Here is a 72,089-nt window from a genome sequence, read left to right as displayed (position 1 = left end):
GAGTAAGTATACCAATGAAATGGAGTGGAGAATCCAGAAATACAACTAAATACTACATAAAAATGTAGTATATAAAAATTTACTACATAAAAATGTAGTAGGTGATAAATATGGTTTTACATATTAGTTGGAAAAAGATAGGCTATTCAATAAACTGTGCTGATAAGATAGCTATCCAACAAAAACTTGAAATTAGAATGCCTACCTTCTACTGTACAGATTAATCAACTCCTTAAATAGATAACATGGAAGCACCAATGTACTAGAAGAAAACATGAGAGTGTTTTTGTTTTAATAGTCTTAATTTTGAGAATCTATTTTTAAAATATTTAACTACCCTTATAGTTTATCAACATAAATTTTGCTACATAAATTTCCATTTTTTTCTCAGTGATAAAAATGCCATAAAAATCCAAATAAAATGAAAACCACAAACTATTTTTAGTATTTATCCGAACAAATATATAAAGACCTCTTACAAGTCAGTAAGAAAAAGACCAAAAATTCAATTTAAAAATGGACAAAAGTCATGAGCAATCAATTCACAGAAAAATATTACAAATGTCTTCTAAACATTTAAAAGGATGTCAGCCTCACATGTCAGTATGATGGAATCTCAATAATACATCCTATTTTACATATTATATTGCTGATAAATAGAACATTTAATAACACTCTTTGGCAGGACTATAAGAAACCAAGTATTTTCACTCATTGTAAGTCATTGTGTAACTTGGTACAACATTTTGAGGAACAGTTTCATAGTATCTATTGAAGTCAAAATGTATATATCCTTTGAACCAATGATTTCTTTTTCTTTTTCTTTTTTTTTTAAATAATTCTTTCTTTATTTATTTATTTTTGGCTGTGTTGGGTCTTCGTTTCTGTGCGAGGGCTTTCTCCAGTTGTGGCAAGCGGGGGCCACTCTTCATCACAGTGTGCGGGCCTCTCACTATCGTGGCCTCTCTTGTTGAGGAGCACAGGGTCCAGACGTGCAGGCTCAGTAGTTGTGGCTCACGGGCCTAGTTGCTCCGCAGCATGTGGGATCTTCCCAGACCAGGGCTCGAACCCGTGTCCCTGCATTGGCAGGCAGATTCTCAACCACTGTGCCACCAGGGAAGCCCCCAATGATTTCTTTACTAAGACTTTTCTTCAGATTAACTTACTCATGTAAAATCAATGTGTTATTCATTACAGCATCTTTTGCAATAGGGAAAGAAATCTAAATGTTCATCAAAAGAGAACTGGTTAAAGAAATTATGATATATATTTACAATGGAAGATTATGCAACCATTAAAAAGAATAAGGCAGCTTTATAGATACTCATATGAAAAATAAACTCAAGGTACAGTTTTAACTTTAAAAAGCAAGGTACAGAGCAAGATGATTAATGTGCTACCCACTTATTTACCAAAAAAATGAAAAAAGAACAAATGTTTATAAGTTCTTGCATATGCACAAAGTTGCTCTAAGACATATAAGAAATGTAAAAGAGGTTCCCATCAGAGAGAGGAATGGGGCAGTGGGGAGACAGGATGCACAAAAGACTCACTATCTCCCACTTATCGTGTTCTACTTTTTGAATGTCCTACTACATACATGTATCCTTTATTCAAAGTACTAAATGCCCATAGATTCCCTATGCCCAGACAGGCACTCATTTGGGTGACACTCATCTGTGTCATCTGTGCCAGAATCAGCCTTGTGGTTCTATGGCTCCTCTTCATGGACCCCACTCCAAACAGAGCCCTCTATTCACTGCTTCTTCCACATCTTGTCTCTTCCCCATCCTGCATCTTCTCTGGTGTTTTCATCCTTGACCTCAAACATCTACCCTCCCACCCACACACCTTCAAATCCTGCCAAGGCTTCAACACCAGATACAGACACACCACCTCCCTGGGGCTCTTCCTCTCTGCACCCCAAGATCCCTCCTTCCTCTGAACACATAGCCCCTTCCTGGCATGTTTCCTGCTGCCAATTACACTTTCCTGACTTCTACATAGTGCCCTGAGAGCACAGATGTGTCCTACTCATCTCTGTAACTCCACAGTGCCTTAAAGGCAGTAGGTGCTCAACCAAAGAGAGAAGATTGATGACTTGCTCCTACTGCCCTCCACTGATCATCTCACTCGGACAGCAATTCCGGGGATCTGGTATGATCCAGACACTACAGGGACCGAAAGATCCACTTTTACATACTTGACCAGTGGGCTGGCTGGTGGGGCTCCAGTGCCTTCAAGCCTGCCCCTTCCTCTGACTCCAAAGATCCATTCCAGGGCCCATCTCACCTGTCCTCCTTAAGCCAGGAATCCCAGGAGCCCCAGAAACCCATGCTCTGTATCCCATAAAAGTTGGAAATCACTCTTTCTGCTGAATTTACTGTGTATCCCAGATACACCACTTTCAGCCTCCAGGACTTAAGGGAATTCAGAGGAGAGATGGGGGAAAACAATGCATGCCCAGCAGTATAATCAGATCTGACAGGTTAGTTTAAACACCAAAATGCAATTCCGACTGGATCAGAGAGTGTGAAGATGGACAGGGTTAGGAGACTGGGGACCCAGACCTGGCAGTCTGGTTGGGTGGGGTGCCTTTTCCTTCCTTAATCACTGCCCCACCAAACAGACCTACAAAAAAAAAATGGCAAGAATTAGATGACAGAGAGGATGAGAAAGTGTCAGTGAAATAACAGTGGGAAAAGGTTGGGCTTTATGATGGGGAGAGAGCCTCACTGGTTCATGCGGCTAGTGTCTAGGGAGACTGGGGGTCTGAAGAGGAGCTCTATGCCCTCTCCTCTTCCGAGGGCTCAATTATTCATTTTGGGGGTGGCTTTTTTTTCCTTTTCTTCATGTCCCTCTTATGATCTCTTTGGTGCAATGTTGCTGTTAACAAAAAATACAGCATTTTTGAGACAAAGTGTGTGAAATCCCTCTTCCAGAAAGGAGGGCTTTGAAGAAAAAGTGAGTGATCAGAATAAAGAGAGGGACCCAGGAAGGAGGGGCTGGTGGGAGGCGGGGTGGAAGGAGGGGGGTGGTCTGGGCTAGGAGGGCAGCTTTGATTTCTCTGCACAGGCTTTTACCCTTTGTGGTTTCTGTATTTCATTGTTGTGGCGAGGGGAGTCCTCTGCCAGGGTGTGGAGTGAAGTGGCTGAGGAAGGGAGGTGAGGCTGCAAGTCTTTAAAATGATAGACTAGATGCCAGTGACTCTCCCCGCTCCATCCCCAAAGGGCATCCTCTAGAGTCACTGGTAAGGGTCTGGTAGGGAGACAGGCCTCTTCCCATCCACCTTCTCCAAACACACCCACACTCACACCCAGACTCACACTCATGCACACACAGTCATACACTCACACACATTCCCACACATGCACACACTCATATGGCATCTCCACATCCACACACACACACACACACACACACACACACACACACACAGGGAGTCAGACCTGCCAAGATTGTTTGTGCAAATGTGATCGACGGCAGCTTCTGTGATATTCCTTCCCTGGAGCCTATGACACGTCCTTCCTCCAAAGACCCCTCCAGCACCAGGGCCAACCCACCCGTTTCCTGCAAGCCCTAAGCCTCTGATTTAGGTCAAGTTTCTCTCCACTGCCCTTGCTCTTGAACTTCTCCACTCCTCTCCTCACAGCACCTGCCCTCAGCTGCCTAAACTAATCCCCTTAAGCCAAGGCAATAATGACTAATAACAGCTTCTTATGCAGTGGATCTCAGTGAGATCTGAACTTTAGTGTGATCCAGGCTCACGGCCCAAGTTGCAGCAGTGATGGGGGACTTCCAGGCCTCAGCAGCAGGGTGGTGAAGAGGATCCAGGGAGAAGCGGATGTGGGCGAGTCTCTCCCTTTCAAATCATACCAAGTGTCCCATGGAACATGAGCTCGGCCTCTGAGGGGGTAACTCCACTAGACATCCCTTTAGAGTGTTCAGACTCCTGGAAGAGGGAACCATCAGTCCTAAGAGGGTGGACCCATCCATGCTGGGTCCATCAGAAGGGAATCCCTGGGTGTCCTCAGAAGGCCTCCTGTCTCCAGAGACTCCAGGCATCAGAAAGGCATTCCCTCCACCCCTCGACATTCCATAGAATAAGTGTTTCTTAAGATGATGATGTTTCCGGGCAAAGTCAGACACACAGACTAATTGGGATCTTCCCCCAAGTCAAGGACCACTTTGGATAGGTCACATATTTGCTCAGCAAATAGGACTTGAGTGATATGAAAAATACTATTCCACTCTTGCTGGACCCTTCAGCCCAATCCAAACTTAAATCGACAGGCTCGTTTCCCATTGCTGAAGGTTTTGGGCGGCAGTGCATAATGTCCTTGGTTTGTCAAGTTCCAGGTCCCTCATCCTGCCCCCACAGCCTATGAACATCACACTTCCTCTTTCCTCCCCTACCTTAGTAGGAGGACTCAGGCTGTCTCCAGGGTGAGAATTAGAGCAGAGTGAATCAGGGCACAGCTTCATCCAGCCCCACCACTTACTAGTTCTCAGCAGATTACTCAATTGCTCCAACTCTTGGTTTTGTTTATAGGTAAGTGGAGTTTGCGACTCTCAAACTTATAACTCCAGCACAGACACCCCTCTCCTTGCAAATGGTAAATCAAGCAAAGCACTGCTTAACGTCTCTACTTGGATATATAATAGGGATCTCAAAACCAGAAGGTCGGGCTTCCCTGGTGGCGCAGTGGTTGAGAATCTGCCTGCTAATGCAGGGGACACGGGTTCGAGCCCTGGTCTGGGAAGATCCCATATGCCGCGGAGCAACTGGGCCCGTGAGCCACAACTGCTGAGCCTGCGCGTCTGGAACCTGTGCCCCGCAACGGGAGGGGCCGCGATAGTGAGAGGCCCGTGCACCGCGATGAAGAGTGGCCCCTGCTTGCCGCAACTAGAGAAAGCCCTCGCACGAAATGAAGACCCAACACAGCCAAAAATAAATAAATAAATAAAGTAGCTATTAATTAAAAAAAAAAAAAAAAAAAAACCCAGAAGGTCAAAAGCTAAACTTCTTGTCTTCCACCCCAAACCAGCTCCACTTGTCTCCTCATCTTGGTGAATATCAACTCCATCCCTCCACTTGCTCAAGCCAGAACTCTCAGAATTGTCTTTTGCACTCTATAATCCAATCTTCCAGGTGTACCTTCAAAATATCCAGAAACAACACTTCTCTCCACCTGAATCTCCATCACCTTGCTCCAAGCCACCATCATCTCCTGCATTAGCACCCCTCTGGTCTCCAAGCTTCCTAAGCTCCCCATGATATGGCCACAGGAAAATAGTGGAGAGAGCTTATTAAAATTCAGTTGTTTGTGTCACTCAAATCCTATGAAGAGTCTCAATGTCACTCAGAGTAAAAGCCAAAACCTTCACAATGACCAACAAGTCCTCATAGCCCCTGCTGCCTCCCGATCCCCACTCAGACCTGATCCTTTACCGCTTTCCCCCTGGTCCTTGCTATCCCAATCACACCAGGTTTCTTGCTGTTCCTGGAACTTACCAGGCACTCTCCAGCCTCAAGGTCTTTGCACTTGCTGTACCTTCTCCCTGGAAATCTTTTCCTCCAGATCGACACATGGGAAACACAGGCCCCATCTGTTTCATGAATTTGCTCAAGTGTCACCTTCTCAGCCAGACCCTTCCTAAAGCCCAGGCCCTGGCACCCTCCTCTGTCTTCTCGACTTTGTCTCTGCCCATGGTCCTATTACCATTTAGCACATTTTAAAACTTATTTATTTGTTCATTGTCTCTCATTACTTGATCTCCTTGAGGGTATCAATTTTGGTTTGTGGTGTTTACCTATGTATCCCCAAAGCGTAGAATAGTGTCTTTTATATGGTAGTACACAATAAACCTTTGTTGAATGAATGAATAAATTAGTGGTGTTTATTTAGCATTCACTAGGTATCAGGCACTTTGTAAGCACTTTGTGTGAATTAACTCCTCTGGTCTTCACGCTGACTCTGTGAGGTAAGCATTTTTCGTAATCCCTGTGATATGAGTGGGAGCCTGCTGTAATTTGCTAGGAAGAAGAAATGAGATGATGTATACACAGGAAAAGCTCAGAGTAAATAACCAATAAATGGTGACAATGACTATTATTATCAACAGCAAGCAGGAAATCTATACTCACTGAGCACTTCCCCCGCAGCCAGCCCTATGCTGGGCACGAGAGGGCTGATGGCTGGGCTGGATGGAGAGGGAAAGTCCTCATTGAAAAGGGCCACGGAATCAGCCTCTGACTCAGTGAGAAGTACAGTCCACCTGCCTCAGGTGCTCTGCACTGAGCTGGGTGAGGGTCCAGGCTGAATCCCCAATGTGAGGGGCAAGCCCACTGGCAGGGATGTAGTGGGCAGGGAGGGGTCCCTTTCAAGCGGTGGAAACAGAGAGGGAGAACTGCGTTTCAGTTGTGTGCCTGGCCCGCCCGCCTCACCCCACTCCCGCCACTCAGCTGTCCCTCCTTGTGTGACCCCAGAGGATAAGCAAGTCCCCTCTCTTGGCCTCTGGTTCCTCATCTGTAAAAATGGGGATTGCACGGCAGCCTTCTAACATTTTCCTTCAGCTCTGAAATGCTGTCTTTCTGTTTCCTCTGGTCAGAGGTATCAGAATATGCAAAACAGCCCAGGTGGCAGTCTGCCCAGTGGGCAAGATTAGAGAGAGGCTGAGGATATACACTGGGACTGTGCTGGCTGGCAGGGGTAAGCTGGTACTTCCCGGGGGGCACCCACATGCAGGCAGGCCAGTTTAGACCTGGAGCCCCCCAAAGTGCTGACTCCTGAGAGCCTGGCCCTCCTCATTCTCTATGCATTGAACTTCAAACACCGGAGAGGCAGCAAGATGGGGGGATTTGGCCATTATAGTCTCCCTCACTCCTTTTCCCCTTCATCTCCTTCAGGACAGGATTATGGGCTGCACCTATTAATTCTTGTCTGGAAGCAACAAGCTAACCTTTTTTCTTTGTGGAGTTTTGTTGATTTATTTATTTATGACTGCGTTGGGTCTTCGTTGCTGCACGCAGGCTTTCTCTAGTTGCGGCAGGCAGGGGCTACTCTTCGTTGTGGGTGTGCAGACTTCTCATTGTGGTGACTTCTCTTGTTGTGGAGCACCAGCTTTAGATGCATGGGCTTCAGCAGTTGTGGCACGCAGGCTTCAGTAGTTGTGGCTCGTGGGCTCTAGAGCCCAGGCTCAGTAGTTGTGTTTTGCAGGCTTAGTTGTTCCACGGCATGTGGGATCTTCCTGGACCAGGGCTCAAACCCGTGTCCCCTGCATTGGCAGGCAGATTCTTAACCACTGCTCCACGAGGGAAGCCCTGTTTGTGGAGTTTTATATTCTGCTTCTCCCCTCTTCTGCTGGGATGGAGGGGACAAGAAGCCGTTCCTTTCCCCAAGAAGAGCCTGGATGGAGGCGTGTGCTCTAAGTGAGCTGGCTGAGGAGTCAACGTATGATTCCCCAGGCCTTCTCCCCAAGGGCAGTAGTACATGGAAAAACAGGTGAAGGAGGGCATGCCTGGTACTTAGGACCCTCCTAGGGGGAGACACCTGTAAATCCTCCTCCCAGTCTGCCCCCCAAGGACAAGCAAAACACTCAAAATAAAACTGTGCCCAGGGAACTCATGTATTCACTCATCTGCTTTTGGCTAAGGGCCTCCCAGTTCCAGGCACTGTGTGAGGTCCTGGGTGCAGAGATAAACAGCACAGCCTGGTGGGGGAGCAGACAAAGGAAAAAGGACAGTGTAATCCGTGCTGTTAAGTGCTCTGATAGTGGAGAGCTCAGGGGGCATCAGAGTCTGCGGGGAGAGATGAGGAAGACTCACCACTGAAAGCGATGCCTGAGTGGACTTCTGAAAGCTAAGCGAATTATGGGAGGTAGGGAAAAGCAGAGGGAGCAAAATATAAACAGGCTAGTGGCTAGGAGACTTAACATCACAAGGCAAACAGACTTACAGGCATAGAAAACAATCTTATGGTTACCAAAGGAGGAGGGGAGGGATAAATTAGTAGTTTGGGATTAACAGATACACACTACTATATATAAAATAGATAAAAAGGTCTTACTGTATAGCATTGGGAACTATATTTAATATCATGTAATAACTATAATGGAAAAGAATCTGAAAAAGAATGCATATATATATGTATAACAGAATCACTTTGCTGTACACTTGAAACTAACACAACATTGTAAATCAACTAGACTTCCATTAAAAAAAAACTACAAGGCAAATTTCTCCAATCACATGGATGTCCACATGGCTGAAAAGAACGGTACATATGGGAAAGAAGCAAGAAATGATTAAAGAGAGAAGGGAACACTATATATCATGCCAAGGAGTTTGGATGTTCTCCCAAAGAGACGGGGAAGCCACTGAAAGATATTAGGAAAGGACTGACATGACCAGATTTGTGTTTTAAAAAGATGACTCGTGTTGCAGTGGGGAGAAGAGATGGGATTGTGGTTGGGCAGTTGTGCAGGACTGAAGACCAGAGGGAAATCCATGAGGAGAAAATTCTAGCAATCATCCAGGGCACACTACTGGAAGCTGAGCTAGGCAGTGGGTACGGGACAGACCAGAGCCATATTTAGAAGGTGGAATTGGCAGATCTTGGAAACTGACTCAACGATGGATAGGGGTGGGAGGAAGGAAGGAGGGAACCGAAGGAAGAAGAAAGGGAGGGTGGAAAATTCTTGATCACTCATTTTGGTGACTGGGTGGATGGTAGTGACATTTGCTAAATGAAAATATCCAGCACAAGGACCAGATGTGCAGGGAAGATGACAAGCCCACTTGCAGAGAGGATGAGTCAGAGGTGCTCACGAGCCACATAGAAGAAGCTGAGAAAGCAGTGCGGTGGGTCGCAGGAGAGAGGCTGGGTTGAGACAAATGGACAACACAGTGGTCAGTTACAGAGCCCACCCACAGCCCTGGGAGTGGACGCAAATTTCCCTTGCGATTTTCATAGGCTGGAAAGAGAAGCAGATGAGGATTTAACTCCAGGAGATGCAGCTATGAGTTGGAAAGGAGCCCCACACAGGAGATGCAAACATCCCTAGGTGCAAGAAGGGAAGCCCACCCAGAGCTTTAGGGGATGCCTTCGTGCTGGCTACTCTGCTTGCAGAAGCTCTGACAGAGGGAGAAGCTCATCAGGTGTGTCCTTCCGGGGCCCTGGCTTCTGCAGCCGTCATCCTCCTGATAGCAGAGACTCTGCAAGCTCAGCACTACCCCAGGGTCCAGGAGCAACTGTGATAAAGGCCACCTTGGACAGAGCATCCATCCCTCTCACTGCTGGGAGGAGGCAGAGTTCCAGCGCTGAGAGACGAGCCCTTCCTCACAGCTGACAGCATTCCCACCACGCCCCAAACCTGCTCATGAATGCCCGCATCTGGCTCCTACATCAACCCTTGTGCCGAATTACTGTTCTGACACACTGCCTTGTCTCTGCAGGTTCTGAGGAGTCCAATCAACCTTGTACCTCACCTAATCCTGGCTCTGAAGTCCAGGTCTGAGCCCCTATCCGGTGGCTAGAGCCCCATACCCTACAAGCAACTCAGGAAGGTGTCTGAGGCTATCTGCCTGCAGGTTGGGTATCTGGACTTCATTGTTCCTGGAAGTGTGTTCCTAAGTTTCGTCTTTTGGGGAGGATGTTCCAGGGAAGCCTACTTGTTTGGCCAATAACTAGATGCAAACTTGCCAGTGAATACTGAGCTTGTCAACCGACTGAGCCAGTGAGGTTGAACCCCGTTCCTCCTCAGAAGGAATCTCGGGGCCCTATGTCAGGCCTCTCTTTGCCTGCGCCCATTATAACTGACCTGTGTCTTCTCCAGCACAGGCCCCCAAACCCTGGATATGATAGTGTGTGTCCATCTCCTTCATGCTTCTCTCCATCGATTGCGAGACAGTTCCCACAGCACTGCCTGAGTACACAGCAGTCACTTAATAATGATTCTTTGACAGCAGTGGTGCATACAGTGATCGTGCCAGTGGACAGGATCAGTTGGAGACAAAACTTCCCTTCCCCAAGCTTTTTGTTCCTTGATTCCCTCCCTCTCCCACCCTCTTAAAAAATAGCAAAAAATCCTATTATCTCTTCTCCCTTTCTCTATCAGATCTGTTCTTAGAGCCTTTATTGTTGTTAAATTGCAAGACTGCCAACAGCCTGAAGTGCTCTCCACTCCAGGAACGTGGCTGTTGAAATGGGGATCCAGGGCTCCTTTGCCCTTGAGAAAGTTGTTGTCTAGTTGGAAGGAGGGGCTTAAGGTCTCCCAGGTGGTCCACTGAAGAGCTGTGCTTACTTCTAAAGTCTGTGTGTTCAGCTACCTCGTGAAGGACCTTTCAAGAGAAGGGAAGCAAAACAACCATGTATCAGTCACCTCCTGTGTGTACCCGGCCCTGCACAGGATTTCAAGTCAGGCATGTATCTCAGTTCATCTTCACCGAGGGTGTTGGGTGGCTACTCTAGAGGTTGGCAGAATGCTTCCCACTTTGGTCCTCAGTTTTCTCATTCGAATGTCGGAGCTTTGGACTAAATGGCCTCTGACAACATTCCAGCTCCTTTTCTCCCCCCAGAATAATGCAGGAGACTTTGTGAAGCCACTTCAGCTGGAGGAGGACCAGATGAGAGGTGCAGTCTGCACGTACCCTGAGGGACTTTCTCAGGCTTCCTGCTCAAGGTGTAGGGGTGGGGGTGAGGGAAAAGGCAAAACCGAGAGCGGGCTTGAGAGGATGACAGTGAGTCAAATCTCCAAGGAAGATGGAGAGCATTTCTTCTGGGGCTGGTCCCCTGCGGTCTCGGGGCGCAGGCAGTCCTTCTGTGCCTCTTCCCATGAGAAAACGTGTTTGCTGCCACTTCTCTTTCAAGAAGGCACAGGCACCTGCATTCAGGAAACCACAGATTTTGGTTTTATTTAGCTTCCCAAGAGGAGGCAGGATGATCCACTGCACTGGTTTTCAAGCTGTTTCTTTGTTTGATCAATGGGACCCTTTAAACTCTGACATGGGGGAGGGGCTGCTGTGTGTGAACACTGTGTAGCAGGCAGGCCAGGCGGCTCGGTCCTCCCTACCCCGCACCCACTTCCTCCCAAGCTGGGCCCTGAGAGAGCACTGAGGATTCCCCAGAGCTTGGACGAGGACTCTTTGAAAGCGATAGAGCAGCTAGTGATAGATAACTCGCAGCCAACAACAAAACACAAACTTACACCTCAACTCGTTTAAAGCAGCAGAGATGTTACAATCTTGCTTAGCAAGAAATCTATCAGCTCCACAACCTCACAAGGACCAGGGTGTTTTGTGTTTGTCTTTGAGGCTGTGCCACATCCGGGATGTTCAAGGCGTGGACGTTTCCTTTAGCTGCCTCCCCTCATAGTCACGAGAGGGCTGCCATGTCTCCAAGCGTCACTTCTAGAGGCAGAAATGGAGCTGCATATTCTTACCATCTTTTTAAAAATTAGGGAACTTTCCCAAGGGGTTCTCTCCTCAACCCTCCCACCTCTCATGGGCTGGGGATGCTTCACACATGGGTGCTGGACATCTTCAAAACCCATCGTGAGGGGGTGAGGCTCTTCTCCCTTGAACTCTATGACTAAGTGGAGAACGCAATGCAGATTCTACCAGGACTGGGGAGATGAGGCCCTTGCATAGCTGACCAGCAAAGAAATCTAAAGAGGAACAAGCCTACCTCATCCCACGATGGGAGATTTAGGATGCACCAGTCTCTGCTACTAATTGGTGTTTATCTGCCTGGGATCTCCACCAGACACTTGCCTTTTGCTTTTTTATCCCACCAGCCTTGGGGTCAAATCCTAACTGAGGTCTAAGCCCTCTTTCTCCCAGGTAGTGAGTGTGGCTGTGAGCCTAACTTCAGCTGGAGTGAGAGGATGTGCTGCTGTCCAGGACCAGCAGGATGGCGCAAGGGTCCCTGCACCTTAGTGTCCCCATGGGAGCATGTCTCATCATCTGGCTGCCCACACACCAGGCTGGAAGTGTGTGCATTATGGCACGAGGCGAAGGGAACCCTAGTGATTGGAGCTTTCCACGTGCGGGTACAATACAGGCTTTATCAACACATTGCCACTCTCCAGCTGTGTGGCTGTGGCAGGTTACTCAATCTCTCCAGGGCCTTAATTTCCTTACGTATATGCAATAGAGATGTGAGTGTGTGCATTTAATATGTAATATATATAACTATGTATGGAATGTATAACCTCACAGGCATAGGTGAGACCATCTGGGTAACACATAAAGCAGTTAGCACCCGGTAAGTTGTCATGAAACAAGATCACATCATCATTTCCACCACCGTCGTCATCATCATTATATGGTTCCACACACACATATTTATATATGATTATACATAATTATACCATCAACACGGCCTCCTGATCCCAAAATGGACATCTACACAAGGGGGCTAGAAGGGGCAAACTCCAGGAGGTTTCAGCCCCCAGCACTGGGAGACAGCTGAACTGCTGGGAATGGAGGAGATGGACACACTTTTGGCAGAAGGTCCATGGGTGGGAGGAGAAACAACCCCAGAGCAGAAGCAAATCGGTAATTCCTTGGAGGCTTGCATGTTGTAGGCTCAGCAGCAGCCGTGGGAAAAGGAGGCAGTCAGCAGGTGGATAATTAGCATCATCACATTAATCACACCGAGCCACCCCCAGCAACCATGAGTGCCCCTCACACACACACACACGCACACGCACACAGAGTTACTCCTTCCTGACCCACCCCCCCATCTGCCTTTCCCACCGCTCCATTGCTCCACCCGCCCGGGCTGATTCTGAGGCCCAGGCTGCCTGGCTGTGTTGTTGATCTTGCCTGGAATCAACACTAGGGGAAGGGAAGGCACGTGCAGGTGATTCGCCTCAAGCTCTAGGACCGGCCCCGGGAAAACTAGCGACGGGGAGGAGCAGGGAGCGCAGGATTGTCTGCGCTTCCTCATCCAGAACACCAGGCAGGGAACATCAGGCAGCCCATATGCTGCTGTCTGGATGGGTTTGGGGCGTGGAGAGCCGGGTGGACAGCGCTCGCCCCCTGCAACACTTCTGGATGCAGAAGTCAGCCATGCGTGCAGCTTTGATAGGATGGAGCTGCATGCATCCAATGCACAGTCTGGAGCCATTTCCAGAATGTTCTCCCCTCAGAATGCTCAGCCTGACTAAATTACCTTTGCTTTCTGAAAGTGCAGTTCTTCTAGCTGGGTTTTCTCCCTCCCTCCCTCCCTCTCTCTGCATGTTCCTCTTTCTCAGTCTCCCTCCTTCCTCTGCATACACTCCGTATTTCCTCTCTGTGTCCAGTTCTTCCCCCCTCAGCACTGCCACCCACAGCCCTTCTCCAGATGCCCTCTGTTCTCCTCTCTCTGTGGGATCCCTTCTCCCTAGTGAGATCCTAGCCTGTCCTGGTCCCTGGGCTCACACCTGCTCCAGCCCAGGGGGACTCAGCCCTCAGCCCCCTCCAGCTCCCCGTCCAGCTCTGGCCTGCTGGTCCCCCAAGGGGCTGCCTTCTATAAGTCGATTCCACCAGCACCCGGTGTCCTATTGATGTGACCAAGTGCACGGCGAAAGGAGAAGTGGCTCCAAGTCCGCGGGCCAAGCAGAGACACGAATTGCCCCTGTGTGTTGGGGCAAAAAGGCAAGAAGAAATGGGAAAATCTCACTGTGCTGAGATTCTACCCCAGACCCTCAGCCCGCACCCCAGCTCCACCGAAAGGCAGCAGGAGGCTCAGTGTGCAAGGATCTTGCGGCAGCAAAGACAGGTGAAGAGGTCAAGTCCAAGTGCACCCAACCACGTGCCTCCTGTTTGCACATTTGCAGTTACATAGATCCGGCCACCCCCAACATGCCCCTGGATTTACAAACACATTCGCTCGCAAGTGCCAGCTGACCTCCCCTGTCAGTACCCAGATGCGCGTGAGCATATGCACACTGATCCAGCCTCCCGGCACTGCCTGAATGGGGTCTCCCTGGATGAATAGACAGTGAGGGGCCTGGCGCTGCCAGTGACCGAGGCACATGAAGGAAGTCCCACTGACTTGACACTGGAGAGCACAGGGAATGATGAAAGAGCAAGGGAGGACAGAGTTTCCACTGGAGAAATAGAGCCAAGGCACACGTGAGTAAAGGGATTAGCCTTTATTTCCATCCCCTCCCAGGGCCCAGGGCTCCCCGGGCCATTGTAGAGCCAAGAAAACTCAAGACAGTTTCTCTCTGGGAGCTGTGGGTGCCTGGAGTCAGGACCCTCAAGCTGAGAACAGGGGCCAAGTGGAATAAATCAAAGGGACTCAAAAACAAGGGAGTGAGTCTAAGACAGGTATTGGAGACTGAGGCTAAGGCTGGAGGTGGGAGAGCCAGGGAGGGGAGAGTAGAGAGTTGCAGGTGGTGTGGGCAAAGCGGAGAGACGTTGTGGGGATATACCTAAGACAGACCCACGTTCTTTGTGCAAGGCTGTCTCAGGCACTCCTGCCTCAGACCCCATGTTTTCATAACCAAAACTGCCAGACAAATTTAGAAGTAATTCCCAGGGGAGCGCAGGACCTCCTCTGAGGATCCACAGTGTAAGGCATGCGTGTTCTGGCAATACAAAGACCACATCCCACCACAGTGAGGTCAACCCCACTGACAGAGAGCCTGGGGCAGGCATTTCCCCTGGGAACATGAGCCAGCATGTGACACATCTGCTAGCATCAGCTAGGTGCACTTGGATGCTTGCTGGCTTTCCGTACTCTTACCTGATTCCAACTTTTCAGCCCTCTCCTTCCCTTCTTGCCTTCAGTGCACAGGCTTTTGCAGATGCCCCTTTGCCTTTCCTGTGGACAGAGGGCCTCAGCAAGGTACAAGCACACCTGCCTGGCTCTCTGAGAAAAGGGATATGGGGCCATTTTCCTCCTCATTTCTGCCCCTCAGATCCTAGCAACTTCACAGGTGAGAAATGTTCTCTGAGCTCTATGTACACAGACTTCTGATTAAATTGGAGGAGTTAGGTGATGAACACCAATACAAAGATTTTCATATTTTTTATTATAAATAGCTCAAATATTTAGTCCCATTTCCAGTTTAAATGGGTGAACCATAATACTGATGGTTTGCAGCGGATACAAGATGAATTGAGCTTCTCTACCAGCTAGCTGAACCACTTTTAATGGGGAATATATCGAAGCTATAAATTCCTGCAGACAGGATTGCCATGCAATAGCATAATATATCTCCTATTCAATCTTTTATACATTATGTTTTGTCCTGCATTCCAGTGGATATATTTATGGATCTGGAGTCTTTCTGTGAAGAAGCACCAAGTACCTCCTCTTTGCCTTCTCTTAGTGTGTTCATGGCCTCTGGAGACAGTCATCCTCGTTCTTGTTCTTGTTCTTGATAGGAGAGCTGGGGTGTGGTACCTTCATCCTCATGGGTGAGTTTCCTCTCTGGGAATGAGGCTCTGTGGCCCCACACCTTTCTGCGATTTTATTACCCAGTGGGAGGCAGAGGCACCAGAGGAAATGAATGGATGCTTATCCTAAATAGGAGACCCAGCCCATTGCCCTCTCTCCTGGCACAACAGTTGATAGCATCAGGTACATTTTTGGTTCTAGGCACATTTTTGACAGCATCAGGTGTCAGAGGGTAGACCCTCTGCACCCATAATGCCCTTTCATTGTTGTCATGGTTTTTTCCCACCAGACAATAGTTCCTACAAACCTGGGCTCTCAGTCACCACCCCTACTGCCCGCATCTCCAACTCATGAGCTGTATGGAGCCAAAATGTAGCTTCATTTTGAGAAAAAAGCAGCGCCCCAACTGGGGTCAGCATCTTTGAGATGGCTCCCTCTGGATCTGTCTCTAAGCCTTGCCGCTTCCTTCAAAACCTCAGTCATCTTCAGCACTATTGTCGGGGAGAATGGTACTTCCAGGGATGTGCTGGTAAATATGTAATTACTTTAGTGTGGTATTACCTTTGTTTTTAATGTAATTTATTTAATTGTAAATTTATATCATTTTATTTTTAGGAACAGCTCTGTTTAACAACGGGGTCCCTGGATTTCTGAAAATGGAACTATCAGCTCTCAGGAGCTGAGAGGAAGGAGCTCACTCTGGATACCCCCAAGTCTCATAGAGCATGGTCTTGAAGACTAAGTCACGACCCACATGCAACCAAAGCCTGGCACAGAGGAATCTCTACTTTAGGGATAGTTGTCCACATTAATAAGAATGAGGGGAAGGGGGAGGGAGGAGGAGGAGGAAGTTGGTACTGGGAGGTAATTAGGACCATCTTCAGCAGGGCAGCTCCAGTGGAGGAAGGCTCGTGACCCCTTACCCTTCTGGCATCGGAACTTCACATGGTAGCTTCCTCATTTGGCTCCTAGGAACTGCTCTGGGAATTCCCCAAATGTCACATACAGCTACTTTCAAATCCAAGGCCAAGGACCACATTCCAAAACAAAATAGAAGTGATCTTTGCGTTACTCCTCATCACCCAATAAACGGTTCCCAAGTTGACTATGAGCAGACGTACACAACCAGCTTTATTTTCATCACGGTAGACCCCGAGTGATTAAAGGGCAGTGACAACGATACAAGGATGGAGCTCTTCTCTTTGGTGAAGTGTGGCTAATATGAACACCTGCCTCGTAGGGTTGTCGTGAGGATGAATTGAGCTAATCCATGTAAAGTGATTAGTCCAAGGAATGTTTGTTGTAGCTCTTGTTGTGCTTCTTAGGCCTGAGGAAACCTAGTCTAATGGCGTAGGAGTTTGGCAACTGTTTAGAAACAGTGATTAAATGTCTGACAAGATTTTATCCTCCTTGTATTTTCAACCTAAGGGATCGCAACCTCCTTCCTCCTTCCCCCTTTTTTTTTTCACCATATTAATCGGTAGAAATAAAAGTTCCCTGACCTAGAGATCCAAGGAACCAGGAGTATCCAACTGGGCATTCACAGCATTGAACATTATCTGCTACTGCCCTCCCTCCCCCGACCCATCTTGCAGGACGACACTGAAGATTGGTCCTCTGTTGATCTAAGATGATTACTTTGTAAAAGACTTTCTAGTGTACAAGACACAACTGTGTCCAACTGTATATAGCCACCAATGAGTTTGCTTTGTTTTTACTTTGCCTTTTGCTATCTGTGTCATGGCTCAATATGGATTTGTGTTTATACACATTTTATTTGTGTGATTTCACGTTAAACCTCAAATAAGTGCTTCCTTATGTGGAAAAAAAAAAAAAAAAAACCAGAAAGAGCACAGGATCTGGAGTCCAAGCCCTGGGTCTGACAACAGCCCAGCAGCATGCTGAGCAGCTGAGCTCAAGAAACCACTTTGCCAGTCTCAGCATCCTCAACTGAGAACCAGGAGCAGTAATTCCTAATTCAGAGGGATGCTGTGAGGAGGAATTTAAAATTCTTTGTAAACTGATCTGCGCTCTACCTGTGTTAGTGGTTTCTGCTGTCGGTGTAGCAATATGTGCCCTGCAAAGCATTTCACGTCCATTATCTCATTGGAAGTTTACAGCCTTAAAGTAGGAGCAGAAAATGGTGATCTTGAAGTGGCTGAGTGAAGCTGCTGGGCTGGACCGAGAGCTTCTCATTGGGCTGAAGCAGGAAGTAGTTGGGACAAATAGGGTGAAGCCACATTGAGTTTTGACTTCATAATGCAGGTGAAGTGATGTTTAGGATCTCTGAACAGAGGAAGGATATGTAATTGAATTTGCTGAATCTTGTCAAGCTGACTTGCCCTTCTGTCTCCATTGCCTCAGAGAGCCAGTTCTGGAGTTTAACATCCAGTCATGTGCTTTGCTCCACACAGATGTACTGGGTATTGGAAGGTACTTTTCCTGGTGCCCCAGAGTTAATTACAAGACCCCCAAGCTGGCAATAAAAAGGAACCAAAAAATGCCATGCTCTAAGAGCTTCCAATCATTGGAGCCAGACCCTACCCCTACCCAGACTTAGTGCCAGGTGGCCCAGCAGGCTCTGAGTTACCAGTTCAGTGAGGTGGGCAGTGAGGGTCTAAGAGCCAAAGAGAACACAGGTAGGGATCTGCTGTGGTGCAGAGCACCTGTGCTTGAGACAGCACAGTGGTTTCAAGCAAAACCCTGGGGGCTAGCCTACGCATGCTCAAATCCCAGTTTTGCTGCTGCACCAGCTGTATAACCTTGACCAACTTGTTTAGCCCTTCTGTGCCTCATTTTCCTCATCTGTAACATTGAGATAATAGTAGCTGCTTCATATAGTTATTATGAGGTTTACACGTTGCTATGGATTGAGGGTTTGTGTCCCTCCAAAATTTATGCACTGAAGCCTGAACCTCCAGTGCAATGACGTTTGGAGATGGGATCTTTGGGAGGTAATTAGGGTTAGATGAGGTAATGAGGGTGGAGCCTCTTTGATGGGATTAGTGCCCTTGTAGGAAGATGAAGAAAGTTTTTTTTCTCTCTCTCATTGTGCACATACACTTTCTCATTTTTTTCCACTGGTATGATTTATATTTTTGCCTTAGACTGTTATTTCTATTTTACTTAAAGTCATTTTGGGTTTTGTCTTATTGTATACAAATAAGCTGATCTGTTAATTTTTTTCAGTTTATAACATTTTTTTTTTTTAATGAGGATCTTGAATCAGATGCGTATGTTTGATTGATTGATTGATTGATTGATTTTGGCTGTGTTGGGTCTTCGTTTCTGTGCGAGGGCTTTCTCCAGTTGTGGCAAGCGGGGGCCACTCTTCATCGCGATGCGCGGGCCTCTCACCGTCGCGGCCTCTCTCGTTGCGGAGCACAGGCTCCAGACGCACAGGCTCAGCAGTTGTGGCTCACGGGCCCAGCCGCTCCACGGCATGTGGGATCTTCCCAGGCCAGGGCTCGAACCCGTGTCCCCTGCATTAGCAGGCAGACTCTCAACCACTGCGCCACCAGGGAAGCCCCAGTTTATAACATTTTATTAGGAAAATTTTCTCTTTTTAGTTATTATTGATGTATAATTGATATGCAAAAATTTAGATACATTTTATGTATGCCTCTTGATGAGTTTGGACATATACATACACCCATGATACCATCACCATAACCAACACACTAAAAGTATCCATTACCTCCAAAAATTTCCATGTGTTCTTTTGCGTATTTTTTGGTAAGAACAGTTAACATGAGGTCTATCTTCTTAACATATTTTAAAGTGTGCAATACCATATCATTAGCTGTAGGTACAATGTTGTATAGCAGATCTCTAGAACTTATTCATCTTGTATACCTATTAAAAAATAATTCCCCATTTCTCCACCTGCCAGCCTCTAGCAACCACTATTCTATTATCTGCTTCTATGAGTTTGACTATTTTGGATCCCCCATATAAGTGGAATCATGCAGTATTTGTTCTTCTGTGACTGGTTTATTTTACTTTGCCCAATATCCTTTAGGTTCAAACATGTTGTCACAAATGGCAGAATTTCCTTCTTTTTTAAGGCTGAATAATATTCCATTGTATTTGTATACCACATTTTTTCCATCCATTTATCTGTTCATGGACATTTTGTGTCATTTCCAAATATTAGCTATTATGAATAGTGCTGCAGTAAATATATGGGTGCAGAAAAAGAGAACTACCATATGATCCAGCAACCCCACTTCTGGGCAGATAGAAAAATAATTGAAATCAGATCTCAAAGAGATACCTGTACCTTAATGTTAATTCTTATCCTAATAGTGATTTTCATTTTAGCATCCACCCTTACCTCTGCTCTTTCCTTTTCCTTTTCTTTTTTGTACAGAATTTCCTCTGATCAGTTCTTAAATCCAGACTTATTCATTATCAATACAAGTAAGCATCTGACTGCTTCATGAGGGCTTATAGTGTGGTCAATGCCAAGCATTCATATATAGAAATAAATACTGTTTTGTATCAGGTTTTACAATTCCAAGGGTAGAAAATATGAAAGTGAGGGTCCCTCTTATCCCAGCCCCCAGTTTCCTTCTCCTAAAGCCACTAATGTTAGCTGTTTCCTTTGTGTCTTTCTAGAGATACTCTATGCATTTACAAGCCAATGGGTAGACAGATAACTGATGATAGATATTAGATAGATAGATAGATAGATAGATAGATAGACAGACAGATAGATAGACACAGAAATTCTTCATTTTTTCCTCATGTAAATGGTTGCATACTATACCCACTATATTACAGTATTTCATGGAGATATTTCCCTGTCAGTACTTGAGAGTTTCCACATCCCTCTGAATAGATACAGATCATTCCACTGGATGGTGATCATCATTATTAACTAGACCCCTATTGATGGACATTTGAGTTATCCAAGTATTTTTCCTTAGTACATGCAAAATACATTAAATAACAATATTATGCACATGTGCTAATGCAGTTGCAGGATAAATTCCTAGAAGTGGAAGTGAAGAGTCGGAGGGTATACACAGGTACTTTTGGTAGAGAGTGTATAATCAAGTTCCCACCAGTGATGATTAGGAATTCCCCTTACTCAAAACCTGCCCAATATATTGTGTCATCAAGCTTTTTCATTTTTGTCAGTCTGATAGGTATCTTATAACTGTAATTTTGTTTTCTCTCTTCATATGTATTATTTGACATATTTTCATACTTAGGGAGTATTTGCATTTCCTTTTATGTGAACGCTTCATATTCTTTTCCCATGTTTGACTTGGACTATTAGGCTTTCTTTTTTCTTAATCATGTTTAAGTACACATTATATTTAAGACGTGTTAAAAATATTTTCTTCTTTGTCATTTTTTATTTTATTTTATTTATTGTATTGTTTCCGTAAAGAACACTGTTATTATAAAGCAGAAACTAACACACCATTGTAAAGCAATTATACTCCAATAAAGATGTTAAAATAAATAAATAAATAAATTTATAGGAATTTGGGGAAAAAAAGAACACTGTTACATTTGAATAATCTAATTTTCAGTATTTTCTTTTTAAAGATACTTGAGTTTTGTGTCAAACTCTAAAAGAATTTTCCCATTCTGAGATTATTAACAACAAAAGAACATTCTCATGAATTCTACTGGTATCTTCTTTGGTACAATGTTGGTTCATTGGAATACATTTTGGAGTAAGGGGTGATTTGGAAAGCAGATTTTATTGTTTTCTGGATAACTACATAGCTGTTCCAACATTATTTATTGAAGAATTTACTTGATGCCTTTTATCTCAAATGCACTATAGCAAAAAAAGACAGGCAGTAGATCCTGGTGGTTAAGAGTATGAACACTGGATCCTGACTGCAGGGGTTCAAATGTCAGGTTAGAATGAATAGTAAATTCCCTATGTGTTAGTCATTGTTATTATTATTGTTACTGCACATTATTTTCCCCTATGCCTTGTTGCTAGTCCTAGAGCCTTCTACTTTAGTCTATTGATCTTTCTAGTCCTGCGTCAGTACTACATGCCTCAAATTATTGGAGCTTTGGAATATTTTTATATTCGTATGTTATCATTTTGGTTGCTATGATAACCAGCATGTTTCTTTCAACAGTTATTAGTATATATGAAAGATTCTGATATCTGAATATGTTTTTCTACCAACCTCCTTACCAACTACTCTTATGGTTCTTATAGTTTATAACTGTCTTATGTTGATTCACTTCCTTTTCCAGCTATACATTGATATAGTCTGCAATTACTAAATTTTACCTCCTCCTTTTCAATATTTATACCACTTCTTTCTTTCTCTTCTTTAATTACATCGGCAAGTACCTCCAGTAGTGGACATTCTTATCTTGTTTCTGACTTTAATGTGTCTGTGTTACTCTTATGCATAATCCTGTCTTGAGGATAAAGAATAGATACCAAATTAAGGAAATATCTGTCTATTCTACTATATTAACACTTTTATCATGAATGAAGTTTGAACTCTACCTTAAATTATTTTTCATAGTATTTTTATCTATAATATTTATACATCTATTGTGAGTTATATTCATTATTCCATTCAACAGCTAGGTATTGCATGCCTAGAATATGTAAGGGACTCTTATGAGCCCTAGGAATTCAAGAAAAAACTTGTAAAATGGTCGCTCCCCTCAAAGAGTTCACATTTGAAACAGGAAGTCTGTCAATGAGCAAATAAACAAAAGGTTGTAAAATATTATGTCAGGTACTATGTCAGTGTCATTATAGTAATAGGTTGCTTAATATTGCATTATTCTTGCATTCCTGTATGGACTAAGTTTTTATGATTGAAAATGGCCAGAAATATTTTGGATTTTCAACATGTTGTTTAGAGACAAGAAAGGGAATGTTACCAAGCACCCTTAAAGGCAGTCATTGAAAAAAGTAATTTGTGTGCCCTGATAAGGTCAGACAGTTCATTAAACTGATTACAGAAAATTTTCATGGCATTGCATTAAAAATGCTGAAAAAGTAAGAATTAGAGAGTAACTAACTGGTTGTTTCAAAATGCACAATTTCTATGAAAACAAGGAGCGTATGGGATCATTTTCTGGGAAATGGCTAGTGAAGAAAAAATGGGAATTTAGCTTCCCTAGACTATCTGCTGTGAATCACACTCACTGTCGCCTCTGAGATATGTCATCAATATGTTTCCTTTTCTCTCTTTACCAAACTCTTTCTTATCCACCAGACAGAAAGCTGCCTCTGTTTAGAAACCTCTCTGATTTGGGGCTTCCCTGGTGGTGCAGTGGTTAAGAATCCGCCTGCCAATGCAGAGAACACAGGTTTGAGCCCTGGTACAGGAAGATCCCACATGCCGCAGAGCAACTAAGCCCGCGAGCCACAACTACTGAGCCCGTGTAACACAACTACTGAAGCCCACGTGCCTAGAGCCCGTGCTCCATAACAAGAGAAGTCACCGCAACAAGAAGCCCACGAACTGCAACGAAGAGTAGCCCCCGCTCGCCGCAACCAGAGAAAAGCCCACGCGCAGCAACCAAGACACAACACAGCCAAAAATAAAATAAATAAAATTTATTAAAAAAAAAAAAAGAAACCTCTCTGATTTTCCCTGTGCTAGTTGCTCCCACCTCTTTGGTACCAATGGGTTCTGTTTATTTCTCTTTACACTTATCACAAGACACTAATGCTTTTATTTATATGTCTGAGGTAGATTACAGAAGTACTGGATTACAGAAGTATTGCCCCCAGTATGTTCACAACTCCCTGCACCCACACCCTAGTGTGGTCCACACCCTTTTTGACTCTGGGCTTAGCTGTGGGACTTGGTTTGGCAAATGTGTCAATCACAGATGTTCTGCAAGCAGACTTAAAAAGTGCTTACGCATTGGGGTTTGCAGTGTCTCCTGTTTAGGACACTGAGATGACCGTCTGAAGAGTCCATCCTACTGGGGGTTGAGAAAACCATGGGGATCTGAGACAAGCCACCTGGCCGAAGGCCGTACACCAGCCAGCCTGCTTGATACATGAGATAACTCATCCTATACCGTCCAGTCCCATCCAAGCTGCCAGCTGACCGCAGAGATCAGTCAAGCCAACTCAAAGCAGAAGAATCACCTACCTGACCCACAGAATTGTGAGAAATAACAAATGGTCACTGTTTTAAGCCACAAAGTTTTTGGGGGAAGTTTGATACACAGAAAAAGTAAACTGTTCCTCTTACTCAGTTTTGACCACTTTGAAGGTCAGAATGTTGCCTTATTCACTGAATTCTGGGTCTAGCACCAGGCTGGACACATATAGTCTGCCTGACTAATAGTTTTTAAATGGAAACCCTGAAGCAGCAATTCAGACTTCACCACATCCCATGCCGTATCAGCGAACACGCTACCACTAGCCACAAACTTCCCCTGTGATAACACATATCATATTTTCTGTGACGCTTTTGTGTAAATGTCTTCCCCATTGGACTGAAAACTCTGTGAAAGCAGGGATCTCCTTTGTGTTTACTCACCATTGTGTCCATTTAGCACCCAGCACAGTAATGTAATAGGCCCTTGGCAAATATTTGTGGAATTAATAAACCGACACCATTGGCATTTGCAGTATCCAGTAATGTGGCCTGGTGGGAGAGGCAGGATGAATCACTTCTCTCCCCCAGACCCAGCCTCTGGAGCCTGTGGTCCCCTCATGGCATTACCCACAGGCATGCATCCCCCAAAGGGAAAATGTGGATGGGACAGAGAAGTAGGTGGTGGTAGCCTGAGGGGACATTCTTAGAAGTCAGACACAGGTGGTCATTTTCTCCTGAGTCTAGGTGGGTACTAACATGCACAGTGTACAGTCCTCTCCAATGGGCACTAATCTGGAAAGTTCCCTGGTCAAGGAAGGAGCAGTGGCTTAAGAGTCAAGAGACTGGAGACCCAGGCCCTGCTCTGCTGTGTGACCTATTTCAACTGACCTAACTTCTCTGGGGCACAGGAGAATGCCCTGTCAGCCTAATACACCATCTAAAGGGAATGTAGTGAATAGTATGAAATTGCTTTGTGAAAATAAAAGCCAAATTGACCACCTTCAACTCGTAAACAGGCTGTGTCATGTTTCGGAGTGTGTTTGGAAGTGGGTATTACATTTTCCCAAAGAAACCATATTGGAAATGATGGTTAGGTTCCCTGGCTCCCACTCAAAAGCCCATTTAAATACCACAATGTAACTGAAATAACATATATATGCAAAGAAAAATGGCAAGAAAAATACTGCTGCAGTACTAGTAATTAAAACAAAAACAATACCAGGAGTGGTGTTTCTTATTCATCTCGAATGCTGGTGCTTGAACAAAAGTGGATTTAATTAGAAAGGAGGGGGAAGGGAGTATGGTTTTGTGGTGTTCCAGGGGCATCTTTCAGTCACAGATTCAGATGCTCCAATGTTGAGTCGGTGACACTGTGTCCCCCCAGTGCTGGGATGTCCCGTTCTCAGTGCTGCATCCTAGGTGCGTGCCTTTTGCTGTGAGCTGGTCCATATTTTGAGTCACAGGTGGATATGAGGAAAGGAAAAGGAGATTATCTGGTCGAGAGCTGCAGGAGAAGAAAGAAGATGCAAGGAGGGGATTTCTAAGCCTGAGAACAGCAAAGCGACGTTTCTGAGACTTGCTATGCAACATTCTAGGTAAGTCTCCTATGTCCCCTTGTTCTCCATGACAATCTGCAAAAGGCTTTTCCCATTTTGTAAAGGAAAGCACGGAGTCTGGACAGGAAGGCAATTTGGCCAAAATTTCCGTGATGGAGACAGAGTTGGGTCTCAGGGCTGCCTGACTCTAAAGTGCATTTCCTTTCTTCTCTCTTCCTCAGTGGGTGAGGAGGACAGAAGGAAAGGAGAGCATTATTTCTAAAGAGATGCTGAGGAGGTCATTTGAGGCTCCCTGCAAGGCGTCAGGAGGCAGCATCCTTCGAGGGCCTGCAGTTGTCAACCAGAGCAGGGCACTGAGGAGGCTTCAGGTTTGGGATGGGAAAGAGAAATTCACAGAAAACTAGCTGCAACAAATGAGGGCTTGCGAGTCAGGCTTGTGACTCTAGCCAGAGCCAGAACAAATGCAAGACACCGCTAACCAGACAAATACAGCCCCTATCCTTAAGAAACTGTTGCCTAAAATCAATGATCCGCAGTGAGATTAAATTCATAGAGAGACAAGGAAGAGAACAATCTCAGAGCAGAGCACAAAACCCTAAAGGAAAGAGGTTAATTAATAAATAAAACAAAATTAATAACAGAAGTATATGTGCCGAGTGGAAAATGCACTTTGCCAAGGAGATGCTTTCTCCTCAGGTAAACAACCAGGAAGAGAGCTCAGGGAGGAAAAGAAACTTTGCAAATTATCATTTTCTCTCATGTTGATCAACCCAGGGGTTCTCGCTCATAAAATTAAAAGAAATAAAATCCAACTGTAACCAGCTCCCCAGGGCTCCTCAGAAGCGCTCACGTGGCAGGGAGGGGACAGGCGGGAGGAAGCACATTAGGCTCCTTCATCACGTTCACTTCTGTATGTTCACGTCTGTATGTACCAGTGATGACCAAGTTATCAGCAAGGATGACCAGGATCAGCAAGAATCAGCTTCATCCAGATACAGGGCTCTGATGCCCTGGGGCTCAGGACCACCCACCTGGACCCCAGGCACATCCTCCAAGCTGAGGGCAGCTCTCCCTTCCTTCCATGGCTGCATCCGTCCAGCCCAGCCTGGCAAGTACGCACATGCAGCCACTTGCTCTGTGTGATGACACGACAGTGCCATTGGGCATGCAGATGTCCCCGGCAGGGTGCCTGCCCTCAAAGAACCTATGACCCAGCTGCAGAGAAAAGGCTGATATGGGGGGAACAACCAGAGAACAATTTTTAGACACATTCCGTGCACTTTCTCTGAGCCCTACCACCCACTTCATTCCCTTCCTCGCTTCCTCCTGACTTCCTGGAATCCTCACTGAGATGCCCATATTTGCAAGGCATTGTGGCAGCCTCAGAGCTTTGGGTTTCCCAGATGGAAAATTGATTGATGTAAAAAGTGAAGAGGCCAATGAAACCTAGCTCTTCACTTTGCAAGTTAACTCTGCAAATAAATCACTCATTTGCTTTAAAAAGTGATTGTGGGTGCGCCATCTTGCCGTTGGCTGCTGTCCGTGACGTAGTTGCCGTGTGGACGAAAGGCTCTTGGTGCTCCAGCCAGGCATCAGGGCCGTGCCTCTGAGGTGGGAGAGCCAACTTCAGAACACTGGTCCACAAGAGACCTCCCAGCTCCACGTAATACCAAACGGCAAAAATCTCCCAGAGATCTCCATCTCAACATCAAGACCCAGCTTCACTCAACGACCAGCAAGCTACAGTGCTGGACATCCTATGCCAAACAACTAGCTAGACAGGAACACAACCCCATCCATTGGCAGAGAGGCTGCCTAAAATCATAATAAGGCCACAGACACCACAAAATACACCACCAGACGTGGACGTGCCCACCAGAAAGACAAGATCTAGCCTCATCCACCAGAACTCAGGCACTAGTTCCCTCCACCAGGAAGCCTACACAACCCACTGAACCAACCTTAGCCGCTGGGGACAGATACCAAAAACAACGGGAACTACAAACCTGCAGCCTGTGAAAAGGAGACCCCAAACACAGTAAGATAGGCAAAATGAGACGACAGAAAAACACACAGCAGATGAAGGAGCAGGCTCAAAACACACTGGACTTAACAAATGAAGAGGAAATAGGTAGTCTACCTGAAAAAGAATTCAGAATAATGATAGTAAGGATGATCCAAAATCTTGGAAATAGAATAGACAAAATGCAAGAAACATTTAACAAGGATGTAGAAGAACTAAAGAGGAACCAAGCAATGATGAAGAACACAATAAATGAAATTAAAAATACTCTAGATGGGATCAATAGTAGAATAACTGAGGCAGAAGAAAGGATAAGTGACCTGGAAGATAAAATGGTGGAAATAACTACTACAGAGCAGGATAAAGAGAAAAGAATGAAAAGAACTGAGGACAGTCTCAGGGACCTCTGGGACAACATTAAACGTGCCAACATTCGAATTATAGGGGTACCAGAAGAAGAAGAGAAAAAGAAAGGGACTGAGAAAATTTTTGAAGAGATTATAGTTGAAAACTTCCCTAATATGGGAAAGGAAATAGTTAATCAAGTCCTGGAAGCACAGAGAGTCCCATACAGGATAAACCCAAGGAGGAACACGCCAAGACACATATTAATCAAACTGTCAAAAATTAAATATAAGGAAAACATATTAAAGGCAGCAAGGGAAAAAAAACAAATAACACACAAGGGAATCCCCATAAGGTTAACATCTGATCTCTCAGCAGAAACTCTGCAAGCCAGAAGGGAGTGGCAGGATATACTTAAAGTGATGAAGGAGAAAAACCTACAACCAAGATTACTCTACCCAGCAAGGATCTCATTCAGATTCAATGGAGAAATTAAAACCTTTACAGACAAGCAAAAGCTGAGAGAATTCAGCACCACCAAACCAGCTTTACAACAAATGCTAAAGGAAATTCTCTAGGCAAGAAACACAAGAGAAGGAAAACACCTACAATAACAAACCCAATACATTTAAGAAAATGGGAATAGGAACATACATATCGATAATTACCTTGAATGTAAATGGATTAAATGCTCCCACCAAAAGACACAGGCTGGCTGAATGGATACAAAAACAAGACCCATACATATGCTGTCTACAAGAGACCCACTTCAGACCTAGGGACACATACAGACTGAAAGTGAGGGGATGGAAAAAGATATTCCATGCAAATGGAAATCAAAAGAAAGCTGGAGTAGCAATTCTCATATCAGACAAAATAGACTTTAAAATAAAGACTATTACAAGAGACAAAGAAGGACACTATATAATGATCAAGGGATCGATCCAAGAGGAAGGTATAACAATTGTAAATATTTATGCACCCAACATAGGAGCACCTCAATACATAAGGCAAATACTAACAGCCATGAAAGGGGAAATTGACAGCAACACAATCATAGTAGGGGACTTTAACACCCCACTTTCACCAATGGACAGATCATCCAAAATGAAAATAAATAAGGAAACACAAGCTTTAAATGATACATTAAACAATATGGACTTAATTGATATTTATAGGACATTCCACCCAAAAACAACAGAATACACATTTTTCTCAAGTGCTCATGGAACATTCTCCAGGATAGATCATATCTTGGGTCACAAATCAAGCCTTGGTAAATTTAAGAAAATTGAAATCGTATCAAGTATCTTTTCCGACCACAACGCTATGAGACTAGATATCAATTACAGGAAAAGATCTGTAAAAAATACAAACACATGGAGGCTACACAATACATTACTTAATAACGAAGTGATTACTGAAGAAATCAAAGGGGAAATCAAAAAATACCTAGAAACAAATGACAATGGAGACACGACGACCCAAAACCTATGGGACACAGCAAAAGCAGTGCTAAGAGGGAAGTTTATAGCAATACAAGCCTACCTCAAGAAACAGGAAACATCTCGAATAAACAACCTAACCTTGCACCTAAAGCAATTAGAGAAAGAAGAACAAAAAAACCCCAAAGCCAGCAGAAGGAAAGAAATTCTAAAGATCAGGTCAGAAATAAATGAAAAAGAAATGAAGGAAACAATAGCAAAAATCAATGAAACTAAAAGCTGGTTCTTTGAGAAGATAAACAAAATTGATAAACCATTAGCCAGACTCATCAAGAGAAAAAGGGAGAAGACTCAGATCAATAGAATTAGAAATGAAAAAGGAGAAGTAACCACTGACACTGCAGAAATACAAAAGATCATGAGAGATTACTACAAGCAACTATATGCCAATAAAATGGACAACCTGGAAGAAATGGACAGATTCTTAGAAATGCACAAACTGCCGAGACTGAACCAGGAAGAAATAGAAAATATGAACAGACCAATCACAAGCACTGAAATTGAAACTGTGATTAAAAACCTTCCAACAAACAAAAGCCCAGGACCAGATGGCTTCACAGGCGAATTCTATCAAACATTTAGAGAAGAGCTAACACCTATCCTTCTCAAACTCTTCCAAAATATTGCAGAGGGAGGAACACTCCCAAACTCATTCTACGAGGCCACCATCACCCTGATACCAAAACCAGACAAAGATGTCACAAAGAAAGAAAACTACAGGCCAATATCACTGATGAACATAGATGCAAAAATCCTCAACAAAATACTAGCAAACAGAATCCAACAGCACATTAAAAGGATCATACACCATGATCAAGTGGGGTTTATTCCAGGAATGCAAGGATTCTTCAATATACGCAAATCAATCAATGTGATACACCATATTAACAAATTGAAGGAGAAAAACCATATGATCATCTCAATAGATGCAGAAAAAGCTTTTGACAAAATTCAACACCCATTTATGATAAAAGCCCTGCAGAAAGTAGGCATAGAGGGAACTTTCCTCAACATAATAAAGGCCATATATGACAAACCCACAGCCAACATTGTCCTCAATGGTGTAAAACTGAAACCATTTCCACTAAGATCAGGAACAAGACAAGGTTGCCCACTCTCACCACTATTATTCAACATAGTTCTGGAAGTCCTAGCCACAGCAATCAGAGAAGACAAAGAAATAAAAGGAATCCAAATCGGAAAAGAAGAAGTAAAGCTGTCACTATTTGCAGATGACATGATACTATACATAGAGAATCCTAAAGATGCTACCAGAAAACTCCTAGAGCTAATCAATGAATTTGGTAAAGTAGCAGGATACAAAATTAATGCACAGAAATCTCTTGCATTTCTATACACTAATGACGAAAAATCTGAAAGTGAAATTAAGAAAACACTCCCATTTACCATTGCAACAAAAAGAATAAAATATCTAGGAATAAACCTACCTAAGGAGACAAAAGACCTGTATGCAGAAAATTATAAGACACTGATGAAAGAAATTAAAGATGATACAAATAGATGGAGAGATATACCATGTTCCTGGATTGGAAGAATCAACATTGTGAAAATGTCTCTACTACCCAAAGCAATCTACAGATTCAATGCAATCCCTATCAAACTACCACTGGCATTTTTCACAGAACTAGAACAAAAAATTTCACAATTTGTATGGAAACACAAAAGACCCCGAATAGCCAAAGCAATCTTGAGAACGAAAAATGGAGCTGGGGGAATCAGGCTCCCTGACTTCAGACTATATTACAAAGCTTCAGTAATCAAGACAGTTTGGTATTGGCACAAAAACAGAAATATAGATCAATGGAACAGGATAGAAAGCCCAGAGATAAACCCACACACATATGGTCAACTTATCTTTGATAAAGGAGGCAAGCATATACAGTGGAGAAAAGACAGCCTCTTCAATAAGTGGTGCTGGGAAAATTGGACAGGAACATGTAAAAGTATGAAATTAGAACACTCCCTGACACCATGCACAAAAATAAACTCAAAATGGATTAAAGACCTAAGTGTAAGGGCAGACACTATCAAACTCTTAGAGGAAAACATAGGCAGAACACTCTATGACATACATCCCAGCAAGATTCTTTTTGACCCAGCTCCCAGAGAAATGGAAATAAGAACACAAATAAACAAATGGGACCTAATGAAACTGAAAAGCTTTTGCACAGCAAAGGAAACCATAAACAAGACCAAAAGACAACCCTCAGAATGGGAGAAAATATTTGCAAATGAAGCAACTGACAAAGGATTAATCTCCAAGATTTACAAGCAGCTCATGCAACTCAATAACAAAAAAACGAACAACCCAATCCAAAAATGGGCAGAAGATCTAAATAGACATTTCTCCAAAGAAGATATACAGATGGCCTACAGACACATGAAAGAATGCTCAACATCATTAATCATTAGAGAAATGCAAATCAAAACTACAATGAGATATCATCTCACACCGGTCAGAATGGCCATCATCAAAAAATCTAGAAACAATAAATGCTGGAGAGGGTGTGGAGGAAAGGGAACACTCTTGCACTGTTGGTGGGAATGTAAATTGATACAGCCACTATGGAGAACAGTATGGAGGTTCCTTAAAAAACTACAAATAGAACTACCATACGACCCAGCAATCCCACTACTGGGCATATACCCTGAGAAAACCATAGGTCAAAAAGAGTCATGTACCAAAATGTTCATTGCAGCTCTATTTACAATAGCCAGGACATGGAAGCAACCTAAATGTCCATCGACAGATGAATGGATAAAGAAGATGTGGCACATATATACAATGGAATATTACTCAGCCATAAAAAGAAATGAAATGGAGGTATTTGTAATGAGGTGGATGGAGTTAGAGTCTGTCATACAGAGTGAAGTAAGTCAGAAAGAGAAAAACAAATACAGTATGCTAACACATATATATGGAATCTAAGGGAAAAAAAAAAAAAAAGGCCAGGAAGAACGTAGTGGCAAGACGGGAATAAAGACACAGACCTACTAGAGAATGGACTTGAGGATATGGGGAGGGGGTGGGGTGAGATGTGACAGGGTAAGAGAGTGTCATGGACATATATACACTACCAAATGTAAAATAGATAGCTAGTGGGAAGCAGCCGCATAGCACAGGGAGATCAGCTCGGTGCTTTGTGACCACCTAGAGGGGTGGGATGGGGAGGGTGGGAGGGAGGGAGATGCAAGAGGAAAGAGAAATGGGAACATATTGTATATGTATAACAGATTCACTTTGTTATAAAGCAGATGCTAACACACTATTGTAAGGCAATTATACTTCAATAAAGATGTTTGAAAAAATAAAAAATAAAAAAAAAATTAAAAAAAAGAAATGTAATTTTAAAGTAGTAATGACAATAAAGGTGGTTATTGATCATTGCTTGACACTGAAGACTAACGTGAATAAAAAAAGCAATTTCTTTAAGTTTAAAAAAAAAAAAAAGTGATTGTGAAAATGCAAATATTAGTGGTTATCATTGGTGGGTCAAAGGTGACATCAAAAGTGGAGCAGAAATTGGACTACTGGGCCATCCCTGATATTTGTGCTTAATACCAAGTGAAGTGTACGCTTTGAGGGAGAAACCTTTGGCTTAACAACCAGAAAATGACTCTGAGCCCCTAGCAGCTCAGCTTCATTCCTCTCTCTTAAAGGGCATTGACTCTTCCAAGCCTGGAAAGTAGTGCAATAACAGGGGCTTTCCTTTGCTCCCCCTCCTCCTCCTCATTCTTTCTTCATCCTTTCTCTGTCTTGGTCTCTCTTTCTTTCTCTCTCTGTCACTCTCTCTCTGCCTATGTCTCTCTGTTTCTGTGTTTCTCTCTCTCTCTCTGTGTCTCTCTCTGGGTGTCTCTCTCTGTCTCTCTGTGTTTCCTCTCTGTCTCCCTCTCTCTCTGTAAGTGTGTGATCAGCTGGGACATACAGACTGGAAAAAAGAGGAGGAAACCCACAATTAGAAGAGCAAATAGTGGTTGATTATCAGGCCCACTAACTACCAGACATTGAAGGAAGCATTTTACAACCATGATCTCAGGTCTCATAACCACCCTGCTCCTCCAACATTCTCTCCAATATATTAAAGGAGAAACCAAGCCTCTGAAATGTCAAGTGCCCCACCCTACATCCCACAGCTGGTAAGTGGCAGAAAACAGATCTGAATTAACTCACTTGCCTGAGAAGCCCAAGCTCTTTTTTTTTTTTTAACATCTTTATTGGAGTATAATTGCTTTACAATGGTGTGTTAATTTCTGCTTTATTGGCACGAAGTGAGAGAGTGGCATGGTCATATATACACTACCAAGCTCCTTTTAACACACTTTACCCTCGGAGCCCTCACTTTTTCAGAAGTCTGAACTCTCTGAGTAAGAATCTCTGGCTGTTGCACTCTGATGTCTCTTCTCATCGTTTCTGGGAACACTTGTTTTAGTCCCAAGCTCAGAATTTTTCACCAAAATAATATTCAGGAGTGTTAGCTGCTCCATACAGAAAGAAACCAGATTTAGGCTACAGTGGTCCTGAGGGTGACTGGTAGAGAGGGGTGGCTCTCCTTCCTACCTGACAACCTACCACCCCTGCCATGGTCTCTCTGTACATCAAAAGACAGTTGGAAGCCCTTTGAGGCACCCCTTGGATATCCCCCTTTCCTAACCTGTGCCCTCACCCTTCTCCAGGACAGCTGCCGTGTGAGAATACCTTCCCCCTGGTGGCTGATTCCTAAGTACAAAGAACATTCAAAATGAAGGGCCCTGGGAGGTCCTCTAGTCCTGGGGGTTCTACACATGGCCAAGCATGCCTGTCACCTGGGGAGCTCTTAAAACAGGTCATTTCCTGGGCTCCAACTCTCATAGTTCTTAGAGAGTAGGTTTAGAGCTCAGAAACTTTTACTTTTTGAAGCTTACTGAGTAGTTCTGCTGATTGACCAAATTTGGACTCTCTTATGGGCTGAACTGTGTCCCCCCCTAAATTCATATGTTGAAGTCTTAACCCCCAATATCTAAGGACTATATTTAGGGACAGTGTCTTTAAAAAGGTAATTGAGTTAAAATGAGGTCATTTGGTGGGCCTTAATCCAATATAACTGATGTTCTTATAAGAAGAAGAGATTAGGACACAAACACACAAAGTGGGACCGTGTGAAGACAGAGGAAGAAGAAATAGCCGTCCACAAGTCAACGAGAGAGGCCTCAGAAGAAACCAACCTACTGAGCCTTGATCTTAGACTTCCAGCCTCCAGAACTGTGAGGAAATAAAATTCTGTTGTTTAAGCCCCCAGTCTGTGGTACTTGGTTATCGTAGCCCTAATGAACTAATACAAGCATTTTAAAGTTAGTTCAGCCTTCTGGTAAAGATGCAGAAACTGAGGTCTAGGAAAGTCAATTGACTTACCCAAGGTCACTGAACACATCAACAGTGAGCTGAGGCTCAAACCTATGTGTACTGACGTACACCCCAGAGCTAATTCTGTGACCCTATATTGTCTTTAGGGACCAGAGAGCCAGACCAACCTCAACCCTCCATGAAGACTTTCTTCCCTTAGGACTGGTGGAGTCATACTGATACCTCAGTCCTCTGAGAATCTGTAGTACTAATTATCTGAAGCCTCTGTTCAGCACTGGACAGTGCAGGCTTTGTATAACAGTCATCTGGCCTTCCCTACTGACTCATGTCCCTTTGTTATTTAGAAGAGTGCTTGTGTAGGTAACCTGGAAATGTGGCAGCAGGGGGGCACATAGAAGAAGAGATGGAGGATCACAAGGCTCACAAGACTTCTAAAAGGAAGAGCTAGAGCCCCTGAATCACTTAGGTCGGTTCTGCCTAGGTGTCCGCCATAGACCTGGGTTTAAGTATTCAAAAGGGGCCACTATCCATATACATCCTTTGAAAATGCAATTCCTCAGTCAAAGGACACAGTCCCAATTCTGTCACTAATTTTCTCTGTGATCTTGAATTCATCACTTAGATTATTCATGCATTCATTTTTTCAGATGGAGAGTGGGGGAAAAAGAAATACCTGCCTCACCTACCTTACAGACATACAGCGAATATCAAATAAGATAATGTACAGGAAAGCACTTGGAAAAGTATAAAAATGTTATTCAAATATGAAATGTGACAAATCCTTCATCCTCAAGAATATATGTGGATCAGAATGAATCTCTGTCTGGAGGAGGCAACAGCAATCATAATAGAAATGTAAGGCCTGATTGATGGGCAGCCTACATGAGTGGCTTTCAAATTTGGGGAGAGAACTGTGGTGCGTAATGAAAAAAAAATTGAGACTAGAAATCCCAGCCCCACCGGGAACAATGTGTGTGATCTCATATGGGCCCCTAATTCCTCTGAGGCTATGTCTCTCATTTTCTAACATGGGGATAATAATTATCTTGCCTTCCAAACAAGGTTATTGTAAAAATCAAATAAGATTTTATATATATATGATTTTATATATATATAAGATTTTATATATATAAGATATATAAATATATATAAGATATATATATATATATATATATATATGCCTGGATTTAAAAGAATACTATGTTAAGTAGATTGAGGACAGGAACCAGGGGGTGTTAGGGGAGAAACTGAAGATCAAGAAGTTTCTAGTTGGAGACACTACAAGTTTAGCCACAAAGTACTCTGACCAGATAGTCAGTTAGAGAGTATTAGAAAGGGCTTGGAGGTAGGGAATTACCTAGATAAGCAGAAGTAGACCAACCAAGAGATTAAATGTAAATTCAGCAAGACATCAACAGGGAAAGACAGTGTGACTTTCAGAATTACAATATCAGGGGGTTGACTGGAGCAAAGCTAAGCCATTTTTCAGGTATAATACTTGAATAAAACATTCAGGTCAATATTTCCTCGTAAACAGGGCAGCAGTGAAAAACAGATATAATTCACACTGTGGACAGGAGTTAAAAACCTTGGAGTGAGACAGAATCTAAAAGCCTGGTTAATTATTTTACCTTTGTCAAACTGAATTGAGCAATGAGACTGTATTTGTAATTTGGTCACCTATCCATATAGTTCGTCCCCTGATTGCTCTAAATATTCTTGTCACATGGTTTTTATTCCCAACTACTTGTGTATATAACACCTTGAAATTATTAAAGGGGAGAAAGTAGTAAGAACTGTCCTGTGTGCTTTGCATCCACTAGACATCTATTAAATGTTCAATTCTCAGAATACCTTAGAAAATTATAAAACTGGAAACCTGTGAGTCTTATAATTAAGGAAACTGAAGCTCAGAGGTTAATATCTCCATAAAAGATGATAATTAAACCCAGAATTAGGCCCAACTTAGAGTAACAAAGACTTGAAAAATGGTGAAGTCTCATGATAGAGGTTTATTTCTCTCTTAAGTAAAAGAAATCCAGAGATCCACAGTCATCAAGGACCAGGCTCTTACTAGCTCTCTGTTCCGCTATCTCTAAGGTGCGGTCCTCATATTTATGGTCCTAAAAGACTGCTAGAGCTCCAGCCATCACCTCCATGTCCAAGGAGCAAAATAGAGAAAAAGAAGAAAGACATTCTCCCCTCTTTTCTAAGTGACTTCTCAAAAGCCCCACACTAGATGTCCCCTTGCATCTCATTCGCTAGAACTTAGCCACATAGCCTCACCTAGTCACAAAGGAATTCTGGGAAATGTAGTCTTTTATCTGGGAAGCAATGTGTCCAATTAAATTTGGTTCTGCTACTATATAAAAGGAAGTATGAATATCAGGAGGCAACTAGGAGTCTCTGCCATACTACAATTTACTAATTCCAAAGCTTGTGCTCTTTGGTAGTAACAGAACCCCCTAAAATACATCTGTTTGAGGATTTCCCAGACCCATTTGAACACATGCAGTGTCAGCTCAATCTAGTCCTGCTGCTAGATGGGAAAATAAAAACAACGTATTTTGATTGCTGTTACTATTACTATTATTTAGGACACAACTGGCCTCAATGGAACATAGTGTGCAGTGAACATTGACGAGAAACCCAGGAAGTTATCTTCTGCCTGCTCAACCAAGATACAGCTTTTACGTATGGTCATGAAAATTATGGTCAGAAATGCTTCCAATATAAATGTAATTTGGAGGGAGAAATACCAAGACTGGAAAGAGAATGGCTAAAATCTAAGTTAAATTTTGTTCTCCCTGTTGGCTTTCAAGCTTGCTGAACTGAACATTTCAAAAAGGAAACAGAACAGACAAATCTTATCATTTTGAGAAAACAGGTCTAGATGTATCTTGCACCTATAAATGATCATGAAGACATACCACGATTGCAACAAAGCACCTTACAATCACATATGGGGCCGGCATTCTGGAAACCAGACTGAAAAAAAACACCTATTGTGTTCACTCACTGCATCATTTTCAGAGCTGTAGCATCCAGTTAGGTCTGGGACAGTGGTGCTATGTCCAGCCCAGACCCCACAGCATCCCTCAGCATGGCTCTAGAAATTTGTCCTGGCCCCGTTCTGCTTCATTCCAAAGCCAGTCTAAATGAGCTCTTTCTGGACATTAGACAAGTACCCTGAAAACTAGGAAAGGTTTCAACCATCCCAAACGGAGTCATCTCACCCTGGACATGTTCCTTCCCCTGTCTGGACCTAAATGCCCTCACGTATAAAATGAGCAAGTAGACCAGTTAATCAGAGGTCCTATTAGCACCAAATTTCATGAGCACTGAAATAGGTCACAGTGTAAGCTTTGGTGAGAGAAACGAAGAAGTGACTCAACCATTCTAGTTCTTTTTAAAACTCCCACACTATGTAGGTGAATCTCTTTGAGAACTGTCTTCCAGCACCCCATTCAATCCTACAAGAAAAACCAGGCATTCCCTATTGTTTGAGTCCTCTGCCTTGGAACCCTGGGTAAGGAGCCTTTGGCTGTCTCCAGAGATGCCCAGAGGATAAAGACAGCACAGTGTTCTGAGCTTGCTAAAAGCCTGAACTCTTGACTCAGCCGTAAGTTCAAGTCCCAGATCAGCAGCTTCCTGTCTGTGGTCTCTCAGCAACTTTCTTAACCTTTCTCTTAATTTCCTGATCTCTAAAGTGGAGATCATAATGACACCTGTTGCTGTTAGAGTGAATGACATGATGCACTTAGGACTCCTAGCACAGTGTCTGGCGCATACTAAGCATTCATCCAATATTAACTATTATTTGAAGCCTTACTTACAACACTTAGAGACAGAAAAAAATTCTGCTCCCTGGGAATCTGGAGTTTGTGAGTTGCTTTGAGCCTTCTGTGCCTTAAACCTCAGAACAATCTACATGAATTAAAATGTTTTGTCCCCAGTCTGGCAGGAAATAGTCCACAGTTCCACCAAATAATTCAAAACCCGTTATCAGATAGGGTGTGTGTGTGTGTGTGATGCAATGAAAGAGGTGAAGGAAAGGAATCGTGTTCTCTAAAAATATAGGGTGAAATCCCTGGCGGTCCAGAGGTTAAGACTTGGGTTTTCACTGCTGTGGATCCCAGTTCAATCCCTGGTCAGGGAACTAAGATCCCACAAGCCGTGTGGTGCAGCCAGAAACAAACAAAAATATGGGGGGTGGGGACACTAGCAGCCACTTCCGGGAAGAATCAGCTACCTATAGACATTACCTGAAGCTATAACATAAAGTTCATCTTAATCAATGGAAGCAACATTGCTGAAAATCTGGTGATTTTCATCTGGAGCTGACAACATGGTAATTTATATTCTGCACAGCATAACCAAAGAGCTTGTTATGCAAACACAGGCCACTGATTTGACAAATCTCCTGGAAACAGAATTAATGTCTGTATTCTGTGCAAAGATGTAATTTATTTTAATATTTTAAAGAGATAATATATATCTATCTATCTCTGCATATAAGCAGATATATGCACACATCGAGATATATATATTTAAATAGAGTCGAGCTTGGGAGCTGGGGCTTGTGTGTTCTGCATTAAGAGGTCCAAGAACTACAATGAAAATGGCATTGCTGATTACTACCAGCATCTTTCATTTGGTGTGTTTCTCTTTCTATTCCTGGTGATAACATAAATATTATTCTTTTGTGAAAATGCTTTATTTATGGTGCCAGAGCAAGGAACGCATTTCATGGTAATTGAGGATTTTTGATGGAGAGCAAGCTGAGTTCTGCCCAACTGCAGAAAAAGTTTTAATTGGGTGGAAGGCTCCAATGGGTATTTCCTAGTCATCTTATTTTCTTTTTTAAAAGGAAAGGTTTTGTTAAAGGAAAACTTAGCCCTGGCTGGTTATAAAGGATTGATTCTGAAGGTTGGGGATCAGTAGAATCCTGACCTCCCCCCACCCCCTGCAAAATATGAGACCAACAGAGCTTGGGGAGCAATTCCAAAGAGATACATTTTAATGGTTTCCCTCAACAAAAAGTGTATAGCCCTTCTTTTGGGGGGCGGATCATTTAGGTCCTGGGCTTCACCAAAGTTTGACAGGTATTTGCCTTCAGAAAGAGCCTTTAATCCTTGTTTTTTTCCAATGGGAAATAGAGAAAAGAATTGGCTTCTCACTGAATCCTTACAGCCCTTCATCCCCTCTTTTCATTCACCTCCCATTTCCATTTCAAAACTATGATTTGAGGAATTAAAACCATTCTACCCTGATTCCCCCAATCCCCTTGAGTCTGAGCACTTCTTCCTCCCTTGTCTGACTCCCTTGTGGAGAAAGCTAATCAAACCTGCCACATCTGTTGCTGCTGCATAGCTAAGGGGCCTAAACTAGAAATCGATGTTCCATGGACCAGGGGACCCATTTTGCTGTTTTCTCTGTTAATGCCATGTCAGGAGATGTCACCAGGAAGCCAGGCTGCTGAAAAGAACATCAGTTCCCATTTGGAGAGACCCCTGATGGCCCTCAGGCAGGTGAGGCTGGGGAAGTGTGTCCCACCGGGAGGCGCTGAGGTGGGTAGACAGTGGGCCTGCTAAGCTCTGTCACTTCTGCTGACTGAAGAAAACAGGTTCAAAGGCAGGGAGGCAGGGGGCTGCCCTCTTCCATGGTGGGAGCGGGCTGTGGGCTCCCCCAGTAGGGGCCCCGTCTGTGCCAGGGGTTAGCCAACACAATGTGCCAACTCCATTTCCATCATGGCCCCGCATTCACCCCACCCTCACTCTGTCCAGGTGTGTTTTGAGAAGCAGGTAAATGTTAGAAAACAAACAACACAGGCTTTTACTGAGTGTGGTTGACCAGATGGCCTCAGAAAGCAGCCTTGGGACAACCATGGTCTGTCCAGTTTCCCCACCTCATGCCCTGTAGACTGACCCAGGTTCATTGCACACTCCCTGACCACCCAGATCTCCCAGTGTTCTCCAAGTTTTTCTTCCCCCTGCCTGTCCCTCACTTCTCACTGCCAACTGGGTCCCGGCCCTCAGTGGAGCTCTGGTCACTTGCTAACCACTCTGATGGTCATGATGCAGAATTCAGACTTAGATTTAACTGGCAGTTATGCAGCAGCTGCTGGGGTCCAACATTGCTCCATGTGCCATGTACCAATCAATCAGAGTTTCAGGCCTGGTTCTGCTGCCCATTGTGACCTTAAGCAGATCAGATATTGGATCAGGGTAAACATCATCTCCTCATTTAAGCCTTCCCAGACCCTAGCCCCTACCTCTCTCACACACAAGGAGATGTTATGTACTCCTTCATCTCTGCCCCTTCAACACTCACTATTTCTATAAGGCTGCAGTGCCTCCTACCCTTCTATTTCTCTCCATCCCATTTATGAGATTTCTGAGCATGCAGATTGGTCAATTTAGAGTTGTATACCCAATGCCTAGCATAGAGTTGATACTCAGTAAGCACTGGTTGAACACATGAATGAATTCAAGAGAGAAAGGAGATAAAGATCGACACACCACCTGGCTTTTCAGCTACCTTTCCTATACTTGCTAGAGTAAGGAGGAGGTTGATGCAGAAATTGCTGAAAACTTGGGTTTTGAGCTAAGGGTCCATGTTTCCAATTTATAGTTCATAGAAGAGATTTGAGAGCTTAGCAGAACATAGTAAGTATTCCCTACACTATAGCACACTAGAAAAGGTATTTTAGTCAAAGTCTAGACCCTGATTCTAAAACAATTCAAACCAAATCACTTAAAACCACACAGACGTTTTCACTACCTGAAGCACGTTTCTGCTAAGGCATGTCTGTGCAAAAATAACGTGAAGTTTCCTCTTGGGTGGTCATTCTTTACACATCACAGAGAATAAATCTAATTTACATTTTTTGTTGTTGTTGCTCAAAATATTCAGGCAGGATTGATGGGACTGGGGTGATGCAGGAGGGCAGAGCCATAGCCTGTGATCATTTCATGGGTCTTTCCCTATGAGGCTGGAAGGTAGCTCATCCCCCGCCCTCCAGAGAAAAAGTGCAAGAAAAGTCCTGCAGAGATCAACTCTGTACTGACTTGAGGGGTAGGATTACTTGGCTCCTGGCCCTCCAGGGTGTCACTCTGGTTCAGCAGCATTCACAGTTTCCAGGAAAGCAGTCTGGGAGGGCCCTGAATTTACACACAGACACACAGCTACCGAAGAAGTGGAATTTTTGCCCTCTACCTCATGCGGTCCCAGAAAATCAGGAATTTCTCCAAGACCATTCCATATAAACCTCACATGCAAGAGGTTTGACTCTAGACACAGTTACCCAGAATAGAAGCAGAGCTCCAAATTGGGCCAGCAAAGAGCATTACCCAGGGAGAGGGCAAAGGAGGTGGGTAAGAGCCGGAACTAAATACATCTTAGCTAGAGGGAAGAGCAGAGGAGATTTTTCTCAAAGCAACAACAAGGAAAAAAAATCTCTTCAGGTTCAAAAGAGGGAGGTGAAGTTTGCCATGCAAGAGGGCTTTCTAATAGACAGTTTTTATCTTGACAGTGGTGTCCTCTTAACATATATTTACTTTCCAATCACCCAGAACTGTGTAATTAACCTGTCACTAGACAGTGCTTGCCACAATAATGAATGGATAAGGACCTGAGTCCTAATAATCAGCCCAGTGGAGGGAGGCGGATCTTTATTCTTATGACTCAGTTGACGTGTTTCTCTAGCATAACTTTATCTTCCTCACACTTTTATTTCCTCTATATTGGGGTGTCACCTCAAAGGAAACTTCTTTTTAATACGAAGATGCCCTAGGACCCCAGCTCATACAGAAGAGAGTTAGATGCTTTGAGCGTGGCAAGCCTCAAGATGAGGGGGTGATGGCATCATAGTTTTAGATGAGCAGAGTTCTCACCCCAGGACTTTGGCCTATGGTAGAATAACAGAGGAAAGGATGGATTTACCAGAAGAGGGCCTGGTGGGAGCTAGAATTGAGGTGTGATTCTCTTAGGGGTGCAGGAGTGCTGAGCAAAGAAAACAGCGCAGTCACAGAGCATGGCCATGGAGCAGGTAAATATTAACCATGTCTTTGATTTTCTGTATTCTGATGCTTTGACATCTGGGACGTTGCTGATACTGCAGGGGCAGCCTCTCCCAGGTTTAGCTAATTCCTAGAGATAGTAAATAACTAGCCAGGGTGCATACCTTTCAAATGCACACCAACTGATCCAGTCCCATCCTCTCAACCACTCAGTACTGCATCCACTTATCCCGATAACCTGAGACAAGGCACCAGACAGGAAGGGACAGCCTCTGTACCCCAGAGCCTGCTGAACTGACTCCAACTAGCCAATCTTAAAGTTGCTTATGCTGCCTCACCCAAATCTTCTTGCAGAAATTGCAATAAAGGCTCTTGCCCACAATTTCCCCCTTGCTCCCTCTGCCTCCTGACCAACCCTCTTTCCCCTCCCTCCACCCCTAGCCGACGGCAACATGGTGTGGCCCTTTCTCTTGGGAACTGTGAGCATGACAAACTATCTTTTTAGTGGTAGATGTCTATTGATCCGTTGGCCTCACCATACCTGAATAATAAAACCTCTGTTTTAAAACAAGGCTTCAGGGGAAGCTGTGACATCATGGGCATGAAGGCGTTCTGGGCACTCACCAGTCAGTGCTGATGCCAGGAAACCCATTCCCCATAGACTGATGGGCTGAGGCCGTGGACATACTTCCTTTCTGGTCCAGATTGGCTCAGAGACCAAGTGGGACTGAGCCTAGAAACAGGGAGCACTAGAGACCACCACTGGTGACAGCAGGTCGGGGAGGGGCTGCGGACAAGCCTGACATGGTCAGCGTGAATCAAACACTTTGAAGGCCACTGTCCTGGGTTAAGAGACAGAAGCCCTTGGTTCCAGTTCTGATCCTGCCACTAACTGCTCATTCTGATTTGGGGAGAGGATTTAACTCCTCTGAACATCAGTTTCTTCATCCGTCAAGTGGGGATAGTTGTGCTGATAGGTGTGCTCTGCTCACTGGAAGGGTGAAGTTAGACAAAGGAAAGCATTGTATAAAGAAAACCACCATCATCCTCAACATGTCATAACTGTAGTTTTGATATTATTATTCCTCCTTGTTTTTATTTTCTCAGTATATCCACCAGGGGAGGAACTACACGCTGAATTTATCTGCCTGTTACTCAGAGCTTCACATGGCGTAGATGCTGGAGAAGGTCAACTGATTCAACAAATAATTACTAAATTTGCCCCAGCAAATTGCCTTTTTAAATTTTTTTGACATTTCAGAAATAAGAAGGGAAAAGAGAGGGGTGTGTGTGGAGGACTGTGGAGGTAATGACACCTGGGGACACCATGATAAGTTTCTGCTTCCAGGCACCAGTATGTCCACACTGTAGGGCTTGATGGCCAGGGCTCCTTGACCCAGACAGAGAGGAAGATCTCTCCAAGCAGACATCCTGACAGGCCTTCATCTTGCCTTTCAGGAAGAAATTTGATTAAAGCATGGGTCAGAGCTGGGAGGGGTCCAAGGATGAAGCCGGTGCTGTGGTCATCCAAGCAGCAAAACCAGACCCCTCTCTGAACCTCTCTGAGGGACCTGTGCCCCATTATCTCCCGCCGCCCCTCTCCACACTGCAGGTAGAGTTCGAGGCTTCCTACGTGAAGACGCGGTCCAGGCCAAGTGATTTGATTTCTGGTCAATGTCAGTGCAGAGCCACTGAGAGCCCATCGACAGCCCACACCTGGATTCATGATTGCAGGCTGGAGTGGTCCATTCATTCATCTGGAGGTACCCCCGCCCCCAGCCCATCCTGTCTGCACTGTCATGTAAACACGGGCTAGAGTCGTGACAGGGACTGAATTCTGGAAGAGAAAATCTTTCCCTTTCTCTTCTCTTTCCCCTTTGTTCTCCCATTTATTTCCTTCCCTCCGGAGTCAGACAGACGTGGCTTTGAGTCGGGTGCCCGTCATTTCCCAGCTGGACCCATCACATAACCTCTCTGAAGGTCACCTGCATTGGTGGGTTAGTTAGTGATAACACTAATGTTATCTCGTGTGTGTGGCTGGAGAGAATGAGATGTGTGTGAAGGGCACAGTGCTTGGCACCTCGTGGATGGTCCATAAACCCACTTTCCTCCTTTCCCTCAGCTTCAGCCTTTGGTCTCCCTCCCTCTCCTACATTTTTTTAAAAACCAGGGCTCTTCTTTGAACAACAGATCTGCCTGTTTCCAGTCTCAGATGCTCTGTGTAGTGCAACAGTGGCCGATGCTGCAGATGCCTTGCTAATGCCCCAGGGAGAGGCCGAGACTAGAGACAGGCTCTAGCCTCTTTGTTTCTGCTTTTGAAAAATTCTTCCCCCTGAGGGTGCAGCCTGAGGATTGGGAGATGCATTAGGGAGGTGAAAGAGAAGTGATGCCAAGGTTCCTCTAGAGATCAGCCCATAAAAATAATGGTTCATGAAGAAACTTGCTGCCTCTGGGGACTCCCTGCCACTGCCATCAACATCTGCTGGCGCAGTTCCTGAGAGTCCCATAGCTGCCCTGGCTCCTGGGTCCTAAGACAACCAGGAAGGAGGTGTCACGGCTACTCTGACTGGTGGGAGGCCTGCCCTCCCCACAGCTGTGGGTCAGCCCAGCCTCTGGGGCCCTACGTCCCTCCCTCCATCTTCTCTCCTGACAGGTGTGCATTTCACTCACCTTCCCTCCTAAGTGGTCAGACCCAAGCCCACGGCCACATCACCATCACCCCGCCAGCTCCCTCCGCAGGCTGGCTTCCCAAGGCAGCCCCACTTTTCCTCTTAGGGCTTTCCTGTCTCTCTTGCCTTCTGTTTCCTGCCATCAAACTCCTTCTCTACTAAATCCAAATCCCTCTCAGCTAGGTGTCACATCTGAAAGAGGCCTGATAAATTAATCCCCACTAAAATGTCCCAGCTAAAACTGACAGCGGTTTAATGTGCTTTTAGCTTAATGCGTTTGAGACCCTCCCCAGGGTGTTAGCCTTTTATCAGGGGATTCCTTCAGACACAGCGGAATGTTCCTCAAAGATGGAGATGACGCAGCCTTGTGTGCAGTGGGGACAGCAAAGGAAAAGCTTGAGGGAAGGAGGGCTCTTGTGGATCCTACCACCCAGCTGACTACCTACCCATTTCTGAGCACTCCTCAAACACGTAGTAAGAGATTACTCTCCACTGGGCACTCTGCTAAGCACTGGAAGATTGGGAAGAGGGGGAAAACTGGGAAAGATTAGTATTTTTTGATTTAATATTCAACATTTATTCAGGTTTATGTGGTAGACCAGAGATTGACAGTAGGTAGGCTGTATATGAGAGATGGAAGCAAGCCAAGTTCCATGACCCTCTCGTGATGTATTGCAAAGCCACACCCTAGTGCAGAGAACCACGTGTTCAATACCTCCCCATCACTCCCATGCCCCGCACCTTAGCCAGCTGCAATCAGCATGGACTTTGGGAAGCCTGCCCTTGCTAAGTGCCCAGCACTAGTCAGGCACAATCTCATGAGGCACAGTGGGGCGGAAGCAGCCACTGAATTCATCTGCAGGGCATAGAAGGAAGGCAGGGGCAGGGAAGGTAAGCGTTCATGCTGCTGCATCACATTTGCAGACTGTTCATAGGGAGGAAAGGAGAAGCTAGTGGGCAGTGAGCAGCTGGCAGGGATGACAATAGGGCGTGCATTCTGCATCGTACTCATCACCAAAGAGCTCTCGCAGGGCATTGCCCTTCCTGCTTCTATTATTCCAGCGTTGTCTCCTCTGACTCAGAACGGCAACACTCGATTCTATTGGGCTGGCAAATAAGTTCATTCAGGTTTTTCCGTAAAATCGTACAAACTTTTTGGCCAAACCAATATAACCTGTTTACATGGGTTCCAAGCATCTCCTGTTTTCCAAGGCGTTCTACCAGTAGGAAGTCTATTATCTCTCCATTACATGATAGAGCATCGGCCGGTCAGATTATATGATATATGTCCTACTTGCTGGTTCAGAAAATATGCTTAATGAACCTCTCTAACCATATGGTGGGTTTGTCCTTTGGGCAGGATACAGGATTACTAAGGAATGACCTAGAGGTATTTCTCCAGGCATTTTCCACTAACTTTTCCTCTCCAACCACACTTCTCAGAGGACACAAACCCCAGGGCCTGAACATGCGCACACTGGTGGGGATGAAGTCAGCTAGTTCAAGGACCCGTCTCTTTGTGGCGCTGAATAGATCCTCCCCTCCTCTACTGGGCATCGCTCAACCCCTGAACTCCTCCAATGACTCCTGCTAAGGAAGTCCTCCACATGTCCTGCCCCTCTGCTTGCAGCCTCCTAGCTTCTTGTCCAAGCTCATTAGATTCAACCCAGGTCCACATTCTCAGCTGTACCCTCCCTCCCTGATTCCCTGGCAGGAGGATTGAGGTGACCTTTAAATGTCACGTATAAATGCCAGCTGGTGCTAACTGGCTCCAAACATCTGCACAGACGTGGTTTTCCCAAAAGCCAGCCGGATGGCAGCGCTCAAGCCCAGGAGAGGGGAAGCTGGCTGCTGGGGACAGGTCTGTGCCTGGAGCAGGCACATGGCCTGCACTCAGCCAGAAACCACGGGTTCCCCTGGCCAGACCCTCACTGAACCGGGAAGGTGATGTCTGTATTATTAAATGTTAGAGTTGGAAGGGTCCTTAGAAACTGCCACCCTTCACGGTTCCTGGGACAAAACCGAGGTCTCAAGAAAGAGGTCAAATATATGATTTTGAGAGCCCAACATCTGCCAGGAAGTCTGCTAGGTACTCATCTCACCCTATACTTTCTTTTTACTGAATTAATGAATGGATGGGTTGTTTCAGTTAATTCTCACAAGGGCTCTGTAAGACAGGAACCATCCTCACGTTAAGATAAAGAAACACACTATCTGTGAAGTTGAATGAGTCGTCTAAGGTCACGTAGCTAATAAGAAGTGAAGCCAGAATTCAAATCTAGGTTTGCCTGGCTCTAGAACAATTTCCAGTGGTCCCCCCTGCTCCCCAACCCTCACTCCTTCTCTCTTCCATCATCAGGAACGGGTCTGGAGCTTTTGATTGCTCCATGCTCACTGATGATTTTCCTGAGTCACTGGTTTCATTCACAGTTATTTATTTATCAATTAGTATTCTCCTGTTCTACTGCCTGAAGCTTTCATTTCCCATTACCCAGCTTCCATGTGTTTGTCAGAATGAATTGCCTGCAGGAAGAGTGGGAGGGATGAGTGAGGGGGAGACCCTCTCTCAAGAGACATCCCACTACTAGGCTACAATCACTGAACACCATGGGGATGGTGCACCTTTCCCCTTGCTCTCTTATAAAGGGGAATCCCAAGACCCAGCATGGGGCCCTGAAGAAGGCCCTGCAGGAATCATAAAGGGGAAAATGCTGACGGGTTTGGGGAAGGCACTGGGCCTGAGAAGTGAGACCCTTGGGCCAGATTCTAGTGTGACTCCAGCTAACAACAATTCAGTTTCTTGTTAGCTCAGTGAGTAACACAACGGGCTCCGAAATGTGCCGTCCTGCATATCCTCAGTTTTCCACCAGACATCCCATAAATGCGTATAAGAGAGCTCCTGAAAAGTAGCCCCTGGCTCACAACACAGTTATGGCCACCTTGCCTCTGAATCACGGCAGAGTCATTATATAAAGAGTCCCAGCACCTAGTCCCACTTGCCTAGCCTCTTGGGAGGCTGGAAGAGTCACATGAAAGGGCCCTAAAGAGGAAGGAATGATTCTTAAGGTACAAAAAAGAAATTGGATTGTTTAAGGCATATCTTACTTCGGCAAAATTTGTCACATTCAACTACTTTTAAGTGTCGTGAAGCTATTAAGGTTCATAGTATCCTTAGGTCCCTAACTTACAAGTAATCAATAAAATAAGAGTCAGACTGGACTCAGTGAATTATCACACTGACCAGGTTTTTTTTTCCAGTGACTTGTTTATTCATTCACTTATATATTTTTAAAATTTATTTATTATTTATTTTCTATATTTATTTTTGGCTGTGTTGGGTCTTCGTTTCTGTGCGAGGGCTTTCTCTAGCTGCGGTAAGCGGGGGCCACTCTTCATCACGGTGCGCGGGCCTCTCACTATCGCGGCCTCTCTTGCTGCGGAGCACAGGCTCCAGACGCGCAGGCTCAGTAGTTGTGGCTCACGGGCCTAGTTGCTCTGCGGCATGTGGGATCTTCCCAGACCAGGGCTCAAACCCGTGTCCCCTGCATTGGCAGGCAGATTCTCAACCACTGCGCCACCAGGGAAGCCCCCCATTCACTTATTTATTTGTTCTTCCCTGCATTCAGTAAGTCATTCATTCATGAATCAATACCCACTGAGCTCTCAATGTGTATGCGGTCCTTTGGGAGAATAAAAAGATGGAGAAGATGCTGTTGCTGCCATCATGAAATGTACAGTCTATCTGCCAAGGACACTAATGCAAGGGCCAGAGTCCTCCAGTTCCAGCCAACCTGCATTCTGGCCTCAGAGGCACCTATCTCAATTGGATATGGGTTCACCACTGTCTTGTCTTCACTCTCGGACTTTGCCCACCAACTTTCATTTTTCCTTTAGTAATATCAAGATGCTTTATTAAAAATATTCTTCAGGGACTTCCCTGATGGTGCATAGGTTAAGAATCCACTTGCCAATGCAAGGGACACGGGTTCGAGCCCTGGTCTGGGAAGATTCCACATGCTGCAGAGCAACAAAGCCCATGCGCCACAACTACTGAGCCGGCACTCTAGAGCCTGTGAATCACAACTACTGAGCCCACGTGCCACAACTACTGAAGCTCACGTGCCTAGAGCCCATGCTCTGCAACAAGAGAAGCCACTGCAACGAGAAGCCCGTGCACTGCAACGAAGAGTAGCCCCCGCTCGCCGCAACTAGAGAAAGCCCACACGCAGCAACAGACCCAATGCAGCCAAAAATAAATAAATAAATTTATAAAAAAATAAAATAAAATGGTTAATTTTAAAAAATAGTAAAATAAAATTAAATTAAAATATTCTCCAAGCCCATGAATACTTACACCCTCCCTACTATCAGAGGATCTCCTGAATCAGAGAGAAAATAATCAAAATAATGAGAAAGAGCACTTTTGGTAAAAAAAATTTTAGACATTTGAATTGAATATTTGAGTAAATAAGTGAGAGGACTCGTCTCCCTACTTAAGAACCTACAGGATGAACTGCAGAAGACTGTCCTCATTAGAGAATGTGTCTTAGGATGCTGGTGTCCCAGTAATGGAGTCACTGGTGAAACAAACAAAATAGACAGGCAAGGAAAGTGACATCATCTCCCAGGAAGTCTTAAACATGCTTATGATTTTCTGATTTCATAAAAAGAGAAGATTGAGACTCATTTATTTTATTTGAAGTAGTTGGCATAGCCCCAATAATAATTGCAGGTACTACTCATATTGGCTGAGTGGGTGACATTCTATGTATATTTTCCATTCCAGCAGAGGAAGGCATGTTGAGAAGCTATAAAGGACCTGTTCTAATTGCCCCAGGATGTGTCTCTATTTCCAAGACATCATGCATGCATGGAGCAATGGAGAAAGAAAGGAAAAATTTACTCTGGGAAAAAAAAAGGCCAAAAGATGTTCAGCTAATGTAATAGTCTTTCCAAGAAAGCAAGAGCAAATTGGGGCGAGTTGGAAGACTCAACGCTGAAGCCCATAATGCTTGAAGTAAGGTAAGTGGTGAGGGACCAAGAGTCTAAACTGTAGGTAAACAAGGTTTTTAGAGGTAGGAGGAATTTTTTTTTTTTTAACTGACAAATTTAGAAATCTAATCCTAGAGCTGGAGAAAGTGGAAGTTTAGTTTAGGAAAATTCTGTGGCAAGAATCCAAGAAGGACACTAACGTTGGAGATCTAAAATACAGCTGAGGACTGCGGACTCAATTCGCAAAGACTTTTCTCCCTCTCTTATTAAGGGAGATGAGTGTAATCATTCTAGCCACTTTAACTTGAAAGTAAAAATGACAAAGTGTACTATTTTGGGGGAGGGGGTCGATTCTGCCCAGCAACGATTCCTCCTCCATTGATAATTTTATTCTGAATTTTTTCTGGGGCATCCCTTTTCCATTCTCATCCATCCCCAGCACCAGATGTGAAGCACACGACCATGGCCTGACCAATCAGCTCATTACAGACTGGTACAGAATGGACACATGACTTCACCAAGCCAATCAGAGGAATTCTCAGGGCTTCCACAGAAGGGTTCCCACAGGAACCACCAGGAGAAGCCTTTCTTCATTCTCAAAAATTTGAAGTTGATGGGAGCCGCTGCAGTCACCTTTCAACCACAGGGGTAGAGCTTGCCTGAGAATGGAGGCAGTGCCAAAGAGAGCCAAGCGATGGAGAGAAATTGAATCATGGTGACATCGATCTCTTGCATCAAGACATATCTGATGCCAGACTTAGAACTGCGACTTTTTGGTTATGATGAAGCCAGTTTGAGTTGGATTTCCACCACTTTAAACTAAATGAGACCTAGCTCATATGATAATTGAACTACTGCAACAGGTAACTAAAATTGAGACCCTTGCCAAGAATATGGAACTATCTATCTAAGGCTTACCTACTGGTATTTATCACACTCCAAGAATCTCTTATACTTTAATAAAATGTCATGTGCCTTCCTGCTGTGCATGGACTGGAGAGGGCAAGGGAAGGGCATGGAGAATTGTGACACGGGTCTAGCACCTTGTCACTTTGAACCTCACAGGCTCAGCGTGGCATCAGTGAATGTTTCCCAAGTAAAAAAGACCCTTCAGCATAATGGTGACCACAGGCCACCTTTCCAACTGGCCCTGCTGGCAACGGGCAGCATATTATCTCACAGGAGTTCTCACAGAAAGGAAAACGAGTTGTCATGGAGAAACTCCTGATCTACAAGATAGCTTTGGTTTGGATCTCACTCCCCCTAAATGTGTGACCAGACACAAACCAACAAAAACCCCTGTGGGCCTCGGTTCCTCCCTGTCTACATGGGGGATGGCCCTTCCCTCGCTGCCTCAAGACGTTGACTTGTGAGGCCAACGTGAGGGCACCAGACGAGTCCTAAAGTGCTGCTTAACTAGGTAGCATTATTAGGAAAACTAGAAATCTCTTCCTGAGGACACACATATCAGCATCAGCTTCTCTTTTAGGTAATAAACAAACAAACAAATGAATCTTTGGTATAATCACAACTAAATTAGAAATGTCGGCATTCCCCAGAACAAGCTATCTATCCAGAGAAGCCGAGAGGTCTCAGATGCACAAAATCATATTTCCCCAGGCATAGGATTAATTAAAACTATCAAGTGTTCTCAGCTTTTTGAAATTAACTTTGAAAGTGTTTGGTGCGAAGGGATAAAGAAAGAGGCTAGGCAGTGGGGGAAGCAGCCCAGGGGCGGGGTGCTAGGAGAGAGACACGCCAGGGCTGTGTGTTTACTTTATTCTTCTTAGGAGAAAGGGAGAACAAACGGAGATGTGAAAGTGTCTTTAGGAAGGACAGCAAAGATAGGGACGGCTGTGCATTCACCCCTCCCCTCTGTGCAGACCACCTCTTTCTTCCCTGGTGTACAGGGTATCACCACTCAGCACACCTGGGGCAAGGCAGGTGGTGTGGATGGAGGGGTGGGGAGGAGAGTCCTCAGAAGACAGATCCGCCACCCTTCTCTCTCTCCCCTTCTGGGCTTCCTTCTCTTTTTCTTCCTTGTGAATAAACTCATTTCTGGCACTTTTCTGAGCTCTTGGACAGATGGTCATGTTATGAGTAGAAGCAGCAGAGAAATGCACCAGGTATCCTGAGTCCAGCTCTTGTTCCCTCACTTATCAGTGGTGTGACCTCAGCTAAGTCACCTGCTGCTTCTTAAGACTCAAATTCTCACCTGTAGGAGTGGAAGGAAGGCTGAGGCATTTCTTTCTCAAGAAGCCCAAGCGAGACATTGGAAGTGAGTCACATAACACATAAAGGATTGCCATAGAGTTCCAGAAGCCCTAAAGATTCTTCCACATTTCACGTTTACTCGAATCACTTTAGGTTGGTGAAGCCCTGGTGGTGATGGAACCCAAGGACTTGGAAGACTCTGGACTAATAACTAACATCCTTCCTGTTGGGGTTCTATTTTTAGAATGGTAAGGAAATGTATGTTCCTTGCCTCTTGCTGTCACTGTGATACAAACCCTCAAAGCATACCCAATTTCCTTTTACTCTCACTTTGGCAAACTAGAGCTCTTCTCCTGAGCCCACTCACCAGCTGCTTGTCTCTAAGCTCCCTTAGATCCCAGAAAGAAGTGCTCTGGGTCTGTAGAACTTCACTTCTCACTTCTCCCATCTCCTTCCCCTGAATGTGTACCTCCAAACTTCAAGCATTGTGAGGCTTTGGACTCCACTTTCTGGAACTAAGGGATCTGCTTCTTTATGTACTAAACCCTTACTTAACTTCCCAGCCATATTAGATGTCTACCCAACATTCGATGTCTTTCCCTCTCCTTCTTAACAGAAGTCAGGGTTTGTTCAGCTTTCCTACTCTCCTCCACTCAGCCAGGTGATTCAGAGAACACCCCTGTCACCTTCTCCAGGTACAAAGGGTTTGTCTTGATTAGTCTAAGCCAATCATGGTGGTGCTATTCCCCTTTCCAATAGTTGAGCCATGGACATGTCAATTCTGGCCAGCAAGAGATGGAGGGATGTTAGTTGAGGACTTCTGGGAAAGGTTTCCTCATTTTGCAAAAAAAAAAAAAAGAAGACATAAGGAAAGAAGCCATTTGCTGCCCTTGGAAGTCTTCAGGTATGAATATAGTGCCCAGCCATGAGGGCAGCTAGACAAGGACAAGCTCTTGTGCTGAGGATGGTAGAGCAGGAGGACAAAGTGTGCAGAGACTTTGACACCACTGAGCTGCAGGATTAGCCAGCCCCCGTGAGCCACTCTGCCTGAGTGATTACCTGAGATAATCGTATCATTGTTTAAGTCCCCTGGAGTTGGGATATCCTCTTACTTGCAGCCTGAAGTGCTCCACATATGCACCAACTCCCACCATTTTCCCAGGTGGAGTGTCCTCAGCCCCCAGTTGTAGGCTCATCAATCTGGGGGAGGAGTTTGCTGACACCACATCAGACGGGCTGCCATAGGTGTGCAGATGCTGCTGGGGAGAGGAGGGGACACAGCCTCCCATGGGAGGCCCAACATCCAATGGAGTGCCAAAGCCAACGTAGTCTCTTCAATTGTTTTCAATCTCTTCCCATCCTGGTCAAGCTGCTCTTGCTTGGACTAGTTCAACTATGTTTCTGGCTACTTCTCCTCCTATGAGTCTTGGCCCAGCTCAGCTCTGTTAATTTAATTGCCATGAGAGAGAACCAAGGTCTATGTGTCACCAAAGCCCATCTGCTGCTTAATAGCTCCCCACTGTATATGGGATAAAGTTCAAGCTTCTTTGCAGGCTAAAGAACATCACCAGGTCTAGTTCCAGACCTCATTTCTGGTCTCATCTCCCACGACTGTGCCTTAGCTTGCCCTCTATGCTCAACTTGACTGTAGTCCCTACGCTGTCCCAGGCCTCCATACTCTTTCCCACACAACCTCCTGTGCCCAGAATGCTGTTTCTTCCTTCTGCACCTGGCTGATAATACTGATTCTTCCAGATTCAGTTCAGGCCTTGTTTCCTCCTAGAAGACTTCCCTGAAACTCCAGGATATTCCAAACCCCTTCTGGGCTTCTATCGTACCCTGTGCATATCTACAGCATGGCATCTACCACGTAATATTAAACTTTTCTGTTTGAGTCAGTCTCCCCCGTCAGATTTTAAGCTCCTTAAAATAAGACAGGAACTGTTACTTATTCGTTTCTGCACACCTATAACCTGACATAGTACTTGGAACATAGTAGATCCTCAATAAATAGAGATTGAGCTGAAATTTGAATTTTGCAGTTGTCAAGCACGCACAAATACTTAACATGAGGAAACAAAACAAAACAAAATAAAAAACAAAACATGCGCCCTGAGGAATGACTAGATAAGAGAACTACATTCTTCACTGCCCCATTTGGGCACACAAAGATTATTGGCAAGAAAGAGAACTGGGCCTAATAATATGACATAGGCCAAGTTAAAGAAAAGGTGTTATCTCAAAGCTTATACTAGTCCTTTGTGATACAGAAATTGGAGGTAGGATAAATCATTCTATGATTTTTTAAAAAGTTAATGTCTTTGTTAATCAATTATAAGGACCAGCCCAGACTGGGCAGAAAAAAGTTGAAACAAAGATAACTAGTTTATTCTGGTTAATAAAGTGGGAGGAGTTTGTGTTCGGGGCTGGTAACCCTGTCAGAGATGCACACACCCTGAGAAAGAGTGAGGGTGGTAGTAGGTTACAGAAAAGTGGCAGGAAGAGCCAAAGAACTTTGGGGGGAAAATTATAATATTCAATTTGGGGTGTTTCCTATGCTGGGCTGGTCTGCAATCAGTCTCTTGGAGTCAACTCCGAGGCTTTAGTAAGAGCTTCACCCACAAGTGTTTATATCAATGCTGCTCTGTGGGGCCGTGAAGGAAGGAGGTTGGTACCCCAGCCCCCAACTCACTGGGTGACTTAAAGAGCAGCCACACTGGGTAGGACCCAAGTAGAAACTGAGAACACAGCAGGAGCAGAATTCTGGAGTGAAAGCTGACCAGGGAAACTTAATCTCCTTCCCTTTAACATACACTCACCCCCATGCAAAATACTGGGTTGGGTTTGATGCAAAATATCCAACAGTGCAAGGGATGGAAGCCTCAAATCATTTTATTTACATAACAAAAGAATGGGTGACCCAAGACTAGAGGATTTGGGAATACTTGGCCTGCATATTTAGATACACAAATGATATGTATATAACATATGTATATATGTGTATATATGTATATATAGTTACATAGATTGTACCTTTTATTTTAAAACAAATTAGCAGTTAATTTCTTAACTACCATTTAGCTACTATTAAACTTTTTTTAAAATAGTTAATATACTTTTTCATCCCTGAGCGAAATACTAAATCTTCAGCCAAGAAAAGATAATTCAATAAAAACACAAAGAAAAGTGCTCTTTTCTTTCTTGACCTGTAAGTACTGAACTTAGAGTGTCATTTAGAATTTTTTTTTTTTTTTTTTTTTACTATCGTCAGCTCTTTTAAGCAGTTAAATTCAGAGTGATAATTTCTGCCAGTACCCCCTGCATTTCACTCCTGCAAAGTCACAAGTTTTCACATATACCTTACTTGGCCCATGGAATGAATTATGTGTGTGTGTGTGTGTTTTCCTTCTGGAAAATCTAAGAAATATGCTATTCAGCCACCTTTCTTCTTCTTTGCTTTACCTGTCTTAGTCCCTCAGGAACAGCTGATGGCTGTCTTTGCCTGCATCTCTTTTTCTGTCCGGTCCTGCCAGGATCAGGAAGCACTTGTAATCCAAGTCAACAGGACCTTACTGAACAGAGGTGAGGTACCCAGTCTTCGGCCCCTGCCTGATGCCCTGAAACCTGTCCTACAGCCATGAGCCCACGTGTCAAGTGCCAGGGGAGAACCCTCTGTTCTTTAAATCCACAGATTCCTCAATGCATATCATTCCCAACCCTTTCGTTGCAAAAGGTTGCATTTCTGCCTCTCTTTCCCTAGTTAGCAATTTTACTTCCCACCACCACCAGTGATGTGCAAGATCCCCAGCTTCTTACTTGGGATCTTGGTGCCCTCAATTCTGGAGAGTACTTGAGTTGTTTGTGGTTTCCTATGTTCCCTGCCGATGGCTGGATTTATGCCATTGCCGGGCATCCCAGACATTAGATAAGCTGGATTCCACCCTGTGTACGTCGGATCCCGTTGAATGGAGCCAGAACTCAGCATGCTGGTTATGGCAGCCACTGGGCCTCCCCCTGCCCAGCTGCCCTCCACCCAGGGCTCCAGGCTCAGTAGACAGCCCGGCTCCTCTGCTGTAGCTGACCCTGCAGACCCCACCCAGCATGGATGAGCTCTGCCTGCACTTGTCCTCTGGGGCTGAGGGCTTTCCTCCTCTGCCACCTGCAACAACATCCTCAGACGGATGCTGGGAGACAACTGAGCAAACACAGTTTAGCAACTTAGCATTTTTCCGGCCTGACTTTCTTTTTCACCCAGACTGTTATTCAAAAGCAGAGTTTTGCCCGTACGCATGGTCTACCTATGCATATACGTGTTAAACAGATTTCTTCTCCACTCATCCCTGTGGCTTCATTTATCCAAATATGACCCAGGCCTTAAAACTCACATCATGAGTTGCTTCCCTTCTAAAGACTTTCCTGAAGATTTCAAACTCTTTGACAGTTTTAAACTCTTCATTTCTTGGGGTGACTATTGGTAACACAGTTTAAACCTTAATTTCACCATAAACTTTCCTGCATTTCCTCAGATCTTTTATATAAATACAGTGTGTGTGTGTGTGTGTGTGTGTGTGTGTGTCTGTGTGTGTATGTTTCCAACCAAGACTAAAAGCTCTCTGAATGCAGGGTTATGCCTTACTTTCTTGTTTCCTGTTCCCAGTGTAATATTCTTTACACAATTATTGCCAAAGAAGGAAGGGCTTTGACTCAGAAGAATTAGGTGTGAACTTTTTCCACTGGGCATACATCAAAATGTCCAGGTAGATGGGCTATGGGACCAAAAGCGCTGATGAATAGACCTAAGGAAAGCAGAGGATCATAACAGAAGCTCTAAGAGCATCGTCAGAGACTCCGGATTACCTTCTGTTAACCGTGGCCCTGAATCTCAGATCATATAATCCAAAGCCCAAGAAGTCTTGCCAGCCCATGATGGCTGCACTCTCCCAGAGATGACTCAATGCCAAAAGTCCATCAATTCCAAGCCCCAGTTCAAGTCCCCAACCCACCATTAAGTTATCTTCACTGCAAATCAGGCAAGGATTGGAGCCAATGTGCCTCTTGTTGGGTAGAAAACAGATGGCTGGACCAGAGAAAGCTGACGGAAGGAATCGCAAAACAAGTATCAATCAACCCAAGCAGCTCGCATTAGCAAACAGGCGCCTTGCAGCTCTGGGGCAGGGCTCTCTGGTGGTGTTTTTAGCGGCTTTCCTAATTAAGGATGAGATGTGGAGCTCATCAGCCACCATAAGTCCCTGTTAGATGCGGCAGGTGCCTCTGAGAGCCCCCCTTCTACCATGACTTCCCGGTTGTGCTTAAGAGGGGCATACTGTGTCAGCCAAGGAGCTGTGAACAGAAATGGAACAGGGGAGGAATTTAAAGGGACATCAACCCTGGAAACAACACCCTTTTGTCTTTTTGTCTTGTGTCTCCAAGTCCAGCACTTCCATCGGTGAGTGCAACTTGGTGTCCACTGTGTGTTTTGTCGCTCTTCCCAGATGCAAATTCTTTTAGGAAAAAGGCCTCCTTTCACAGTTTTGGTGATTCCCATAGCACTTAGCACAGTGCTAGAAACACTGAAGAATGATTCATTGAAATATGGCCAGCTTAATCCATTGAGTTTTATTTAGATTCCTAAATGTTCCATCTTCTAGAGAATTTTCTATGTCCCACTTATCCGTCCCTTATCCTCTTCTACTTTTAATAATTTATGTGTATTTCTATTGTTTCCCTTACATTTGTAAAGTCCTTCAGGGAGGCTATGAGGACTTCTGCTTTACCCTGGATCCTTCTGTATCTCCCCAGTAGCTGGAACAGGACCAAGCAAATCACAGGTTCTCCATTCATGCTTGCTGATCTGAATCAATGTTTAGGGCTGAATGTAGCCATGTGTTACACTCATGATTCTCCGAGGCCTTGGGTCCTCTCTTACAACTTGTTCTATTTCAGATCTATGGCAGGTAATGTGTAAGGCACGCCAACACCACGACTGACTCCATCCCCGCTCCCTTCAGTATGAATCTTTGTGTTCCGCATTTTGTCAGGAGGAGCCAATGGTCCTCAGTCAAACTCGGAATAGTCTTTTAACCCAGAGTACTGACTCCCGACTCTTAAGCATCTTATTTGTGTCATCCTTATGTGCTGATCAAGTTTGTGTTATTAAACTAGATGAAATCTATAACATGTCCAGCATTGTCTGGCACATGGTAGAAACTTAACTTGTAGTCTCTATTTTAAACTACATTTAAATATTTTATTATAAGCATTAAAAGACTTTTTATTTATTTTGTTATTATAAGATTTATATTTGCTTGTGGCCTTTAGCATAGGTTTCCAGAGCTGAAAAGGAAAAAGACAGATACTTTTTGTAAAATAGATGAAACACGGCTATGACCTCACAGATTTCCTGCTAAAAGTATTTGGATTTTAGAGTGCACGAGTGACGAGAATGAGCACAGATCACAGATAGAGCCAAATATATTGTCTTTAAGGTCATTCTGGCTGATTCACACACTCTGTTGTTCTTATCTCTTGCAAAGCATCATGATACCAACTTTTGGACAGCAAGGAAAACTTGACAAGCAGATATGATAAATCTGAAGAGAGGCAGGTGGGAGCAGGATCCCAGAGCAACAACCTTAAGGTGAAACTTCATGGATGCTCTTGGGAAGTGAAACAGACAAGGGTGTAGAAATCCAAAAGTTAGTGAGAACAGATCAGGAACAAGTCACAGTAACCAGAAAGTCAAGGAAAGCCAAGCTTTAATTCTGCCAACCAGACTTTCTTTCCCCTCAAAAAAAAAAAAAAGAGATGTGGTTCTAAGATAAGGTTTGTGTATACTGCTGGATATTTCACCTATTATACTGGGAGCAGAATCCAGGATGCACTCAGGAAAATTATGGGACTGTTGAGAAAGTTAGAAGACCAGTTCTATCTCCTGATTCACCTGCTTTGATTCTGAAGTTTCATGTTGGTTCTCCCTTAGAGCCTGTGGGTAGACAGGCTTTGCTGGAAAGGGAGACTGTATAATATATAAATAACACGTCTAAAGTAGATTTGCAAGGGTTTAGAAAAAGCCATGAAAGACAGAGCCATAGAGAGTTCTTAAAGCAAAGATAGGGAAGATCCAGGTTAGGTATTGCCTAGGCTGAATGGCCCAGTGGTCTCAAAGGGTGCTTCCCTTTATGATTCTACAAAGCCACCTCACTGGTTCACTAAGGAAGATATACCCAGTGGAAATTCTCAATAGACCAGGGCTCAGGAATGTAGCGGGGAGAAAATCAAAGCCGTCCAAAGGCATTGGGAAAGGCAGGGATGTTCTTAAAGTCTGATTGGGCCTGTGTTCTCTGCCTCCACCTGACAGGCTTGACTTCAAATTAATTAAAAAGTCAAATCCAACTGTCATCCCAGTATCTGCTGAAGGAGCAAGCTGTTCAGAAAACACCTTGCGTCTGCATAATAATTTTATGCTTTTCCAAGTGCTTTAGCATCCATTGGCTCATTTGAACTTCATGACAACTCGACAAAATAGGCAGGGCAAGAATTGCTGAGGAAGCCATAGGGGATACTGGAGCCAGACTGCCTGAGTTCAAAGTCCAGTCCTGCCTCTTCCCAGCTGGTGACCTTGGGCAAGGGGTTAACGTCTCTCTGCCTCTACTTCCTCCTTTGTAAAATGGGCACAATATAGTACCCACACTGTTGGTTTATTGTTAGGAATAAATGAGTTGACACGCGTGAAACAGTTATAAGCCTGTTTGAGAGTAAGAACTGAAAAAATATTAGCTTTCAGTATGATTGGTCCTACTTTTTAGATATATCCTGGATCTAGCAGGACCCTAGATCTTCCAGCAGACCCAGAGAGACTAATGCATCAGGAAAGGCTTTGCATGCTGCAAAGCACTATGTACTGCAGGGAACAGTATTCCTCCTATGCCCTCCCAGGAGAGATGGATCTGATGTGGTCACCTTGGCCAGATTCTGCTCTCAGAGTTTCTGCAGAGGACAAGCATATATTGGGCCACCTCAGAAAGGAAACTGATAGCCGTGCTTTTCCCAGAGTCCTCTGCAACCTCCAGCTCCTGCGAGGACCAACCCAGCCTCCAGTAAAGGACAGTGAAGCAGAGACTCACAGGTAACAACAGCCCAGAGCGGGTGGGGTGTCTCTCCAGCCCCCAGAAAGATGCGCCAGAACCCAGCAAGCATTCTGAGAAGCAGACCCATCAGCCAGGCCTCCCTGACAGTTAAAAAATTTCTCCAGCCTTGGAGCATGTCACAACCCATCAAGGATCAGTCTGATGTTTACAGCCCAGGATGAGGCACAGGGCTGATGTGAAACAAGACAGCCGCAATGATGCCCAAAGCTTCCACAGAGGCACGAGCCGGGGCTATGAGAGAGTGAGAGGAGGGAGGGCGGGCCCTCCTTGAGTTGTCGTAAATCCCCACCACATTATTTTTTAGGAAACGACGCTGAAAGGGAAACGGAGCGCAAACTGGTAATGTCAGATTTTAACCAAACCGTCAGGCACACACAGGGAATCTTCCAGGACGGCAGCGGACTGAATCCCCAAGTATGACAAGGTGGAGGGGCACAGGCTTTCTCAGGAGGTGGCTTTAACTCCCCTCTGCAGGACCCCCTCGGGGTCAGGGAACAAGATGGACAGGCTCTCATCCCTCCTCCATCGTCTCGGGACAAGACGGGAGCAGAGGTTCTTGTGAGTAAAGGGGTGGCGGGAGGACAGGGGAAGCGTCATTTTTAGAGTCAATTCAAAGACTCATGGGGCCAAAGGGAAGCTGAAAGCAGGGCAGCTGTGACCTGGATGAATGACCGAGGTCGGATGGTACTGTTCCCAATCTCCTCACCAACGTCAGCCTGGGGTAGAAAGAAGAGAAGGGAGTCGGGGAGACAGAAAAATCAGGACCAGGGAGTGAGGGGTGGCAGCAGGAGGTTCACTGCTATCAGAGTCTGGTCTACTGCTTTCCATCCTGCCGCCCGCAGCCCATAAACACACAGCCTGAGGCAAAGCCAGGAGATGGAACTGAGATCAGGGTAGAAGAGATGGAGCGGGGCTGGGTGATTCACATGGGGTGGCCTCCGGGGGACTCGGAGGAGGAAGAGGGGCCCCACAGAGGGGGCTTTTCCTGAGTGAGCCGTCTCCTCCCACACACTGCCACGTGCCCTCGGAGGTGGCGGTCCTGACAGCTGGGTGAACTCATGGGGAAAAACAATCCAGTCAAACCTTCAGTAAACTGACAAATCGAGCAGTAAATCTCTTCTGTTCACTTTTGGGGCAACAAGACACGTGGTCCCTGGCAGGAGCACAGGAAGAAACCCACAAAGGTGGTACCACGGCCCTTGCCCCACACAACCTACCCAGACGTAGAGCCTTCAGGCCTGGGCAGATGTCCGCATTCCCTCCGCTCACTCCCCACCCTTGTCACACAATCAGACACACGCCAAAACATGCAAAATGTGAGAGGATGCCCCCAGTCCTCACATGCATACGGAGCACGCTCTTGATCCTGGGCCCCATATCCCATGAGGTCCCACATGGGCAGTGATGAGGGTAGGGTGGCCAGATAAACACAGGAGGAGGACCAGTTAAAGTAGAATTTCAGATAGACAGCAAAGGAATTTTAGTATAAGTATGCCCTATTGCATGGAATATACTTATACTAAAAAAAGGATTCATTGTTTATCTGAAATTCCAACTTAACTGGGAATCTTACATTTTGATTTGCTGAATTCGGGAGCCCCTAGGAAGATGACAGGTAGACGTAAGGGCCTTGGGGGTGGACAGGGGAGGGGAGGGCAGGGAGAAATAGGCCATCCACAGCTCCCTTTGTGAAAAAGAACAAAGAACAACTTAAACACTTTAGTTTGTTGCTAAAATGTAAAGGTGGGCAAGCCAGGTGAAGGTTTGGGGAGGTGGCCTCCATGGAGCACCTCTTCCCATGGTGACTCAGCAGGACACCCCCGTGGGGCAGGGACTGCTAAAACAGGATAGCACCAACCTGCCTTTATATATTTGTTTTATTTTAATACTCAACATATTGATATTCAAATCATTTAATACTCAAAATACTCTACCAAATGGTATCATAATTTCCATTTTACAGAGGTTCAGAAAAGTTAAGCGGTTTGCCCAAAGTCACATAACTTTAAATGACAGCTCCAGGATGATAAGCCAGGCCTGACTAGATGCCCAACCTCCCTTCTCTTTACCGTCCCGTGCCCAGGCACCCCATGACCCGTCAGCTTCCTCCCAGGACCATCCTGAGTGCTGTCTAGTAGAACTTTCTTCAATGACAGAAATACTCCATATCAGCACTCTCCCATGCAGGAGCCCCAAGCCCCGCACTGCAACTGAGCACTTGTGAAGGTAGCTGGTGAGACTGAAAACCAAGTTCTTCATTCAATTTTCGTTTCATTTCTGTCTCTTAGGCTGCCCTCCAGGCCTCGATCTGGAGTTTCTTGGATGTAGCAGTGATTCCAAAAACACAAAATGCTCAGAGTCACAGGGTCCCTTGGAAATCATTCTCATCCATCTCATTTCCAAGATGGAGAATCTGAGGGCCAGAGAGCGCAGGGGAGCCAGAGGCCCTGGTGTTGTTAGTGACAGAGCTAGTACTGGAGAGGAGGGCTGAGGACTGGAAAGGCAAAACTCAGCGGTCCCCAGCACATGCTGGACAGCCCTAGATATCCCCCACACCTGGCCCCAAACCCCACCTCGGAACTGCCACTGTTGTAAGAAGGGATGTAGAGGAAGTTGCTTCCTTGAAGCTGGCAGTAATGAGTCTATCTGATGAATGCAGGGAATTTGAGAGACACAGGGAAAGCTGGCAACATTAGCACAAAACCTTGCTGAGTGAGCTGCCCCCATTACCTTGGAATTTTAATTACATCGGCCCTTAATATCCACACACCCAAGTAATTATAGCTTCCCATTGCAATCGGATATTAACTTTATATTGCACCCTCTGAGAGCAGTGTGGAGAGACAACCACAGCATCAGGGAAGTCCAAGGTTGTCCCAAGAAGGTCAGCGACCCCAGGGACCTGCCTCCGGGACAACCCAGCCTAATCAACCCGCACCACCTAGGACCACCACTTACTCTTGTTCCCATTGTGTCCGGCACAAGAGCATCCCACCAAGGGCTGAGGGTGCTGAAATGCAGCCCAGGCTCACTCCTTAAGCTCTGCACCACAAAGCAGGTCTGTCTGATCATTCAGAGGCTCCCGGAACCCAGTGCACACATCCCAGAGGTCTGGGTGCAACCAGACCCTCGGGCTCTCAGCCTGATGGAAAATGGACCGTTATCTTGAACGTGACTGTGGTGTAAGGGAAAGACCTGCAGCTAGTCCTGGTTTTGGCACCTGTGCATAGAGTAACCTTGGACCAGTCACTTCCCCCCGCCCCCACCGAAGTTCAGTTTCTTTAGCCATAAAATGACAAAGAATACCTGTTCTGCCATCCTCATAAGGGTGCTGTACAAATCAAATGAGGTCAAATCTTTGCAAGTGCTTTCTACTCTCTACATCCCACACGATGGTCAGGCTTTATTAATTACTTGGCTGGTTCTCACCCTTAGGGGACTTTGGGAGGCTGAGGTGCACCTTGCCTGGGTACTCACAGGCTGTCACACACTTGTCTTCAGCACACTGCAGCTTTCCATATCCGATGGGTCCTCGGAACTCGCAGGAGCCACTGCTATTGGGGAAAATATACATTTCTATGATAATTCTTTCGACTTTGAAAGCATTTGTGCATACATTGTCTCATTTGAACTTCACAACCATTCAGTGATTTGTAGGGAAGGCACTATCCTCACTTTGCAGAAAAGAAAACAAACTCAGGGCAGTGAAATGACTGCTTGAATTGCATAAACGCGAGCTTGTACGTCTGCAAGCAACACAGCTGGGAGTGGAACTTTGTCCCCCCCAGTCACGGTATTCATGAGATTTCAGGTCCAATAGACACTCAGACATCAAATACTTGTTGAGTAATGAAAAAAATGAATAAGTGGATAAATAAACAAACATCTCAAAGTCAACTCTAAACAGCACCAAACGGGGTTCACATAAGGAGGACTGGCATGTGTTGAGACCCATTTAACAAGTCAAGGTCAGCCTGCGCTTCCAAATCCTGCCCAGCCTCTCTTCTGACCCTTCACCAAAGATGTAAGTGGTTACATTTGTTTCACAGATTTGGAAAACTCAAGCTCCAAACTCTGAGAGGCAAAGTGAAAAGTTCAGTTTGAACAGCAAATCAGTGGGCAAACTCAAATGCAACCCCACTTCCAAGCGGCCAGAACAGGCTTTGAGGTACCAACTACGCAGCCTCAGCTTAGGGTCTCTCCAAAGATTTCTCAACTCTGGATAAATAAATGACGCTTTCATATCCCTGAGCAGGATGAAAATTGCCCAGTAAAAACATCTGCAGACCTCCAAACAGATCATATTAAAATCTACCAACAGGGTCTCAGTTGGGAAGTGGAGGTGAAAAAAACTCCCAAGCCAGAGTGTTTGTAATGTATTTTCCCTAGAGGACTCGGTACAGAGATAGTTTTAATTAGCAGTGCATTTCATTTAAGCTTAGCAGGCAAGTCATTGTACATTCAATAAATACCAGTTAGTTATTAAGAGCGTATTTACTTCTGACTTAACAACTACAGCAGGTTAGAGACACAGATTTCTGTGAAACCACAAGCTGGTGCATTTGTTTGGAATAATCAATTATTCTTTACTCAAGATATAATAATTGCTTTATTGAATCTGGAGAAGCTCTTTTCTTTGTAATTTATGTCAAACAAATTTCCCCAGTTAGTTACTCTCTTCTTTTTGCCCAAAGAAGAAAGAAGACAGAGCAGGGAAAATAGAGATTCTAGAACTCAGATCCTTGACTCAGGGGAACAACTTGGCCTTGGACAGATTCACTGCAGCTTTCCCATCTGGGAGATCTGGACACTAGACCAGGCAGGGAAGACCAGAGAACTGAGTTCTAATAACAAATAATTGTCTAGTGTAGGAATGTCCCATGCAATATTTGGGACATATTTAAGTTAAACAAGCATTCATGATTTATCTGAAGTCCAGATTTAACTAGATATTCTGTTTTGTTTTGTTTTGTTTTCTCAATGCTCAATCTGTCAACTGTAGCCTTGATGGGCCATGGTTGCACTGAGCAATATGTAAAAGTCACTGTGGATACCACTCTGACCCTCACCCTCACTCAGGTTCTCCATCTGTGAGATGCTTGAGGTGAGTAATATAAGCTGGACAAACTGACACCTGTGGGAGGAGTCCCCCAGCTCCCTTAAATAGAGGCCCTGCTCAGCAGTGGCCTCTACCGTGTTCTCTCACTGTCTCTCCTGTTCAGTCTCCACTGTGGGTCACTGATCACATGGTCACGTAGCCATGAGGCCATCTTCCAATGAACTGATGAGGAAACTGAGGCCCAGGGAAGCAAAGTGACTTGAGCAAGGTCACAGAGCCACTTGGTGGCAGAAGGTTGGTTTTATGGTCATCATTCATCATCGTCATCACCATGGTCATCATCCTCATTTTCTATGATTAAATAGTATCTATTGAGTGTTAGTCATGTATCAGGCCCTTTGCTCAGAAAATCCTCATAATAGCACTATGAGAAAGATATTCTGTTATGTCTAGTTTTTAGAGCTGGGGTCACAATCTCAACTCAGAATCCACGAATTCTCTCCCTGATATCCCTTTACTCTTTCCTCTTTGACTTTTTTCTCTCTTTAACTCTTCTATCCTCATCTAGAAATAAATCTATAGGATCAAACACTTACTAAAGCCCAACAGAGCCAAACACTCTAGTGGACAGGTAGAAAATAAGACAAAATGAGAAAGACTAAGGAGTTCACAGCACAGCCCAGGGAGACCCACTGCCTGGATTTGAATCTTAACATGAATACTCACATGCTGGCAAACATGGGCAAATTTATAACCTTTCTGTGCTTTCCTTTCCTAATCTGTAAAATGGGGATGATAAATGCTTATCAGTAGTGCCTGGCACATAGTAAGCACTGTATAAATATTTATTCTTGCTGCTAGTAAAATAAGGCGTATGAAATCTGAGAATTGAGCAAGTCTCAGAGACAACAGAACCCAGAGAACCAGAAGATAGAGCCAAGTCGTGCTCTGTGGATAGTAAGTGCCTACACTTCCTATGCTTCTCTTGAGGTCATTGAGAAAATAGACCAAGCCAGCAAGAGATATTTCCATACATTGCCTATTAAACCTCCAATCCCATGCATGACTTAGGCCGATTAACATGACAGTTAAGTTCTAGGATTTTTAAGAGTTCTAGTTTCAAGTATTTTCTTACATGATGAACATAAATCATGTAAAAGTATTCAAAATTTCAACATTGATAAATCCAGATTACTTCTTTCAGTCTCTCTTCCCCAACCAGAAAAAGTGCATCAAACTGTTGACAGTGATCCCCAAGACCCAACTGCCAAAAACATTAGGAAATATGGTGGCCACACATGTATGTAACCATACCATTACCTGCAGAAACACTAGGTAACATTAAGATATAAACTCATTTTAGGTCTGACATTAAATTGTAGCTACAGAAACAAAAGGCCTGATCTGTATTTATTTAGTTAGTTAATTATATCAGACTTAGTTCCCAAATGATTGAAAGGCATCTTCCAAAAATACACAGAGTACATGATGTATATTATTGGCCATTATAAAAGTAATTTGTATTTTCTGAAGTGTAATTAAAAATAAGTAGGAAAACTTAAGACCAATAATCAAAGGGAAAAATTAAAAATAAAAACTATCACAGAAGTAACAAATTATCAAAAAGTTTCAATGATCAGGTGACTTTAGTGGTGAATACTATTAGTCTTATACAAATTGATCCAGAGCATAGGCAAAGACTAAAAGCTAACTGACTCATTTTATAATGCTGGATTATGCTTTATACCAAAAATAAAAAGGATGGGCCAAAATAGGAAACTATAAACTAATTTCATTTATGAATACAGATGCTGAATCCCTAAGGAGAATACTAACGTATGGAATTCAATAGTACATTTAAGAATGATCAACTGTTACCAAGAATGACTCATCCTAGGAAGACCAGGAGAGCTTATTAATAGGAAGCCTATGAATATGTAATATCACATCAGTATGTTCAATTAGAAAAGCTTAAAATAATCTCAATGACTGCCCAAAAGTTTTTGAATAACAGTTTTGGCTAGAAGCATTTAGAAAAATAGAAATGAAAGGGAATTCCTTAACATAATAAAAACTATCAAGCTTGAACTACCTGCCTTCAACACACTGGCTTCAAGATGGGTGTATCAGTTATCTATTGCCATAATAATGCTATGTAACAAGCCAACCCAAATCTCAGTGGTTTAAGACAACCAGAATTTATTTAGCTCATAAGTTTGAAGTCCTGCTGAGTGGTTCTTCTGGTCTTGGCTGGACTCACTTTCATAAAGAGAGCTGGCTGGTTTGTGAGTGATCCTGTATGGTTTCAACCGGGATAACTGGTGTAACTCAGCTGTGCTACAAGGGTCTCATCTTCTACCTCGTTACACCTGGCATATCTTTTTCACAAATATGGAAGATGCAACAGTGACAAACCACACTTTTAAAGCGTCTATGTGCTCTATGTTTGCTCACATCCCATTGGCCAAGTTCAGAGTCAGGGTAGAAGTGCACCCCACAGTTACATGGCAAAAGGCATAGTTACAGGGAGGAATGAAGAACTGGGGCTGTTTTTCATTCCACAACGTTAGGCTTCTCAGAAGATCAGCTCTACTGAGTGATAATAGAAGTCACATCAAAAATTTTACTTTTACATAAAAAAATATTTAATGATCAAGTAAGTCTGTGATGCACTGGGTGTAGTAATAAATAATGTTAAACAGGGTTCTTTACAACAGAGCTTTTAAAGCTTTCCTGAATGTGTCATGAAAATTTCCAAGTGAAGTTCATAACCCTTCCCAAACCAATTTGAACATAGAACCCCTTTTTTTCACAGAGCATCTGGAGGATCAAGTGCTTATAGGACACACTTTGGGAAAAGAAGAAGATATAACAGTGAAGTCTCACCTCATACCAGTCAGAATGGCCATCAAAAAGTCTACAAATAATAAATGCTGGAGAGGGTGTGGAGAAAAAGGAACCCTCTTACACTGTTGGTGGGAATGTAAATTCGTGCATCTACTATGGAGAACAGTATGAAAGTTTCTTAAAAACTAAAACAGAGCTACCACATGATCTAGCAATCCCACTCCTGGGCATACATCTAGGCAAAACTCTAATTCAAAAAGATACATGCACCTCAATGATCATAGAAGCACTATTTACAATAGCCAAGACATGGAAGCAACATAAACGTCCATCAGCAGATGAATGGATAAAGAAGATGTGGTACATATATACAATGGAATACTACTCAGCCATAAAAAAGAATGAAATAATGCCTTTGCAGCAATATGGATGGACCTAGAGATTATCATACTAAGTGAAGTAAGTCAGAAAGAGAAAGACAAATACCATATGATATCACTTATATGTGGAATCTAAAAAACTAATACAAATGAACTTTTTTTTTACAAAACAGAAATAGACTCACAGACATAGAAAACAAACTTATGGTTACCAAAGGGGAAGTGGGAAAGAGATAAATTAGGAATTTTGGATTAACAGATACACACTACTATATATAAATTAGATAATCAGCAAGGACCTACCATATTCAGTATCTTGTAATAACCTATAATGGAAAAGAATCTGAAAAAGAATATATATATAAGTATATATATATATATATATATATATATATATATATATATATAACTGAATCACTTTACTGTACACCTGAAAAATTGTAAATCAACTATACTTCAATAAAAAAAGAAGATATAAAAATTTTAAGTGGCATTCACATAGCAAAACAAAAATATTAAAATAATAAAACAGCACAATACACCCAGAAATAATTCCAATAATAAATCTGCAGGATTTATATTAAGAAAACAACAAAACTTTGCTGAGAGATAGAAAATAAAGATTTGATCACATGGGGACACATCATCTTTCTGAAAGAAAAGAATCAATATTGTAAAGAAGGCAATTCTTTCTAAATTGATTTATAGATTTAACATAACCCCCAAGAAAATCTCAATGAGATAATAATAACCAATTGTTGGCAAGAATACAGTGGAAGCAGACATTTCATTTGCTGGTTGGGAATTTAAATTTGTTCAATCTTTTAAAAAAACAATTTAGAGCCTTAAAATTGCTCATAACTATTGACCCAGATCTAGAAAGATACCCTAAGGAAATGATCAAATGTGAACAAAAAATGCGTTTGCACAAATTTTCATTGCAATACTACTTAAAGAAAACAAAAAATTGGCAATAACCTAGATAGTCAACAATAGGGGAATCACTAAAGAGATTTTCAGGATTTTATATCAGTGAAAATTACGTATGATTAAAACCCATGATTTCAAAATCTAATTGGATATGAAAATACTTACAAGGTAACTTGTTGGGGGGAAAAGTAGGATACTACGATGTATCGCAATAAGATTCCAACTGGATTATCCGTATCCACATCGAATGAAACTGTGAGGGAATAAAACAAAATGTTAACATTTCAGGATTTAATTTCTTTTGATTTTCTACATTTCCTAATTTTTATAAAATAAACATGTAGTATATTTATATTTTTAAAAATTATCCCAGTAAATGCTTTCAGAATGAGAAAATTTTTAAAGATCATTAAAAACAGTAAATGAAATCAGCCAAGATAATGTTGCAAAAGGAAGATTATTGGGGTGTGTGTGTGTAGGGGGGTGCTGTGCAAAACTGGCAGGATTTATCTTACTAAATAGGATGCAAATTATAAAATACTGTGGTAATAATTCAAGAGTTGACATACCAATGAGCAAAAGTCCCCAAAACAGTAAATAAATATATAAGTTAAATGATAATAGTACCATAATTTATAAAGATGTATTATTCAATAAATGGATTTAGGAAAATTTACCATTTGGAGGAGGAAACACCCTACATAGGTCAAATATATTTTAAAAGGCTTAAAGAGTTAAATTTAAGACAATGAGACTATTAAAATATAGAATAACAATTTAGTCAACAAATTGAACTTAGAAAGGATAACACTTTTAAAGCATAATCCATGGAATAAATTATTAAAGAAAAGAGTGAATGATTTTACTATTTAATGATTAAAAGATTCTAAACTTCAAGACGATCAAATAGAAAATTAGAAAGCATCAAAACCTGAAGGAAATGTTTGCAACAAATACAACTGGCAAAGGTTTAATGTCCTTTACATATGAAGGACACCTACAGATGGATCATAGATGGGAAACAGTATCCTGCACAGCTGACTCTACAAGGAGGCAGATGTGGGTGAGTCCATCACTTCCCTGATGTGTAATCTCTCCAACCCTCAGTTTTCTCACTTGTCAAACTGAGCATAACCAACCAAGAGAGCCATTTTGAGGATTAAATGAGATGAAGTATATAAACTGCTTTGAGTGCTCAATAAATGTCAACTCGAAGTATTTTTATTCATTCGATAAATATCTATCTGGTATCTACTATGAGTGGATGTTGTGTTAGGCACTAGGGATGAAAATGTGCACAAGACAAAGGATTTTACACACATAAACAGACACACAAACAGGCAAGGATCACATAATGTGATATGTTACAATGGGATGGGGACGGGGTGACATGGAATAAGTAAGTTGGTTCATCCAATCTACAGGGGGCATAGAGGCCGCCTAGAGGTGATGGTTTTAAGTACAGTTCTAAAGAATAAAATGTTAGGCAGGCAAAGGGAATAGAAGGGCAATTGAAGGTGAGGGGAAAACATGTGTGAATGCTGGGAGATGAAACAGTGCGGAAATAATACTTCGACCATGGAAGTGGTCACCACTGCAGGAAGGCAAAGCTTAAGGTAGAGCTGGAAAAAGAGGAAGCTGGGGGAGTTACTGGGGCTTCAGGGGCTGAGTTAGGGAGCTGGGACTTTCACACTGAGGGTGACAAGAAACCCTGAAAGGGTTTTAAGTAGGGGTGTGACGTGCACATATTTATACTCTGAAATGGCTGCACTAGCTGCAGTGTGGAGAATGGGTTGGAAAGAGTCAAGGTCAGAGGTGGAGGGTCCAGTTAGGAGAATGCATTGCCAGAGAAAGACCATGTGGCTGAGCCAGGACAGAGGCAGTGAAGATGAAGTGATGTAGACAGATTGGAGGGAGGGATATTTAGGAAGTAGAATAAACAGATGTGACTGATTGAATGTAGAAAATGAGTGGCAGCGGTTTGTCAAGGATGACACTCAGAAATCTGAAGGCTTTCAGAACACGAGGATGACAATAATCAAAAATAGCAAAGGTCAGAAGGAAAAAGTTCAGAAAAAAATACAAATGGAAGCAGGAAAATAGACATATGAGAAATATTCAATATTAGCTATAATTACAGAAATGCAAATTTTAAAAGAATATAATTTATCACCTATCAAATTGTATGTATTAAATTTTTACTCAGCAAAAAAAAGTTAGTTTAAGGCATATGTGTAGTGTGTATGTTACCTGGACATATTGGTAAAGGAGTGGGCATTTATTGTTCTATGTTTCTTCTACTTGATGGGTTCACCTAACAAGTCTTGATCGATTGATTACCCACTATAGACAGGTACTATGATAATGCCCAGGATGCAAAGTCAAATAAGAACCTCTCCTTCCCCTCAGTACAGTGCAGAACAGATGCTGTAAGTTCCTGGTTACAGGGTGGTATCATTGAGCAGTTATTAGCACCAGATGCTTAGAGGACAAAGGCACACGTGGTGGAAGGGAAGAAATATCAGAAAAGAAGATGCTGGAGCCAAGGTTTTTTGGGTTCTGGAGTAAACATGAAGAA

Source organism: Balaenoptera acutorostrata, chromosome 6, assembly GCF_949987535.1.
Source record: "Balaenoptera acutorostrata chromosome 6, mBalAcu1.1, whole genome shotgun sequence".
Lineage (NCBI taxonomy): Eukaryota > Metazoa > Chordata > Mammalia > Artiodactyla > Balaenopteridae > Balaenoptera > Balaenoptera acutorostrata.
This window is presented reverse-complemented; position numbering follows the sequence as displayed.